At 43.1% G+C, this 64,927-nt stretch overlaps 3 protein-coding genes across 7 annotated transcripts; 1 reads left to right on the top strand and 2 right to left on the bottom strand.

The window, feature by feature from the left end:
* The first annotated feature begins 15,270 nt into the window (after positions 1-15,270).
* On the top strand, positions 15,271-25,932 carry DNAJA2 (DnaJ heat shock protein family (Hsp40) member A2). The gene is made up of 9 exons (XM_080352267.1): positions 15,271-15,436; positions 18,101-18,160; positions 19,100-19,323; positions 20,381-20,461; positions 20,780-20,913; positions 22,529-22,725; positions 24,315-24,459; positions 24,633-24,760; positions 25,161-25,932. Exons 1-9 carry the CDS (start codon positions 15,359-15,361, stop codon positions 25,347-25,349), a joined length of 1,236 nt encoding a protein of 411 aa, XP_080208393.1. The 5' UTR covers positions 15,271-15,358; the 3' UTR covers positions 25,350-25,932.
* Positions 16,774-37,103, bottom strand: LOC308045162 (borealin-2-like). 5 transcript variants are annotated; one of them, XM_080352269.1, is made up of 11 exons: positions 36,799-37,103; positions 36,357-36,485; positions 35,422-35,568; positions 34,834-34,874; positions 34,430-34,490; positions 33,746-33,813; positions 32,919-32,986; positions 31,619-31,717; positions 30,530-30,662; positions 30,216-30,302; positions 16,774-17,838 (listed from the first exon to the last, which is right to left on the bottom strand). In XM_080352269.1, the coding sequence occupies exons 1-11, from the start codon at positions 36,932-36,934 to the stop codon at positions 17,719-17,721; spliced, it is 1,089 nt and encodes a 362-aa protein (XP_080208395.1). In that variant the 5' UTR covers positions 36,935-37,103; the 3' UTR covers positions 16,774-17,718. The 5 variants fall into 5 exon arrangements, with proteins under 5 accessions (XP_080208395.1, XP_080208394.1, XP_080208398.1 ...); XM_080352268.1 differs by lacking the exon at positions 16,774-17,838 and adding an exon at positions 26,068-26,778; XM_080352271.1 differs by lacking the exon at positions 16,774-17,838 and adding an exon at positions 27,831-27,878.
* A 3,975-nt stretch (positions 37,104-41,078) lies between these two features.
* GPT2 (glutamic--pyruvic transaminase 2) lies at positions 41,079-64,637 on the bottom strand (the record flags this gene model as incomplete). Its single annotated transcript, XM_080351965.1, has 11 exons — positions 41,079-41,169; positions 43,085-43,197; positions 44,106-44,261; positions 45,230-45,404; positions 46,091-46,227; positions 46,796-46,875; positions 47,476-47,719; positions 49,641-49,774; positions 53,717-53,825; positions 55,269-55,358; positions 64,284-64,637. 11 exons carry the CDS (start codon positions 64,635-64,637, stop codon positions 41,079-41,081), a joined length of 1,683 nt encoding a protein of 560 aa, XP_080208091.1.
* Positions 64,638-64,927: the final 290 nt, after the last annotated feature.

Genomic DNA, 64,927 nt, shown 5'->3' with positions numbered 1-64,927 from the left:
AGAAATTGAGCATGAAAAAAATGAAGGTTGATTCAACTCTTATTCTGCAGTACATCTCCCCACATGTGGTCCACTGATATCAAGAATGCCTTAACCAGGTCTTAAAGGCCAAGCTCACCACTTTGCAAAATATCAGTACAAATCCCATGCACCAGATGGAGTTTACATAGAATTTAAGAGGCTTGTAACCCTTGCGTCAGCTTCTTGCTCAGGGATCAATTTTTGCCTTAACATACAAAGCAAACTACAGTGAAAGAAAGGTTATTGCATAGTATTTAAAAGAAAATATGACATTCAGGGAAAAGGTAAATATAATTGTAATCTCTACAGTCTTCATTAAACTAAAAATTAATAGGATGTCTATTAGTTCAGTCAAGAGAGGTCTGTATGCAAAACAGGTCCAAAATTACACTTACTTTCATATGAAATCCAAATTTGCTACATAAGTTTTTATATTTGTACAGTTTTGCAATGGAACTGTGTTATTTATCAAGCAAGTTTCCTGCCTCACACTTGGTGTAGTATCTGATCTGTATAACTTCACTACTTCTCATTAAATACAGGGAGTTCTTAAAAACTTGATGTTTCAGTGAGTACCAAGCTTGATTTATGCTCTAGCATTGAAATAAAAGCTTAAGGTTCTGCACAGTCTACTAATGAACTAGACAAACAACCCAATCAAAAGCATTTTCAGGAAAAGGAGAGACACTGTTCCAGTCAGGTACGATATTTAAATCTCTCCTAGAAATGTAGACCCTTTTGCCACAACAAACATTTGTAGGCAATAACTTAATACAATCTACAGCTAGTGCCTGGGACATACACATATCATAAATGGTTTGCTTACTGGTTTTAACATACAGCATCAGTAGCTCTACAGATTTTGATACTTTTTTTTCTTAAAATCTTTAGCACATTTGAATTCTTCTGCATGCTATTTCTCTTCTTTCCTGCAATTCAGTTGGTTTGTTTTAAATTCATTTCAGTGCACTTTAAAACAAGCTGATGTGCATTAATTTAGAGCAAAATTATATACTGCAAACTACCTGGCACATTTTGGATTCTTCTGTCCTGGGTTTATTTTGATGGATGTCTGGTTTGACTGGCAATTTGTGCATGGTATCCAACAAATCCATGCATTGATTTTTGACTGCTCATATAGGTGTTCATCGAATCAGCTCAAGGTTTTTCACCAAAGCAGGCAAGTATAGCACTAAGGGACAAGGGCCGGGAGGAGGAGCGAGTGACCCAGCCGTGTCCTGCACCACCATCCCCATGGTCCTGCTGCTCAGCACCGGCTCCTGGGGACACGGAACCCTCGCCCCTCCATTCCTGCAACCGGGTAACCCCAGAAAAGAACACAGCCCTCTTTTTGGCATTTGATCTGAGTTACAACCCCCCAGTTTCGCAGTTATGGATACCTTCCTTGCTCCAAATTTCTAGCATAAATGATTTTTGGGTTTACAATCCAATTCATAGCCATCGCCAACCTCAAACTGGGAGTAACTGGCAAAAACACTTCTAGTCAATATTTTACTTGTAAAGTTTGCTCATTCAGAACCTGTTGGAAGCAACAGGTCAATTCTGGGCCATGTGAGTGCACTAAAGAGTACATATATCACATTTATTCTTTTTCTTTGAAGCACCCAAGAGGACACACACTTCAATGTATGGATATGTTCTCACCGGCTAGGACAAGAAGATAGCATGGGCAAGGGCTCAGAGTGGCGGGACTAGAAACAGGAAATATTTGCCAAGCTCCTTTTTCTTATAAAGACTTTCTGTATGATCTTCACAAAGAGCCTTAAGATGCCTTCGTTGTCTCACCCTGCTCATGCAAAACACAGGAAAAAATACTTGTTGCCTAATCCATTACAATATTTTAAGACTTCATTGATGAATATTATTAAGATGTCTAAGTGCCAATTTTTGCTTTCAGGTAGGTATATACAACACATCTTAAACTAGAATTTTGCTTTGGTATAGAGAAATTAGACAGTCTTTGGAAACAAGAGCGGAAGTATCATTTAGCTGTTGAATCCTTTTCATACTTAATGTAAAATGTAGAAAAGATCAGTCTTCCCTTCCGCATTATAACCTCCAGCAAAATTCTAATCAGAACAGTGTTAGTATAAATTTATCAGCAGGGCATAGGTTAGAACATACAAATTATTAGATTTCTTTTCACTGGAAGGAAAGTTGAATTAGTAAGACAAAATACATTTGTGATGTAAATCTTGGTATCCATGGTGATACTGGGCTGGAGTGGAGCACGAAGTGAAGCCAGCTGCACGAGAGATACTAATCTACCTCGATAACTATTTTAAACCACTTCAGTACTGTACTGAAACATAAGTTATTTATTTGGGTAGAAGTGATGAGAATCTTAGTGCACAGGCCTGAGGAGCTCACTGTAACTGTTCAAGATTGCAGCTGACACTAGGATTAAAATCCTAATTTAGGAAAAAAGCAGCCTGCTATGATTTCTCATCTCTTTAGGACACCAAAATCCTGTGAGATAGGGTTTTACTCAAAATTGAGAAACCCTTACTTTTTTTTTTTGCTTGTAATCTACAATCCACATTCCCATCTCCTGTTTTGAACAGTAGGCTGATACCTCAGTTCCAGGAGAGGTTCTGGTACAGTTCCCCTCCAAAGTGAGAGCCAGCCTAGTTACTCAATATGGAGCTCAGCTGAGTAACTTCAACTCTGTTCAGCAGACAGAACTAAGAAAAGGCATGGCTGGCCACTAGCAGCGGGGGGAAAAAAAGCCATATACAGGCATGCTCTGAGCAGGCTCTCTAACTGTGCAAGACTTCATGCAAATACTTACAGGGAAGGAAAAAAAAAAAAATCCTTTTTCACATTTATGTAGTTATTCCTGTTTTGTACCTTATACCTTGTCTCTCAGGACTAACACAGTGCTTTTTCTTTCCCAAGAATTACTAAAGCATTTTGTAAGGGATAAATCCCTCTTCTGTTGATTTCCACTGGTCATATCACCCTACTTTTGACACAGCTTTTGCCAGGAGTAGGAGGAAACTATTATTTTACTTAGCTCATCCTGATGCTGTGCTGTAGCTGGGCTCTCTGCGCTCTGTCAGCTCACAACTGGCAATAAACTCCTTGTCCTGCGAGTTACAGCAGCGCTAGTCCTGACTCCTTTGTCATACACCATTAGCCGAGATGCTCCTGTCAGGAGCTGCTCAGAGGTTCCTACACTTGACAGGAAAAGGCAAAGGTGAAGGGAGAAGGTTTGGGAGCTGGAGCTGGGCTGAAGGGCATCTGGGCTCATTACTCACTTCTCCTGAAACTGCATCCTTATCGGTATGAAGCCCTCACCGGGCCCACTTATTTCTGAGATTATCAAACACTCGGTGTAAGGCAAGCTGCTCACTGAATTGTCACCACGCCAAATCCAAGTACTGTAATTTTATTGACTGAGCAAAGTCAGCTTGGTTCTTCGATTGTGATTGTTTCTTGTTTTAGCCAATAGAAGTGAATAAATTAAAGTCTCCAAGCTTTCAGATATTATTTTCCACCTGTATGAAAAGCCGAACTGCTTTAAAGCTCAATAAGGTAACAAACACTTAGCAACACACATACTGTGTTCCCATATGTGGTTCCAAGCAGCTTTCCTCAGTGCTCAGTGAGTGTCTTTAGGAAGTGAGTCTGCACCCTCTGCTGCTCGAGTGCTCGGCTTCTCCTGTGCAGAATCCAAGTCATCCAGCAGAGGCAGGTTTTCTGGAATATCAAAATAAAGAGCAGATCTGTCCACAAAGCTGCATTTTTATGTGAGCTGGGAAAGATGAAAGAGTAAAGCTGAATTTCTCTTAAAAGGATGGATTTTTAAGAGTCTGTCCACAACACCTGAACTCTCTTGAAATTATACCAACTAACCTGATGCTAAACTCAGTTCCCTTCAGTTCCAGCAGGACAGGGAACTGCTGGAGAGAGTCCAATGCAGGGCAACAAAGATGCTGAAGGGAGTGGAGCATCTCCCGTGTGAGGAAAGGCTGAGGGAGCTGGGGCTCTGGAGCTGGACAAGAGGACACTGAGGGGGGACTCATTCCTGGGGATCAATATGGAAAGGGGGAGTGTCAGGAGGATGGAGCCAGGCTCTGCTGGTGACAACCAGGGACAGGACAAGGGGCAATGGGTGCAAACTGGAACACAGGAGGTTCCACTGAAAGAGGAGAAGAAACTTGTTGGGGGTGAGGGTGGCAGAGCCTGGCCCAGGCTGCCCAGGGGGGTTGTGGAGTCTCCTTCTGTGCAGACATTCCAACCCGCCTGGACACCTTCCTGTGTAACCTCATCTGGGTGTTCCTGCTCCATGGGGGGATTGCACTGGATGAGCTTTCCAGGGCCCTTCCAACCCCTGACACTCTGGGATTCTGTGATTCTGTGAACTACTTGCCTACAAATAAAAGTTTTCACAGAAAATCACATATCCTAACACTAGAAACAAAAGGTTATGTTTCTTAGTGAACTATATGAGCTCAACTCAGAATGCCAGCTTAAGCATCCATTGATATTAACAGCTAGAAATAAGCCATACGGTTTCTATCAGGTATTTTTAAATATTATTGAAATTTTTACTTTTATTTTTTTTTAAACACACACACAATAATAGAATTTAAAAACATGCACCATCCTCTTTTGTCTGCAGACATTTTACTCTATAATTTCTGGTTTTCCTCACGCAGCGGTTTGACAGCAGAGTGCTTTATCTGTGCTTAATGACAAACCACATTTCTACCATTAAGAATACTAAAGAAAAATCTTCTATCTGCCTATTCTGTACTTTAAATTATGGAGTTTTTCCTTTCAACTAGTAATCAGAAGCCCCAGGAATATTGCCAATTGTGTGTTTCTTGGATACCAGGCAAAATCTTCCTCTTATTTAGTTCCTTAGTTCCATTTCCTGAGTTAGATTGAAGGCTCCACAAAATATTTATTCACAGCTTAGAGAACTGCAAAATGGAACAGGTTGCCTTCAGTAACTCTTACCAATGAGACCAGTAGGAAAACAGAAAATGTTATTTTGGGTGTTCAAGTGTAAAATTATTTTCTGATTAACTATTCCATATGAAAATCACGTAAGTAACATAGAAGAGGGCTAGGAGATACAGGCCTCTTCATGAAGTTATTGCTTGTTGCCTAGGAGATAATCTCTACACTTCTTAAAGGGGTTTTTCCTCCCGTTTCCTCAATGACAGACCAGGAAGTGAAGAAATCCTTTAACATGCAAAGCTACGTTCCCTACTAAAAGACAATGTAGGGTGGTACGAGTCCTGGCTATGTTCAGGAGATACTCACGAGAGATGGTTACACTTGGCATTAAATGAAATAGAAAAGTAGCTTTGGCTGCCACTCTCCATAATGCAGCACTTACCTAAACATCCTTTTGCTGCAAGATGTATAGCAAATATAAATCAGCCTCTGATTTCAATTTGTCTGCCATTTACAAATCTTTTTTCCTCCTTTTCAGCTGTTACCTGTAGGCTTCAAATTGTATTATTTTCCTTTTTTTGAAAGCATGACCTTATTCTTCTTGCTGTTAATTCTGCGACCAGCTCCACAGTGGAAGCACTGGGTTGTATTCACACAGGTTTCCTGCACAGTACAACACAACCAACCGCCAGAACTGTCTGACCAGGTAGCATGGAGCAGATTTTGCTCAAACTGACACTTCATTGAATTCACAGAAGTCCTCACTAAACTCACAATAATTACCAAAATTATAACCAACCTAATTTACTGTCACTTTAGAAGATTGTGTTCCTAAGCATCTGTTTTCAAGTTACTATGGAAACAATTCAACATCCAGATATTTGTCATGACTATTTCAGATGTGTAATTTTAATGAAAACCGTTTAGTCTGGCGAAGCGAAGGGCGTGGGGTTTTTGGTTGGTGTGAGTTTTAGCTGGTTGGTTCCTTTTTTAAGGACACTGTGCAGCAGGGGCAGGTTCTGGACACACCGCCGTTCCCAAGGCAAAGCTCCGTCCAGCACACACCGCCCGGGCCCTGCGCATTCGGCCCCTCACGAGAACACGGAGCAAAATTAACTCCTTTAATGAGACAGGAATTAACAGAGAGAAAATAGCGACCAGAAGGGGAAACAAGAAAACACCACCACCACCACCACCACCACCCCACCTAAACACACACAAACCACTTCCTCCCCCACTTTTTAGATTTTTTTTTTTTTTTTTTTTTTCAAGATTTGCTGGTACAAATGAGAAAGGAACAAGAATGCTTTTTGAGCTGCATACTTCAACTTTATCAGAAATGAAGCATGCCCATTTCACCTTGCATTAGGGGGATTAGTTTCTTCACTGATAGAAAGAATAGATTTCAAAGTTGAGAAGTCTATCTGAAGATCCCAAGATGAACCACAATAATTGCTCTGTTACTAGAATGACTGTTTCTCTGATAAGCAAGGCGGGACAAGAAGACTCCTGCAAGCCAGCATGGCCATGCTGCACTATTGTTAGCAGGAAAATACCTGATGTCCCGACGCTGCACCAGGAACGCACACAGCCCTCCACACAGAGCCAGTTTGCCTCCACATAACCTCCACATGTCGAGTTTCTGAGATGCAGAAAAAATGTTTTCCTCTTCAATATGCAGCCAGAGACATGAGTGAAAGCCCTTTGCCACAGAGTTAATGAAGGGAGCCACTGGTGTGTCATGTAACACAAAGCACACCTCCTGATGCTGGCAGTCCTTTTGACACACAATCTTAAAGAACTGCCCTTACCTTTAATCCGAGACGGTTAGAAAGCATTCTGGGAAGAGCTCTGGCCTTGAGAAAAGCCTGCCTGCCTCAGACCTCAAGCAGACAAGAGGCATTCTGCAAACAACCCCCATCTCCAGTTCACCAGGGCTCACCTTCCCCTCTTCCCAAACCTCTCCTAACAAGTCAGAAATGAGTCATTCAAGTGAAGGAGTATGATGGCAAGTTAACAGGTATTTTTCATATTTTGCCCAGAGTACAAAGGTAACAGATAGATGAATAAACACCTTCTGCAGTTAATACTAGAGAAGATCCGCAAGACAATTTTAATATTTCTCTCTGCTAAGTCATGTATTGTTCCCAAAGGCTAAAGAGTTTGTTGGTAGATGAAAGGCAGACATGTCACACTTTCAGATACTCTGTCCACATCATTAACTCACTGACAGATAAAAAGCTATTACTATTTTAACTTGTTATTCAAGCATGTTTCAAGTTGCCAAAGTTTAGGCAGATATTTGGTAAAGCTCCAGACTTCCACTTCTGTTGAAATCAACAGTAAAATCAAGATCAACTGGAGCAGGACTGAAGATAAAGCTGTAAAGTAACCTTTAGAACTAACACAAATAACACCATAGTTATTGGTGGGTTGTTAAACAAACTCATAAAAATCTATATATGAGGACAGACTTGCCCTTTAGTGCACAGCTTTGAAATAGCACTCTTAAATTGGTGAAGAAATACTGCCCCAGCCTGTAGAACTGTTCCAATTTGGAAAGCTCCAACCAAATGTGACAATCCACTGTATTTATCTAAATGCAAAGATCTATCTCGTACCTAAAACTTTTATCAGGTGATTTCTCTCTAAAATAACACATAATGCTAGACATCAAAGTTTTGGCCACCTAACGAAAGAAAGGAAGTGCAGGCAGTGTCGTAACTTAAGGTGAAATATTATTCCCTATTCTTTGTTTTGCAGTCTTTGCACTCATGGAAATAATTGTAAACTATTTTATCTGAGACATGATATAACTGGAAAGTACATGAGCAATAGAAAATATATACAAAAAGCTGAATTCTAACAGTTTCTAATAAATTCCTCATGCATTTCTTGAACACTGACTATCAAAGTGTTGATCTAGCAACAATTTAACTCTTGCCTGTAATGACATTAATTACAAATATAAGCTCAAAGCATAGAGGAAATGATCAGTCATAAGCCATCATCAAGCTGGAATTCAGCAACAGCTCTCAGGAATGCGTTTACCTTCTTCAAGAACAGGATGCCTTCAAAAACCAGACTGGCTGCTTTAAAGACACCTGCTGACTGACAGATTATTGGTAGCCTAATGAACAGTTGTGGTTTCTTCTACAGAATAAATAAGCTATTGAGTAAATAGCTGATTGATTCTACAAAATACTTTCATTGCATTTTATACATGCCCTAGCCTCAAAATATTACAAAGAGCTAGTTACCTGCACCTTTGTTACCTGCTTTCTTCTAAAAGGGTGTACACTCTCATAGATGGGCACACTCAGAGGCAGCTTGTTACATCAGGAAGTCTCTTTTTTTCCTAAAGCATTCTTAAAGCGGTATAATATTGCTTCATTCCCTCAATTCTCACCTTCATTCCCTCAATTCCCACTTTCCTTTGCTCCACAGAGTCCCAGACTGGTTGGGGTTGCAGGGACCTCTGGAGATCATCCAGTCCAACCCCCTTGCTAACGCAGGGTCACCCACCCAGGGCAGCGCCTTCTTTTTCAGCACAGCCACACACATACACACACTCACTCTCTTGCCTTCAAAAACCCCATAATAGCACAAGGTAGGTACAAATAAAAGGCTTCTCCACACTATCTCAAGTTCTGCGAGTGAGAGACCAGTCATTATTTGCCTGTATTTCAACTGCATCTGGAAAGAATCAAATCCCATATGACCACTTAGGGATTATCTAAGGATTATTCTCAGAAATAAGTAGTCTTTTCTAAATAAACATTAAATAACTGCAGTTTGTCCCTCAGTACCTTCTCCAATGGGTTTTTTTACCCTCGCTATCCCAGCACTCCCCAGCTACCCCTCAGAGCCAGGACCTTCTCACCCCGCATTTAGAGGCCCTACTTTATTTTGCAACAGTTGCAAAATGCTCCAGGAAAAACGTAAATAGATACAGAAATATTATAACAGTATCTTTACATTTATGTGACAAGAAAATGTCCTGGTTACCCTCCTTGGAAATAAAGCTGTTTGTTGAGAATAGGCCTTCTATTAAAGAATAGATACAACATGTCAAATCAGTAAATGAGATTCTATTTTTCTTCAAAGAGAATGTTTGCCTGTATCGCAGAACACAGGACCTAAGAGGACAGATTGTTTAGAGCCTGTAGTTCATGAGTATGTAAACTTCAGTTGCATCCAAATTTTAAGCATGAAAATGTAACACCTGTGTGAATCTGCCTTTGTACACAGAGTTTGTGGTTTGCATGTGCTTTGTAAAATGTATCCTTTATCTGAGGAATGCCTCTTGTTCCCGCTGCACACAGCAGAAAAGCAAAAATCTACACAACCAGCAGGACTCCTGAATAATGCACATTAAGAGTTCTCAGAGTGCAAGTGAATTTAAATTGTTAGTACAATTGAAAGATCGGATACTTACAGCTCAGGCACTCATTTTGCATTGAACACCACCAATTTGCTGCACACTCTGAAAAATAAAAAAATCTTATATAAAAATAGTGAATGCAAGCCTAACTCAGTTAAATTACAAACCATAATAACTAAAAAGAACAACGTCTGGCAAGGCCGCTTCACACCACATCAAGGGCCTTACCCACATCTCAGCTGCTACATGCACTATACATCCTAATAAACTGAAACAATTTTCCTAAAGACAAACCTTATTAAAAACATTTCATCGAGTACGATTCCCTGAAACACCGAGACCCTTACACTAGAGAAGGAAGGAAGCTGGACCTCATTCAGGAATTTAAATAATAAAGAGAGATTACAACAGGCCTGGGTGATTTTTTTCAGCGTTGATTTTGATGACTTTTCCTTTTCTTCCAAAACTGTATTTGAACAAAGGTGGTTTTGTTTTAGTTTTAGTACAAATAATGGTTCTGAAATTCAGAAATTCTTTTGGCAAAAATTAAGTGTATACTTGAGTTGTGGATAAATTTTTGTACTACTCACTCCTTGGTCTCTCTGCCAGCCAACCGTGTGGTGTTTCTCTCTCACTGGATAACCTAAACTTGGAAAAGGTTTATTTTTCCAACTGAAAACTTCCTACAAACATTCGCAAGTCTTAAGTGAATGTCTTTTAAAGACAGATATTAAGAAAAATTTCTAAGCAACCATTTCTTTTTGTTTCAAATATAAAGCTTTAATTCCTTATCCATATTAATTTTCACAACACCTTTGCTTACTATTGACATTCAGATAACGTGCTTGTATCAGGCTCCTACTGCAACAAGCTGCACAGTCCTTAAAAATAAGAATTACAATGCTTACAAAGAAATCAATGATATGGGTTCCAAGTAGCAGCAACTCTAATGGAGAAGGAAACTTCTTGCAATGTCAATTTTTCAATATGTATATTCATGCACACCCTTTTTTGCTTTTTATATACACACATGCCACTTTTTCTTTATTCATCCAGCCCTTACCAAGGGATAAAATAACAGTACTTTAGAGCTTTCTCCTGAGCTTAGGGAAAAAAAGGCTTCCCATCTTGCTAAAGACCATTACAAATCCAGCTCGATATTCTTAGTACTTTATAACTGTACCTCTGAAGCTGTATGCCAAGCTGGTGTTGAAACTTCCCATTGATCTTGCTCTGGCACACAGAGGAAGGTACCTGACCAAGAGTTTATTGGGAAGATAAAAGATAAAGTTGATGAATTTTCTTTGTAGATTTTTCTGATCCCTTCCCAGTCTTCCAAAGGGTCTATAGTAACACTGAACACGGTTTGTTCATCACACCAAAATCTCTTCCAGTGAAGAGGGAATTAAAGAACCTTCCCAGCCATGCTGCTAACGTGGGATCTGCTGGAAGCTCTGTGATCCCTGACACCAGCCTTTATGCAGGCAAAAGGTAGGATAATTTCCCCACATAAGTAAAAAACCCCAAAACATCAGATCCAAAAACCCACAAAAACTAAATCCAAACACAAAACACTCTACTTGCAAGAAAAGACCTGTCACATATCCTTCAGATGGAAAAACCTGGTAGAGGCCAACTGCCTGGATAACTTGGCGTTTAAAAATGTGGGACTCTGTGAGTTCTTGCTCACTCAGAAGGGAAATCCCTCAAGCTATCTCCCTTCCTCACCCTGCACAGATTCCTACAGTAGTCTTCTGAGCTTGTTAGGACACTACCTGACAACGGTCACCTCTTTACTGATGTCTGTTTTCATTTCGTAATGAAAAAATGCATAGCACTTTAAAAAAAAAAAAAAAAAAAAAAAAAAAGAACAAAAACAGAATTAAAAAGTAAGTATTCAATATTCTGATTTTTGGTCAGTTACTTAGCTATAATACATTAGGGCTGCAGGGAAACGAAAGGTGACTGACTAGGTTCTGGCATGAGATTCAGTTAACTGAACAAGATGGGGAAAACTATTGCACGTGGCATAAAAAAATAAAATCACTGGAAATTACAAATAATGCTATGAGATGGTGACAAAAGGCAGAGTCAGTGCTCTGCGGGTGGCTGGATCCCACAGGGCCTAAAGAGGAGAAATTGCCAGACGTCAGAGATAACCGGGAGGGACTGTTATTAATACTATGGACCTGTTAGGGAGTAAAGTCAAACAAGGCCAACAGCACCCAGGTGACCATATTAGTAATACCATGGAAGGCCAAGATTATCTAAGTACAGATGGAGCAAAACTGGGACCAATGGGGAATAAGTAATCAGGGGTGGGTTGTTGACTTGGGAGGAGACTGAGATGAAAAAACAGACGTGGAAGGACAGCAAAACAAGTGCCAGGAAAGGGCAAAAGGAATCCGGTTCGCAACTGGCGTTACTGGTGCTGCACGGGGGTACCTGTCAGACAGCGCTGGGTTTCATCCCCACAGCTGCTTTCTCTACAGAGTTGAAAAGTTCTAGAAATCAGACAGATGGCGTGCATGATACATCAACTGCCTTATCTGATGGAACTGGACACCAAAAAGGTTCAAAGCAATGACCACGTAGGCTCTGTCATTTATTTTTTTTTTGATAGTGTAACTGCGTTCTTCAGGAGTATATAAACAGAACACTTTTTTAAAATTTAAATTTGATTCCACAGTATTAGACTAAAGAAGGAGTCAGCAATGCCTGCTTCTATTTTCAAGTTAAGACCACGTTAAACACATAAAATAACTTGATAAGCTCTTATTTTTCTTTTGTAGTAACATGAAACCGATCTCTTTCTGTTTTTCTATTGATAAACATAATCAATGCTTATTTGAATTCTAAGGAAGAATTTTAAAATGCTTCATCTTAAAAAAAGAAATTCAACTTGTTTCATATAAAGAATGAAAAAACGTCTGAAACAAGAACTGAATTTGAATGATCCCTTTTAATGCCTGTGTAAGGCCAAAAGAATACCTCGAAAAGCCAAGAATTGTGCAGTCTGTCTAAAAACACACAAATTACACTTCATAAAACCACTGCGTTTCATCACATTGTGCGATAATAATATTAGAAACTAAATTTAAAAGCTCTTATCTGGAGGACGAGTAAAATAAAAAAATGGAAAAAGACACATAAAGAACACAAAGACCAGGTACCACTGGCCTTCCTGGCCACAAGGGCCCAGTGCTGGCTCATGGTCACCCTGCTGTCCCCAGGACCCCCAGGTCCCTTTCCCCTACACTGCTCTCCAACAGGTCATTCCCCAACTTATACTCAGCTCATAGGACAGGTAAACCTGAGCTGAGTCCTACCCTTGCTGAACTTCATCCCTTCAGGCAGAGATATGAACAGCACACCACTGGTTTGAGTTGGCTGACCTTCTCATATCTTCAAATTACCTTTTTTAAAACACAAAGACATATATAAATGCTATGATATTTTAAATACTACTTAAACCAGCCCTGCTAGATCTGCTTAACTCCTAAAATTGTAAGTCTGACTTGTAAGGCAAAGAAGTGGTTCTCTACACACTCTTCCTACCTGGCTGCCCACTACAAAGAAAATAATGTATGACAAAAACAAACAAACAAAATAACCCTAAACCGACAAAGACAACCACCAAAACTCTAGAATCTGCAAGTGAGCACAATCCAAATCAGCCAAGGCAGGTATGCACGCCACATAGTTCTTGCCAAAATAAAAGACGAAGACAAGTAGTGCAAAACGCAAGTAAACCAATTTGTGAAGCCATATTGGCTTTAGCCACATATGTTAAACAATGCAGTTACCAAAGGCTCTACACACAGCCTTCAAAAATACCAAAGAAATATACCTCTCTTTATGACTTTTTTTTTCTTTCTGCACATCTCGGAACCAGACTAATAATTACAGTCCACAGGACTGTCTTTTCAGTAACTCTTCTGTGCCCTTCCGCTGTTTTTCTCCCTCCAAAACTAGTCTCCATTTTCCTTTGAAGGTCTTGACTGCTGCCACACCTGCAACACCAGAGGCAGACATTACCATCATCAGATTATGTGAGACTGACTAAAAGCAATGATGGAATTTAGGGTCCCAGAAACACCAGTCTAATGTAGGAGAAGAGACGCTACCAGGAGATTGCATTTCCCAATACAGCCATCGCAACCACAAACTGAACAAGAGTTCCCCTACAAGCAACAAGGAACAAAGCACCCAGATCTGGAATCTATTCAAATTTCTACCCCACAAATCCATATATTGCTTTAGAGAACCCTTTCTGCTCTCTCCTGTGCTAGGTCAGCTGCTCTCAGCAGAGTCCTCAGGGCTCAACCTTGTGCCCCCTTCTCCAGGATCCCCCAGAAGCCAGGGAGCTGCTCTGGATTCTGACCCATCCACCACCAGCAGAGCCCAACGAGGGGCTAATGACCAAGAGGCCACACCTGAGGAGGAGCTGCACTCCTGATCAGGCCTTAAGAGACAAACCTCTAATTTAAACACAACTGGGCTTTTTATTTGTGGCATCTAGTCAGGGCCCCGGTGTGCCACTTCAGGCTTAGCATAGTGAGTAGTGCTTTTTCTGAGAGCCCAGAAGTGGAGCAAAAACCAAAAATGGAACAGAAGGATACCAGTGCTATTTTTATGTACCGCAGCTGCAGCAATAGGTCCCTGAGGAAAAACATGTTGGTGCTTGAGGCTGGGCAGCATGTCAGAGAATTGTGGTCAATGGGGCAGAGTCCAGTTGGAGGCCTCTATCTAGTAGGGTCCCTCATGGGTCAGTGCTGGGGCCGGTATTATTCAATATATTCATCAATGATTTGGATGAGGGAATAGAGTGACTGTCAGCAAGTTTGTTAATGACCCCAAGCTGGGAGGAGTGGCTGACCCTGGAAGCTGTGCTGCCATCAGAGACCTGGACAGGCTGGAGAGCTGGGCAGGGAAAAATTTAACGAAATAGAACAAGGGCAAGTGTAGAGTCTTGAATCTGGGCAGAACAACCCCAGGTTCCAGTGTAAATTGGGGAATGACCTGTTGGAGAGCAGCGTAGGGAAAAGGGACCTGGGGGTCCTGGGGACAGCAGGGTGACCATGAGCCAGCACTGGGCCCTTGTGGCCAGGAAGCCAATGGGACCTGGGGTGGGTTAGAAGGGGGTGGTCAGTAGGTCAGAGAGGTTCTCCTGCCCCTCTGCTCTGCCCTGGGGAGATCACACCTGGAATCTTGTGTCCAGCTGTGGCCTCTCAGTTCCAGCAGGACAGGGAACTGCTGGAGAGAGTCCAGCGCAGCCACCAAGATGCTGCAGGGAGTGGAGCATCTCCCATGTGAGGAAAGGCTGAGGGAGCTGGGGCTCTGGAGCTGGACAAGAGGACACTGAGGGGGGACTCATTCCTGGGGATCAATATGGAAAGGGGCAGTGTCAGGAGGATGGAGCCAGGCTCTGCTGGTGACAACCAGGGACAGGACAAGGGGCAATGGGTGCAAACTGGAACACAGGAGGTTCCACTGAAAGGTGAGAAGCAACTTGTTGGGGGTGAGGGTGTCAGAGCCTGGCCCAGGCTGCCCAGGGGGGTTGTGGAGTCTCCTTCTGTGCAGACATTCCAACCCGCCTGGACACCTTCCTGTGTAACCTCATCTGGGTGTTCCTGCTCCATGGGGGGATTGCACTGGATGAGCTTTTCAGGGCCCTCCCAAGCACGCTCCCCTCACCCCCGCTCTCTCCTCACAGCCTTTTCCCGCCTCCCGTGCGCGGTGGCGCGAGCCCTCAGTCCCGCCCCCCGTTCCTCTCCTCCCCCGGGACGAGCGCCCCCTGCCGCGTCGCGCCGGAACTGGGTCAGCGGCCGAAGTGTGCCGAGGGGGCGGGGCCGCGCCGCCGAAGGGCGAAGAGGGCGGGCGGGCGGCTCCTGCGTCGCGGCGTGGTGACGTGTGGTGACGTGTGGCGTGTGCGCGTGACGTCGCGGGCGGCTTTCGTCCTGCTCCCGGTCTCGCCCTCGCTCGGCCCGTCCCGGCCCGCGCCCGCCGCCCTCTGCCGCCATGGCGAACGTGGCCGACACGAAGCTGTACGACATCCTGGGGGTGCCGCCCGGGGCCTCCGACAACGAGCTGAAGAAGGTGCGGGGGAGGGGCGGCGGCGGCCGGGAGAGCGGACGGTGGGGGAGGGGGCGGCTTGCCGCGGGCCGGCTGAGGGGAGCGGGCGGTCCCGCCGGGGGCCAGGGGAGCGGGGCTGAGGAGAGGCCCGGGGAGCGCGGCCCGCCCGGCCAGGCCTGCGGGGGAGGGCGCGGGGCTGGGGAACGCGCCGGGAGCCGGCTGTGCCGCCCGGGTAGGCCGCGCCGCGGGGCCGAGCGGCGGGGCCGGGCAGGGCCTGCAGCGCTGCGGGGAGCGAGCGGCGGGCCCGGCCGTGCTCCCGCGGCCCTGGCTGGCGCCCCGGGACTCCGCTCGTCCCGTTCGCGGCCGGGAAAGGCCTTCGGGCTGCGAGACCCCGGTGAGGCCCCGCGGATCCGCCCCATTGTCTGCCTCACGTGCGGGCCCCGCTGCGGTTTCGTTTTGCCCGTGGATTCGATCACTGCTGGGGGGAGCTGAACAAAGAGGCGACGGGAACACTTGGAGCCGGGTCAACAGTGCGCAGTTCGCTGCGGCTGTTTAATTCTGTATTAACTTTTAGGAAAGGACTTAATGACCATTTACTCGTGCGGGGGATAATTAAGCAGCCGGTTTGGGAGCAGCGAGCTGGGTGGTGCTGGGATCCCAGCCTTGTTGTGCAGGGGGAGGCGATTGCGGTGTGGAAATAGCGTTAGAGGCGGAGGGCGTGCGGGGAGGAGATAGTGCCGGGCACCAACACCAGCCAATGCAATATGTTGGGGTTTTTTTCTTACTGAATTCTCTTAAAGGTATCTGTGCACAGCGAGAATGAAAATCTGACAGTAGTTTTCCCCTTGGGTAACCTGTGCTGCTCAATATTAATTGCTATAGATTAGACTTATGGAATGTAAAGTTGCCAACTCCCTGCAACACCAAGAAGTTTGTCAAGGTTTTGTTGTCAGTTAAGTCACATGGGATGCCTTATTAATAAGATATTTTAACTTATGTAACAGGAAAACAAATAGGTAATAGCTCAGTCAAAAGTAAATGAGAGAACAGGTTTTACACCTTAAATTTACCTTTATTGAAGTTATAATGTGGTGCCAGCGTAGACCTGGATTCTGGATCTGTTTCTGATTAAGTAAATAATTGTCGCTTCCTTGGCCATGAGTGGTCTTAAGAATTGCTCTAAACTGGAATGCTGTTATCAGCAGAGACATGAGAGCATTCTCGTTTTAAAGATCACCACACAAGTTCCTTTTTCCTGATTAGGTGATGTTATGCAGGTTTTCAGTTCAGTGCTCTATGGGTTGTCTTTGGGTTTTGGTTGTTGTTGTTTGGGTTTTTTTTCCCTTGGTTAGATGCCTTAAAAATATATGGGGAAAATCCATTACTGTTACAGAATATGTAGGTTTGTGGAAGATTATTCTTTGTTACTGAGAGGCAATTTGTGCTATAAGACCTAAGATTTTTGTTCTTTATGCTTACTGTGGTTTAGAATATTTGGCTTGTAATATTAGTGTGCTATTTTTGTTTCATTAGTTCCTTATCAAACTTCATTTCTTGATTGCCAGCAGAACTACATGGAGTATTTTGAGATAATCATTAAAGTGAAGTAACTGCAGATACAAAAAAGGAATCTGACTTGTTCCAGTACAAAATGGAAAGTTGTGATCTCTGTCAAGCTTTGTGTGTGAAGCTCTGTCAGCATTGCAGTTCTAAAGAGCTGGTTTAGTTGCTCAGTTCTACAGAAATAGAGCTTGTGAAAAATCCTCTCGAAGAACCAGTGTTTTGGTTGTTTGCAGTTGCTTCACTGAAGCTTTTTTATATGTATCATTTTTAAAAAAAAAAAAAAAAAAAGGACTGAATACCATGTAATTTATTAGTATCTGTCCCCTGATTGCTACTGGGTGGTGTTGAGGTGGAGTGGGACAAGAGTTGAGGTCTTTACTGTCATAAACGCAAATTGTAGGAAAACTCTCTGCTTGTCCTGTTGTTTGCTTTGATCCTCTATGAGCAAAACAGATGAAATGCTGCTGTGGAAAAGGTGATGGTCCTGAGAGTCCAACTACTGGTCAAAAAAAAGCATTCTGAGACATCCTTTCTGGAGGTTTAGCTGTACTTATTCCTCGTACTGTTTCAGAACAATAAAAGTTGAATAAAAGCAATGACCTATACACTTGTGCACATGTAACTCATACACTTAGCTCAAAGTGAGGAGAAATCTTCCATTGTTTATAGGTGAGGCCGAATAAAGTGATGATTTTAGGATTGACCGTCGGTTGGCGGTGGAGCTGAGGCAGCCATCTTTTTGTTCATGTGTCACTGTGATTGAGGCGAAAGACAAATGGGTTGAAACTTAAATTGTTGTATTGTAGGTTTTGAGTGGGTTCTGTAGAGTAAGTCCTTTTAATGAGAGTCCAACGTGATTCTTCCTGTAAGATAATGAAAGTAAGCAGGAAAACTAGTTCTAGCTATTGTGTGCTATAGTTGTGTTTAAATCCAAATGTGGTTAATTTATGCATATAGTAATGTTAGGGTTTTTTGTATCACTTCAACTTATGAGTGATTTTGAAACACTTATGTTGTCACTCCACTTTATTAGGGTTTTCTTTCTTCCTGAAGACACTACTTGTGTTTCTCAGAAAATAACTGATTAATCAAAATTGAAACTAATTTTGTACCTCTTTCAACTAGGCATACAGAAAGCTGGCCAAGGAATACCATCCTGATAAGAATCCAAATGCAGGGGACAAAGTAAGACTCTTTTTTTTTCAACTCCTGTAGTTTGTTAAACAGTAGCATCTGAGGGACCAAACACAGGTGTTGGGGTGTTGCTGTTACAAGTTGCTCAAAAATAATAACTGTGAGAGGGAGCCCTGTCTTGTCTGCTTCCCAATCTCAAAATCTACCAGTGTACCTCATGAAAAAAATGCAGCAGTTGGCTGAGTCAAATTGGTTGAGAAGGTAACGCTGAGGGAGAAGCGGCTTCTCTTCATCTGCTGGGATGATGTCAGCTGGCATTGGCATCTACAGAGGTGTTTGAAAAAGATAGTCAGTTTTCCAAGTTTTCCCACTGTTGAAAAAAACATGTCCATGTGGAGGTTCTTGAAACTGCTGCAGCTTAAACCAGGTTACATATGTGGGAAAGTTGAATTAGATTTGTTATGCTAATATGATTTTTAAAAAGTCAATTAAATTGACTCAGCTGGTTCTCTAACAGAACTGAAGTTCTAATGGTTGCTCAGAGGTGAGCAGAGATGACTATGAAAAGCTATTCATTTGTTTTGAGGACAAACACGTTAATTTGCATTTTAGTAAGTTGCTTGGTTGTTAGCATCTTTTAAGTGTAATATGTAATTGGGGTTTTTTTGCCTCTTGGCTACTCCAATATTGCGGTTGGGAGTTTTCTTTGGATGTATTTTTTTTGTTGTTGTTTGTAAAAAAAACTATCTTATGCTAGCCTCAAGAAAGAACAAAGTCAATGAAGTTTTGCAATAAAATGTCATTTTATGGTAAGAGGTAACAGAACTAAGCCCAAGTCTGACTTTTAAGTCTCATGTATTAGAATGAGGATGGAAAACTGCTCCGTGTACCTTCTAAATTGGGTGTTAACGGCAGGCAAGCAGCAGTAGTAAAAAGCTCCCTTGAAGTTCTAAATTATCATGCACTGTCTTGACTCTGTTCCTCTTCTAGTTCAAAGAAATAAGCTTTGCCTATGAAGTATTGTCAAATCCCGAGAAACGTGAATTATATGATAGATATGGAGAACAGGGTCTTCGAGAAGGTAGCGGTGGAAGCAGTGGAATGGACGATATTTTCTCCCATATCTTTGGTGGTGGATTGTTCAATTTCATGGGTGGGCAGAGTAGAAGTCGTAATGGCAGAAGAAGAGGAGAAGATATGATGCATCCACTCAAGTGAGTATCTTGATACTGCAGTTTGGACTTTGCACCTTTCCTGACCACATTTGACTCATTGGCGTTCACAGCGTGATAACAGCTGCTGAATGTGAACTGCACAATCACTGGGAATGTGTGTGGTGCGTTTGATTTTTGTGGTGGTTTGGGTTTGTGTTTTGGTTTTAAGCTGTGCTTGACTGTCATGTCTGTGTTTTGTAGATCTCTGCTTATAGTCATGACTGGCTTTTTGCCTGCTGAGCAGGTCCTTTCTAAGTTCTTAAGTCAAGCTGCATCTTTCCTGTGGTTGGCAAATCCTGCTTAGTAAAGTCTGTTTACTTTTACATGCTTGCTTAGTTTAGTAGCTAGTATTGCATGCTGTGTTGTTAATTAGCTTTGGTTTTGTTGTTATTTGTGAACACTGATGCCAGGCAACCTTTTGAGTTGAAATTTCTATCCACCAACAGACCCTTTTAGGAGAAATACTAAATGTGTTCATAAATGTCTATCAATATAGGGAGATTATTGAAGTTTGATAGTGTATTCAAGAGCTTCTATACAAAGTTGAAACATGAACAAATCTAAAGAATTAAGTGGCCTTAGGTACATGTTAACCCCTCCCCACTAAACTATCTCATGTGGGAAGCCCAATATAGTAATAAGTGTTCTGTATTCTTATGTGTGCATGCTGGAAGTATTGTCAGGACTATCTAGAGAGGTTTCTTTCTCACCTGCCTGGTAGAATTTAAAACAACCAACCAACCATGACTAGATAATAAAATGTAAAATGCTAGATCAGCTTGTTTCCTATTGAGAAACACAAGCAACCCTATCTTGCTGCTTCTGATTAAATTACAGATTTTTTTTCTGAAACTATGTTCAGGATTACATGTGTATATTTATATGTATGGAATATTTTTAAATGACTTCTTGTGGAACCTGAAACGGTGCTTTAAAATGTTATTTTATTAGCAGATTTAGTCTTTTTATGAAGATCTGTTTTTCTTTAATTTGTCCTAGGCAAGTATTTTAATTACGTGGGGAAAGTAAGTTGTTAAATGATAACTTTATTTTGTAGAGTCTCTTTAGAAGATCTGTATAATGGAAAGACAACTAAACTACAACTTAGCAAGAATGTCCTTTGTAGTGCATGTAATGGGTAAGTTTTGTGTTTCTCAGTTCTCTGGTTGCTTTGTTGGCAAAATGGTGTCACGAAGCGTCTCCTACATCAGATCTGTCAGTATTTGAGTGTCTGGAGCCTGCTCTCAGAATAGAAAATTGTTGAACTTGAGTGATACTGTTGATAGAACTGTAACTATTCAAGGGCTTTGTTTGGGGGGATGTGGGGAGGAGAGAACCTAATTATAATTGGCAGTGCAATTAGGCACGTTAACCTACTGATGCAGAGGGTTTTTTTTTTTTGTTGTATGTTTCTGAGAAAACCTACTTTTCATGCAACTGGTGCTTTCTATTCCAGGCAGGGAGGGAAGGCTGGAGCCGTTCAGAAATGTAACGCTTGTCGGGGTAGAGGTGTCCGTATCATGATCCGACAGCTGGCTCCTGGCATGGTGCAGCAGATGCAGTCCGTGTGCTCCGACTGCAACGGAGAAGGTACGTCAGGATAACCCTGTCACTGCATCAGCCTCCTGCCAAAATCACGGGAGGAGCTGACCTGGGACAGTTGTGCTCCCATCTTGTCAGTTGGGCCTTGGACAACATGGAGAAATTGTTTTACTCAGAACAGCACCAACAATTAGTGTTTAATGTAATGAAAAGCGATTTAGAAGCTTGAACAGTAAGGATTGATTGTTTTTTAAAAAACTTAGGTTTGGATATTACTTATTGCTATTACTTGTGTTAAAACCACAATCTTGGCTTTTACTTTTAGGAGCTCTTTGTCTTTTTGCAGTCTCCTAATATCCAAGGACAGGTTTGGCTTAAAAATGGAAATCTAAAGTTGCATTTTTAACCTGATCAGATTAAGATACCTTTTGCTGAATTGGTTGTGTTTGGGGGAGCAAGTTCAGCACATGGTCTGTGCTTCATGCGATTCCTTTTTAGAGCTGCAGTTTGCAGAGAGTCATGTAACCTTGTGGATGTTACTGTTCACAGTGCTCTGAAATGTCAGAGTTGTATTTTGTGACTAGTCAAAACATTTAATAAGTGATGTTGTTTTGAACATTTTGTTTTCACAGCTTACAATACTTAACCTACACGTTGAGTAGTTCCAAATGCATCATAATGTTATGTTTAGTTTCACATACAGTAGTTTACACTGGCAAGTTTAATGTCTTAAGCCAATTGCATCTGCTTGTGGCACTTAAGGAAGTATTGGAAATAAGTACTGAAATTGTACAGTGCATGTGGCCTAATATTTTGGTTACTCTGTACAAAGACAATAGCTTACCTGAAAAATAAAGATGAAATAGAGAATTTAAGCTGCTTTGGATAGTCATCCTTCAGTTTGCTGGAAAAAGTAATTGCCCTGCTACAGGTGACAGACAATGTGAAAAACTCTTCCGTTTCAGAATACAAAAGCGAAATCCCTTATGTGTGAAAAAATGCTCGATCCTTATTTTGGGAAGAGCCTTGGCTGAAGCTGTGATTTGACCAGTTCCCTTCCCCTTGTTTTGTATGCAAGACTCCAGTTTTACTGGCTGTGTTTCCACAGTACTTGGTGGCGATCAGTGACCAGAACCCGTCATCTGTTCTTTGCTATTGTTAACGGAAGTGGAACTAAGTTTCTGAACTTCACTGAAGTAGTTTAAAATTTGTACTCTGACTTTGAAGGGTTCGGTTTAGTTTTAGACCATCCTTTCTCTTATAGTTGCCATCTTTCAGCATAACAAGGAATGGAAAAGTAGGTGCTTTTGTTTTTGTAAGAGTAGTAAGTTGAGTGGCAAGGAGACTGGAATCAAAGTAAGACTTAAGGAAACTAGAAGCTATAGACAAAGTCTTATTTTGCCTTTGTTTAAAGCACACTGACTTTTCAAAATCCTTGATAAGACAGCTTGGAAGGTTACATGTTTGTTTGTTTGTTTCCTTCCCCCTCTTCCAGCTGGGGTAGATTGAGCCTGGCTTTCCTCTTGGCAGCAATTCTTAAAGCAACATCTCAATTACTAGTTGTGTTGCGTGTATTCCTCAGCATACTTTATTTATTGATTTTAATTCAGAATTGGATGCGATTACAAGGAAATCTCTGAACTCCAAATTTGTCTTTCTTTAGGTGAGGTAATTAATGAAAAAGACCGCTGTAAAAAATGTGAAGGGAAGAAGGTGATCAAAGAGGTAAAAATACTTGAAGTCCATGTAGACAAAGGCATGAAACATGGGCAAAGAATTACATTCAGTGGAGAAGCAGATCAGGCTCCCGGTGTGGAACCAGGTGATATTGTCCTCTTACTCCAAGAAAAGGAGAATGAGGTAATGCTTTTGAGTTTATATTTTAAACACCTTTTATCCTAGTCTTTCATATTAAAGTGATATAGACGGCTGTTCATTTTAAAGTAATTCATGCAGTTGCAGCTCTGGGAGAAATGGTGAATAGCTTTTAGTAGATTGACAGGAAGTAACGTGGCTTTTGTGGTGCGCCAGAAAAAACTTGGTGAGTCTGTAGCCAGAGGACGTGCAGATTCTGGTGCTTCGTGCTACCGATAAAAAGCAGCTTTCCCAGGTAGGCTTGGGCTGAATGGGTAGAGTGGATGCAGGGAAGAGCCGTTCAGGGTGTTAACTGCAAGCTGCTTGTGACACTAACAAAATTCTTCTGGTGTGGCAGGGAACTCCTATTAAAATGGCCAGATGGTGCTTTCTATCTCTGCTGCTGCGGTTGTGGAAATAGAACTCTGAATGCTGATGGTACTGATTTGTTTAACAAAACAAAGAACCACCATTATTTTATATGAGTTTAAGGCTTATGCTTACTGTATTCTGGAGTGTATACATTGCACTTTTGAATTAAATATTGCAATTTATATTCTTTGTTAAAACTCCCTTAGGACAGAGTTTTGAATGCTGTTGTTTAGAAAAACGAAGTCTTACTCTGGTGAAATAAGAAATAGTTCGTGTTATACTCTGGAACAAATGTTAAATGGAATGGTGGGGGGAAGTTCTGCTCTGACACAATAGCACTGGGTACAAAATTAAATTTCAGTTATATGTTAAGGAGATAATGTTGGTCATCTGAAAATGAGGTACTGTGTAAGCTTTTCAAAGCTGCGTCAAGGACTGCTAATTTGTCAATTAGTTTTGCATAGCTCTTTACATACTCTTATCTTCTTTCTTCTGCAATACTGGTTGGAACAGAGCATTGCAGTTGATTTTTGACTATGATAAGGGAGAAACAGGCTGTAACAGAACAGTCGGATGTGCATGACAGCTGCAAACTCCAGATGGTGGATGCCACTTCTGTCTTTGTTTTCTAATGAACTACATCTAGTTTTACAGTACCATTCTGAAAAATACCTTGTGTCCTAGTAAGTAAAACCAGACTGTGAAGCTTTTAGTGTTCTTAAAATCGCCCTTGAGGTGGGAGTCCTGGTTAAGCCAGGGCTCAAGCTGACATCTACTGACTAGACTCCTGAGTGATACAGCTTGAAGATCATGTGTGACAGCTGTGGACTAAGCGATCGAAGCCCTGCGGTCAATCAGGTGGCCGAAGCAGCAGTGCAGGGTGACTATTAAATGCAGGAAACAGAGCGGGGGGTTGTGCTCTGAACTGTCGGCAGGTTTGTTCATAGGCTGCTTGTGTAGGTGCTGGCCGTGAGGCTGCTGGTTTAACTGGAACCTGGCAGCACAGCACAGAGTGTGGTTTCACTTACCTTAGGTGACACTTGGATCAGGCACAAACTTTCCAAGAATATTAAGCTATTTTAATTAACAGAATCAAGTTAACTTTGGATGAAGGCTGTTGCTCTGACATTGAATTTTAAGACTAAACAATAATGATGAGTTGTGTGGAGGTTGCATTATAGGAATAGAAAAGATAACTGCTGGTTTGGGGTTATTTTTTTAAGGTTTTCCAGCGGGATGGGAATGACCTGCATATGACGCACAAGATCGGACTTGTTGAAGCACTGTGTGGATTTCAGTTCACATTTAAGCACCTTGATGGACGTCAAATTGTGGTTAAATATCCTCCTGGAAAAGTAATTGAACCAGGTAAGCTTGACTTGATAAGGATGACTTTTACTACACTTTTGTGATTCTTGAACACTTAATCTCTTTCTTGTTGTCCTGTTAAATGAACCTGGGCTAGAGAAATGAAGAGAACTGTGTAGAGAAATATTTGTTCAGAAGTAGCACTCTTTAGCTTCCTTCTCTTTGAATTACAGGCTGTGTTCGCGTAGTTCGAGGTGAAGGAATGCCACAGTATCGCAATCCTTTTGAGAAGGGGGATCTTTACATTAAATTTGATGTTCAGTTTCCTGAAAATAACTGGATTAGCCCAGAAAAGCTTTCAGTAAGTATGCAGCGTGTGCGTGTTGTACCTCACGTGCGTGCTTTCAGTGCTTACATTTAGATGCAAGTACAATTGTTCTTATGTTGTTTGTGGGCAACATGTAACTTGAAAATACCCGTTGGAATATGAATTTATTCATCCTGTGTTTGAGCTGTGCAGATGTGGGGCAGGAGGGACAATCTTCCTGCTGCTGTGTGATAAGTTTTCAGAGTACAGCTGTATTTACTGATTGCACTTGGGCTCGGTGATACATGGAGCTCTTGGTTTTCTTTAAGTGGTGCAGGGTTCACATCAGCGTAGACTTGTAAACCAAACCTGCTCCAAGAGGGAGTCTTGGAGTTGTGAGAAACTCTTGAAGATGTAGATGCAGTACTGAATGCACTTCTTTTTTTTGGGGCAGGAACTTGAAGATCTTCTCCCAGCTAGACCAGAATTTCCCAATGTAATTGGTGATGCAGAAGAGGTAGATCTTCAGGAATTTGATACCACTCGTGGTTCTGGTGGCGGCCAGAGACGTGAAGCATACAACGATAGTTCTGATGAAGAGAGCAGCCATCATGGACCTGGGGTACAGTGTGCCCACCAGTAAACGTTTGTCTAAAAAGTTGCACAAGGATTTTCTTTAAAATTTTGCCTGACTTGTTTTCAACAATCCAGCTGGATTGTATAAGTAATCCAGATGAACCAATGGACATCTATTGCTGTATGTGTAACTTTTAAATTGGTCTATAGTATCTACAGAGTGTAATTTAAACTAACCACAAGCTTACATCTTCATTTTGACTGTGTAGCAGAATAAAGCACTTGAAAGGAAGACGAGACTCCTTTTCACATGGGTTTTAAGTTTGTCCTCGTATCTGTGCTTGATTTTTACCAGTTTTGTGTAGATTTTAAGTTTCATCTTTTAAATTCAAATTCTCCATTGTAAAGTTTGTGTACAACTTGTCCTGAGGCTTGGTATTTGGCTGCACCTGCATAAGCTGCTACAAGTAGAATAAAGAATTTCATAGCCTGTATCTATCATCTAGATGCATGGTAATTGGGCTTTGCACATAATGGGTTTAGAGCTGACTGGGAACAATGGAAGACTTAATTAGAAGTGGTTGTAAGTTTTTTCTACCATCTTGTGAACGGTTTCTGAAATTAAATAAAAGCAGTTGGTGTATAATATATTCCTTTTGCCTTGTAGCTCTTACTTGCCCAGTGCCTCTAACTGGTCTGTGTATGAAGGTGTTGTAGCTGGTGGACGTTTCATATACAGGGGAGGCTGCAGGTGCTCTCAGACCAGGCTGCAGTTAAAAAATTGTGTGCCGCATGTATACAAGTCTTGTCTTGAAATGTGCTGTGACTAAATGAGTGTGAGGAAGGCTGCAGCCATTTCCCTTTGCATGAAGAGAACACAAGGATATCAGAGTTCACTCAAGATCACAAAACCTTTTAAATGCAGCTGATTAAATCCCCAACTAACAATGTCTTTCTCTCAGCCTTTAAATCCAGTTCAAAGCATGAGCCAGCCTGACTTCTAGAGAAATGTTTCCAGTTTGAAAAAAGTCTCTGTAAAAATAAACATGATGGTTGATTTAACAAGAGATCAGTATCGTATGTGACAAAAAAATGTAGAACCTGGAAGCATACTAAATGTAGATGGTTTTGTGACTTTTCCAGTAGTTGTACTTTGTTTTAACTATTGAGACACTAAGTTCCCCAGCTTCAATTCTGTTCCTCTTTATGTAAAAATACCACAACAAAGCAAAACTGTGACCTTAAATAATGATTAGGTGCAGTGAGTTGTTGAAGCGCTTTGTTAAATGTGTGTGTGAACTTGGGCTGCTGAGCTGCTTCTCCCCACTGAGTTTCTGCCTTGGTGAGGAGGTTGGAAGGTGCCTCTACTTTCCTTCACAAAGCTGTAGTGTGAATTGTTTAATTATTGCTGAGGTAGTTGTTGATGCTTTCCCAGGGAGGCTGGGTGGGAATCTGCGTTTCAGTGTTGCTGAACATCTTGTCCTAGACTCTGAAACCTGAAGCAAGAATAAATACTGTTTCACCTCTGTTTCAGTATTGACCTTTTATGCTGTGGCATTCTCAGCTGCTGGGCCTTGACTTCCATTTAGTGAAACTTCAGGCTGCTTTTACTGCAGCTGTGGTTACACACTGATCCTTTCTCCTGCTGTATTTCTCCTTAACCTGGAATGCCTGAACAATTAAAACACCTGTTTCTGCTTTTGAAGTAGTAGCTTTAGGGTTTACCTCCTCAGAAACCAGAGTGTGGACTCTATAAAACTTCTTATCTCCTTAATTTAAAATTTCTTTTCTCTGGGGGACAGAGGAAGGATGCGTGGTGAAGCAAAGGGGCCGAGGCAAGGTTAGTCACTGTATGTAGTGTGAGTTTGTCCTGTCGCAGTCCTGGGCTGCCATTAATTTAGGCTCCTGACAGCATCTTTTAATGAGCGGTGCCCTTGGTTACCTGCATTATCTGTATTTCCCTTTACAAAGTAGTGTAGAAAAAAGTCACATAAATTCACAATGTGTACTGTCTTGGTCTCAATATTTAAGTTGCAAGCAATGCACCGTGACAATTACTAATGCTTGAGTAGTTTACTGATGAAATTTAATACTTTAACTGGGCCCATGTGACTATCCTATGAATAATCAAATAAATGTGAGTGTTCTCAGTAATAAACAGCTGCAACTTAGGTACTTTGTTAGAGGTGGTACTATAAACAAATTAGTATCTCTCTATGCTGGGGGAGGAAGAAAATGCCACCACCAGAACTGCATTAAACCCATTTTTTAGTTGATACTTTTTAATATCTTTAATATTGGCCTCAAGAAGCCCAAAGGAAAACAACTGTTGAGCTCATTTTGTGCCACCTCTTCCTGCATCCTCAGTGACAAAACTGACTGCAGGTTGACTCTAGAAAGTCTGATCTGTCCTCTCACCTGTGTTTAGTTTCCCAGGGTGTTGCCAGCGAGTGTCTGCTGTGACCGTGGTTTGGTGCTTGTTCACAGGACAGGTGAGGCCAAGTTCTTTCGAAAAACAGGTTTGCAAAGAGGTCAGCAGTAACCAGTGGAAGGTTACTGCTGCTTGAAGCCTCTCTTAGCAAATTTAAAAGGAACACTGTGGATATAAAAAGAATTCCAGAGAGTTCCTCTCTCAGTGAGAAGTCCTAAGGATGACTTCAGTTGACTGAAGATCCTTGTGCTTCAGCACAGTGAGCATCCCGTGAACTCACTGTTGTGTCAAGGCCCAGAAACACTTTCCCAGCTCTTCGTAGGAGCCTTTTAGTCACAAAAAAGCTGATCTCTGAATCACAGCTCAGAAAACACTTGAGATCAGGCTGGATCACACACGAGCAGCTCCTCCTGTGATGTTATCACAATAACAATACAGGCCTGTCTTACAAAGCGTAGCTGAAACTGGAAAAGCTGCAGACTTCAGTACTGCACTGCAACTTGAGCCACCTCAGTGAACAGGTAAACCATTCACAGTGAAATGTCCATTTAACTGCAATAACCAACAGCTGATACCCCATTGATGGAGCACTCGTATCAACTTCAGGGAAAATCAACATTAATTCAGGTTAAACGACTGAGTTACAGAACTATTCCTTTTTGTAAACATCATGTGTAATGTGTTTGAATGAGAGATTTGTTCCTGTATTTTCTGGTTACCATGCAAGAGCACAGTTTTAATGCAGGTTTAATAGTGTTTTAACTTCACATTCTTTACCAGTTTTGTCTCCCATGCCTTGGAAAACTTTCTATTTTTTCCTTATTTGAAACTTGTGACTTTTTGCTTCCTTAAATGCAGCAAGGGTGAAAACAAACAGAAGAAAAACAGATGTCTTAGTTCAAAGGGCAGGAGTCTTTCATATCCCCCCTTGCTGCACTGAGAACACTTGAACTGAAACCACTGGCACAGTAAAAGCCAAGTGCATCCTCACCTTCTAAACATACTGGAGCAGCAGAGTGACCGCTGGACCAGCATCTTTACCTGGGAAGACAGGAAAAACCTTTCCTACACGTTCCTCAAGAGTACATGAGCACTACAAAACTGGGGTTGACAGTGCAGGTTGAGTGCACCTGGGTCAGTACCGCACAGGACCAGAGACAAGTGCTGCTCTGTGTCAGTCACATATGCTGCCACACAACTCAAGTTCCATGCCTTAAAATGCTATTGAAGAATTCAGCTTAATTCCAGAATTAGATTCAAGGAGAAAATGAAACATGAGTAGAAAACCAACACTACGTTCTGCTCGGGACATGCAGGGAAGAGGCATTCGAGAGCTCTATGCTTGGGAATAGCTCTGATGAAAAACAAGAATATCAGGAGTTAAAACTACATGCAAGCTCTTACTGTTAATTTTGTGGTGAACTGAGGTTGCGTGTTAACTAAGCCTTTCATTAAGAAGTTGGAGAAGTGGATTTTCTGCTGCTTTTTGTATCCTTCATAGAGATAACAGGAATTTAATAATACACATACTGTAAGCTTTTACTGAAAAAAAATACTGGGTAGTATACAGCTTTATTAAAACATAGACATTCTCAAAACACTTCAGAGGCAGCAAGCAAGGGCTGTCACGAATACTCTGCAGTCACAAGACACTTCCATTAATTCATTTTAGCTGTTGCCTTTCCATATAGTACAGTCAGCTCACTCTAAGGGGGAAAAAGTCGTTTTAGTTCAAGCTGCCCAACAGAACTTGGAAGAAGAAAGAGTTGCTATTTATTCTAAAGGCAGCAGCGAGCAAGCGCTCGCACCGCCACCGGCAGAGCCAGGCCACGTAAACCAAACCAGCCTCCAGACCTTTAGCTTAACTCAGCTGCATTCAAGTCTACACACCTGCAAGGCTGTAGCTGATTACTATTTCTTCTATCTAGATAGATTTCTAGTGGTGCAGGTTACTTCATCCCGAAGCCCAGGCACCCTCGTCCTCAGGGGAGTCGGGCACCATGTGCTACAGAGTTCTGTTCCACTTCATCCTGCCTCAGAACAATTATCTTCCCCCAGCCAAAGGTCAGTTACTATTCCATTGCAGCGGAGAAGGAACAGGAGTGTAGTTCTCACTCAGCAAGGGACACAGAATAGAGGTTATCAAGGCAGCGAAACTTGGCTTCCTAAGCCGTGGTGAGCACACGATGGAGAGCAGCAGTTTGCTCACGGGGCAGCAGAGACACCAGCGCGGTCTGCGGGGACTGAGCTTCTGCCTCTTGTCCCTTGGGCAGTTACCAAACCGCACATGCTTGTTTGAGTCATTTACTTTGCCAAGTTATCTGCGTGCAGCAGGTCTTCCCTCCCTGTTCATCCCTCCAATTTACAACCACCAATTTAGGTTTCGCCTCCTAAGGGGTAAAGCACTGAGAATTTGTATTCGTGACAGTATCTCACCTGAAAACCTGAGACTAGGCCTCCGAATATCTATATGCAAGCCAACTTATTTATATGTGAGCTTACCACTAAGTTATGAATACGCTGTATTGTGTCTTGTCTTAGCAGCTGCACATCAATATTATGGAGGTCTCCACCAGCCGTACAGAGTGTCTAAACATGAAAAGAAACAGTTTTAGGATAAAAATTATTCTGAAAGTCTTTATGTGCATGGCCAGCTTTCCTGAAAATCACATTCTTCCCTGCTACGCAGCAAAACTGTATTCTTCCTTTTGTTTAGCAGCAACTTACTTAGGGATAGCAAGAGATATTCCTATCAGACTCTTCACAGTTTATCAATTACTTTAAGACTAAAATTAAAAAAAGATTTTATAGCATACCTGTCCATCAGCCAGAGGGATGTTTACAAACGGAACAGTTTTATCCTGGGGTGCTGATTTACTCCTCAGCACCATGCCGTGAACTCTGCCACGACCAGGTTCTGTTCTGCAGACACCGTGGTGTAATCCAGCACTGGAACACAACAGCGTCACCCTGAGCTTGACTCCCTTTGCTCTGCAGGAAGCTGCCAAGCATGAGTCATCAAGCATTTGCAAGCAGTGGTGTTAATTGTTTAGAGACAATCCAGCCCCAGCAGCATCTCCCAGCACCACGCAGTAACGAATCGTGACCATTAATGCTGCGGTCACCTGTTATGCGGGGTTATGGGCCAGCCAGCAAGCTGAGGTCCGACCACACAGTGGCAAGAATATCCACCCTCCTATGGTTTTGGAGAAAGGAAACGTCACGCCCCAGGGTTTCAGATAAGAGGTGTGCTGTGTCTGTCTCCCACAGATGGCGGTATCAAGAAATACCAGAGGTACAGGGCATGCCCTGTGGCCTGCCAAATTCCTGAGCTGCTTTCACAGTACAGTTGTTCTTATGCCACTTCAAAAAAATGTAAGATTTGGGTACCTTCTGCATGGAAACAAGCCTCTGAAATGCACGGCAGGCCAAGGTGAAGCTCAACCACTGGCTGGTTCTAGGATCCGGTTAAGTTACAAGTTTTCTAACCCCTCACTTCAGCTGATGACTCTGCCAAAGCCAAACTTAGGCTCTCAGAATTAGTTTAAGCTGTAAGCTACACCTTAACAACAGCAGATAGGAGTAGAATTTATACTCCAAATCGGCGTGGGATGGGTTGCTTTGGTTTGGTTGGTGTTTGTTGGGGTGGGTTTTTTTGCTCTCTCCTCTTTGGTTTGGTTGTGGTATCAAATCCTTTACCTCCACAAGAACATTAGTGAACATCCCCACTGAAAGCGGGTGGTGTGACTGGCTCACATCCCTGCTCCCAAATTTAGTGGCAGATCATTAGGATCTATTAAACCTAGGCTGATGATGATTGATATCATGACTGATATTAATGTAGATATATAATGTCTTGGTATTTAACAAAATTATTTATTAAGAATAAGGTGAAAAACCCTTACCTTTTAGATACCTTTCCCATGGTTTTGAAATTTGTGGCACCACAATCAGAAGCAAGAGACTTCATGGTGTCAGTCGTAGCTGTGGAAGAGAGACCAGACCTAAAGAGAACAAAGGAAAAACAAAGCGGTGGTTGGTTTTGTTGGATGTTTTGGTTTTGTTTTTTGATTTGATTGTATTTCGTTCTCATCTAGTGCAGCGTTTCAGCAAGGATGGAGAGAGACGGCTGGGGAACCAGAGCTTGCTGGAGCAGCTCAGGGCAGATCTTGTTTAAGTCTCTGTGCAGACAACACGACGGGAAAGGGCGGATTCTGCTCGCGGAGAAGAGGGGGCGGCAATACCCGAGCTGAGCACAGAGCAGCATCCATGGCTTTCTGTCTGAGCGCAGAAAGCTTCTTGGGAAGTTTCTCTTTCAGCAGGAATTGATTGTTCTAGATTACTTCTCAGGATATTTATTCTGAATCCAGAGAACAACATTTTTCCAGTTTTGGATTTTTGCTCAGAAATCTTGATGACAGAAGTTTCTCTCACTCTTATCTCCCTTTTCCCATGCACATTTTGGAGATATAAGGGCATGTGTTTTGGGCCCAGTAATAGTGCACTTGAATAAAAACAACCTTCAAAGACTGAGGAGTTCCACTTCCCCAGGCAAATCAACCTTCCCTAGTTTGATTTTGTTGAGCCAAAATTTCTATAATCCCAATTCAAGGAAATAATTAAACCTGGCTAAGATTCTACATTTTTCTTTTAGGCACATTAAACACTGATGCATTATTTAAACTGCATTTCTCTGGAGGGAGCTGCAGAGTATCAGAGGAAGTGCCGGCGGGTACGAGTTCACACATGGAACCGCAAGGGTAGCGGGAGCTTCTCAAAACCCAGATATCCGCCAGTTCTTTAATTCATTAGATCTTACGGTGAGACCTGAACGTGATCCATTGTGACTGTAAGTCACTCTCAGGTGTTTTTGCAACTGCATATTTTCCTGCTAATGACACCTTCCTTTTGGCTACGTATGAGGGCAAAGGATTACAGAACCATTTATCGCTCCTAACAGAAAAAAGATGTTTCCCTGCCGCACTCTCCTCCACCGAGTGTGGTTTGGAAATCTGTGCCAGTTCCACGGGTTCGGAACTGAGCACCATGCACGGCGGGAGCTGCACCAGCAGCTCGGGGCTGTGCTGTGTCCAGGACCCCGCGGCATCGAGCTGGGTACGAACACATCCACGGCCTCAGATCCCAGCTTCATTCAGCGTTCATAAGCTCAAGTGAGTTAAATAAGCTCTCAAAGGCCAGTCTTACCTAGAAAGAGGGGTCGTTTTGCCACTGAAACCAGAGGCCAATGAAACCAACGACTTTGTTTTGGAAACCTGAAAATGTATATGAAGACTGCAGTTAAAGAAGTGGCATTTTAAGGTAAGATGATAGTTATTACCAGGGAACAATAGTGAAAGGATGCTGATGAAAAAGATGAGCTCAGCCCCATAGTGCTGCCTTTTATATAGTTCTGCATATACATAAAATGGCAAATACACATTCCAAAACAAGAGTTTCATAACACTAAAATGTATTTGTTCATACTGAAGGTCTGTACAAACAACCACCTTTCTAATATACACCCTTCCAACTTGTAAACCCTTAGAATTGATGCCTGTAGCTCTGCACATAATCTGTCTATGTTCTCATCTTGTTCCGCGCTGCAGCGTCGTGCTGAGCTGGTACCACCAATACAGCTGCGCTGCTGGGTTCAGAAAAGGGGCGGACAAGAACGCACAAGTCATTCAAACCTGGAAAAGCACGTTTTAAACCTTACAGAGCGTTTTCTTTTAAAAAAATAAAAGCCTCATCAAAAAGTGGTTCCTCAAACCATCAAGACTTTTGGCAAGTCAGAAGAGAATGACTACACCGGTATTTGCAAGTCTGCACGAATGAGTTACCAGAAGTGCACATACCATATTCCTTTATGAAGTTAGTTTACTACACAGTTTAGCCTTGATTAATTTGAAATACATTGAATTTAACCCAACTGATTTTGCAAACAAACAGCAGGTCTGGTCATGGATCCCCCAGGGCTCAGAGCAGCTCAGAATTGATTAAATCCTTATGCTGCTCATTCAGAGTAAACTTACTTTTTTAGACATTTTCTTTGCAGATGTATGCTTGGCATCTTCATATTGAACAATTGTAGTTACCTTAACTAGAAATACATTAGAAAGACAAGGAAAAATGTCATGAAGAGCACAAAACATCACTTCAAACCCATCTCCCCAGGCAGTGACGTGTTGGTTCTGCTGTCTGACAGGCCCGGGACTAAGTCCAGAGCCAACAACATGTGTTTGTCACAGACCCGGTGACACACAGGGCAGGAAAAGACACGAGAGAACCCCACAGAACAGGATCACATTTCTGTGGCAGTGTCCCTCTTGTTGCATATTCTGGAGAGAAACGGTATTGTCATTACCAACCTCAGTGGGCAGGAGGTCAAAGGGAACCTGTGAGAAAATAGGGGTGACTTTCTGGCCTCTCCTGCCACACTGTAAAGCACCAACAAGTCATTTATATCTGCCTTTTGTCACCACTTTCAGTGATAAATCCAAAGAGCAGGAACTCCTGTGTTTTAAACACCTCAACAGCAGCACAGCTCATGATCCTCCACAGCAAATGCTGGGGGACCTGTATGTTATACTTCTAGTGATGCACTTTTCCCTCCTGTATCCCTCCAGCTTAACATTCAGTTTATAATTACTCAATTCAAACCAATTAAATAAAAACAGAAATGAAACCCCAAGCTGTACATGAATGGGCTGACTTGCCTTTTCTGCTGTTGGTCCTCACCAGTTTTGGATTGGGTATGTCTTCCAGAGAGCAGTCAGCCTGCAAGAAACATTCACCCGACACGGGAAAGTCAACAGATTTTGCCCAGTAAATGCATGTTATCCCACAAAAGACAGTGGCCTAAAAGGGCATTTAAAAACTGACCAAAGTGGGACTGGCTCAACACTAGTTTATTTTTCCAGAAACATCTGGACTTCTGCCTGCAGATGACCCTAAAGCTTTAAGTACTGCCCACAACTGCACCATGGCTGTCTGTCCAGCCTTCTTGTATCATCTTCTATTTAAACAGACAGCCAAACCAAATCACTTGTCTGAACTGTTTACAGCAGGGAGAGGAATTCTGTTCCATAAGATGTGATAAAACTTGAAAACACACACTTACCACCACAGCAGCAAGAGCCACTTCCTCCCCTCCTTCCAGACCTGTAACTCAAGAAGGTTTAGCTTGTTTATATAGTATTACTTGCATAATTGTTATCTGCAGGTTCTTATCCTATGGACTATGAAGCTGAACAAGTAATTCAGGATTGAACAAGATTCAAGTCTTGTAGGACAGTCACTCCTACAAAACAACAATTAAAATCTTAGGCCGTTTCAGCATGTTTAATCTTTGCAAGGATACTAAGCGTAGTCACACAGAATATAACCCAAATTCAAAGGAGAAAAAAGCCCATACATTGCTCTGCTGAAAGTCAACGCTTTTGGGCAGAAGCTTTCAAGACAGACATGGAAATGCAGATGCAGCAAAGGCTTACAGCAAACTCAAGTTCTCCAAGAGTCTTAGGTTTGGTCTTTGGGCAGCCCCTGCAATTTCCAGCTGAAAGGCAGACTCCAAAAATATCAGTTCTCACCAGAATATTCATCCAACACTGACCACATCCCACTGCTTAAACTGCTGCATAAATGCGAGGCTAAAATCAAACTGGTTCACTCATCGTCACAGGTAAATGACTAGATGAGGAAGGCTCACAGAGTGTCAGGAGTTGAAGGGCCCTGGAAAGCCCATCCAGTGCAATCCCCCCATGGAGCAGGAACACCCAGATGAGGTTACACAGGAAGGTGTCCAGGCGGGTTGGAATGTCTGCACAGAAGGAGACTCCACAACCCCCTGGGCAGTCTGTAGTAAAAGACTTCAGATTAACAGAACACAAAATCTCTGGAGGTGGAATGAACAGACAGAAAAAAGTGCTTAAGTTTTTATGCACACATAACTCCAGCCTTGTCATGATTCCTTGTCTCTTCCGATGACTGAGGAGCACACACAAGGGAAGGTTCCAGGTTGCACACACTGCCAGCTCTACAGTGGTGTCAGTGTTCAGTCCCTGCACTCCGCACCCTCACCCGCTCACTGTGCTCAGCACACATGGTCAACGCTCATGGGCAGCACCGAGTTCATCGGTTTTCTGGTATCGGCCAAGGGCACATCTCACTGTGCCATGAGGATGCTGAAGGGAGTGGAGCATCTCCCGTGTGAGGAAAGGCTGAGGGAGCTGGGGCTCTGGAGCTGGACAAGAGGACACTGAGGGGGGACTCATTCCTGGGGATCAAGATGGAAAGGGGGAGTGTCAGGAGGATGGAGCCAGGCTCTTCTGGGTGACAGCCAGTGACAGGACAAGGGGCAATGGGTGCAAACTGGAACACAGGAGGTTCCACTGAAAGACGAGAAGAAACTTGTTGGGGGTGAGGGTGGCAGAGCCTGGCCCAGGCTGCCCAGGGGGTTGTGGAGTCTCCTTCTGTGCAGACATTCCAACCCGCCTGGACACCTTCCTGTGTAACCTCATCTGGGTGTTCCTGCTCCATGGGGGGATTGCACTGGATGAGCTTTCCAGGGCCCTCCAACCCCTGACATTCTGGGGTTCTGTGAGCTGACGCGCGTCCCTTGCAGGTCCCACCACACTCACTCACTCAGGAAATCTCTCCTTCTCATGTTCCTGACGGCAACCGGCATTTTCAGCAGCTCCACTGCAAATGCCTTCTCAGCAGTTTGCAAGAGCGAGCTGAGCTCTTCCTTCATCTCCTGGATATGTTCCTTGGCTTTAAAACAAAACAGGCTTTCATTGCCACACGCGTTATGCATTTTCAGGTACAAGCGCTGCGGGAGCCGATTAAAAAATGAAGCGAAGCAAACGTGTGACCCGCAGCAACCGCCCCGGGGGCCGCAGGCGAAAGGTACTCAGGCTGCCGAGAGCGGGGACGGGAGACGCGGGACGGGCAGGGCCAGAGGCGGCAGCTGCACTGAGGGGAGGGCGGCGACCTGAGGCCCCGTGCGCTACACCCGGTCCGGCCGGTGCCGCCCCCGCCCGCCCGGAGCGCAGGGCGGCCCCTGCCGTGCCCTGCCCTACCCTACCCTGCTGGTTGAAGTCTCTGAGGAAGAGCGCGAAGCGCTGCTCCTTCTTCTCCCGGCACACGGTCCCGCGCTCCGGCCCCACGCCCGAGTCGCTGCTGCGCCGCTTGCCCGCGGCCATGCGCACGGACACTGACATGGCTGCCGGCCCGCGGGACACCTGCCCGGCCCGCGGGGCTTTTGTAAGAGCGGGGGCTTCTCCCGCCCCTCTGCCCGCCCCCGGGCCCGGCGGACACACCCCCGGGGCGGCCCCGGCCCGGGAGCGGCTGCGGAGCGAGGGACGCGGGACGGGGATCGCGGATCGCGGGGATCGCGGATCGCGGGGATCGCGGATCGCGGGGATCGCGAGTGCCCGCCCCGCGGCGCTCGGGGCCGGGCAGACCCACGGGGGCCGGTGTCCACGCCCACGCTGTTCCGGCGGCGCAGCGCTAATTGTGTTTTGTTAATTAGTTGGGAGCGGGGCCGGGGCAGCCCGGGCGGTGCTGGAAATCTCGGCTGTGTGCGGGGGACCCTGGTCAGAGCCAACCTTTGTTTTGAGCTACTTCACCGCTGCTCAGCGTGCAGAACACGCTTCCAAGCTGGCGAAGTGAGTAACCTGCTGTGCCTGGTGCAAATGATGACAGGTTGTGTAAATCTCAGGTGAAGAGAGTATATAATAAATATGTAACGATGTGGAACGTTAGAAAGGCATGGCGACATCAGTATTGAACATATAAAACCATTCAAAGCCGTACCCTTAAAAGCAGAATTCCTTGCAGAAACTTACCATCTTACATGCATCCAAATAGAAAATCACAGCAGAGGTATATCACAGGTTTTGCACAAACGATCAAACCAGTATTCCTCATTGACCAAGGAACTGTGCAAAAAGGAATTCAGAAATGTTTTAAAGCACTCGCGGTTTTTGCACAGTGCAGGTAGTGGATGTTGCAAACTAAGTAAGGTTTTTCTGTATCACATGTGTCTGGCTCGGTGTCCTTATCTCCTGCTCCAGATGGGACAGCCTGTGTCACTCAGAAAAAGCTGTGAAAAATCTGACAATTCATTATATAACTATTTTTATATCAAACCACGTTCTCCTTTGTAAAGCAACCAACCTGCTCCCCCAAATCCCAGGTAACTGTTTCTGCTGCAGAAAACACTCAAATACCTGATACAAAGAAGAGCGTAGCCTGCTTTTGCTTTTTAGCAGTGCAGACATACACGTGTGCCCGGGGAAGAACTAGCTTCCCTTTCCCTAAATTTCATTTTCTTCTGAATTACCAAAGAGCACTAAACTCATTCTGAGGTGTCACTGCGAAAAGACAATATTGTGGTGCTCTGTAAGTTTAATCTCATGCAAGCCTTGTAAGAAGTTTTTTGAAAAGGAAACAGCTGCAAATACCAAACAAACCCCTCGGCAAAGCTTTGGGGCCACGGCTGATGAGCCTGAAGCACTGATGGATCCTCTCCGTGAGGAATGAAGTCTGGCTTGCTCAGCTCCTGCTCACAGCGCCTTGCAGCAAACATACAATTGACCAGGAGCACAAAACATGTCTAAGACCATCTCTAGGTAGTCCTGCCTTGGTGGGGAATAGTTTTGTGGTTCAAAGTTTGACAAATTTCAAGTCCATAAATTGGAGTGATGCAGAAATGAATGATCTGGTCCATGGATCAAAGTAAATCCCAGTTTGAACATGGAGTTGAATGCCCCACAATCCAGCAAGGGTTGCTTCGGTAACACAGGAAATTGAGAACTATTACCTTTTTTTTAACATGGCTTTATTATTTGGAAGTCTCATACATCTGAAGTACCATTGTAAGGAGCACCTGTAGGAAAATCAACCCCAGAAGCATGCATTTGAAAGCAAGGATTGTCTGTTATTAATGAAAGATTTCAGACACATGGAAAATAAGCCTCTTTTCTTAGCTTTACAGGATTATTCCACAATGCACATGAACCTTATCACAGTACCTACAAATATTGTGGATGGACAATAGAAATCACCACCCTTCCATATGACATACATAGAGAACAAATTGTTATCCCTTATAATGTCAGAAACATAAAAGGCACCAGAACAGAATGTTTAGAAAACACTCAGTTTATACTGTTATATTTTGATGTAAAAGTGTAAGAATTGCTGTCCCGACTTCAAACAAAAAAAACCTTTCACGCCTGTAAATTATAATCAGAAACTTGTAAATCTTTAATTTTTTTTCCAGAAGTATCAGGTGCAAGTGCAAGGCAAATATAAAATCTATCGACTTACTAGATTACAAATATTACCCCATGAAAAAGCTGTAGTTACAAAAATATAAAAAAATACTCTAACTGCCATTGTTAGATCTCAGCTTCAATCTACAAGGCATTGCGAGTCCGGAGCCAGGTCTGATTTGGACACATTCCTAGAATAGGAAAGTGCTGTTTGTCTTGGTTTTACATCAATATTCTGACCTCTTCCTACGGTTTTGCCTCCTGGGTTTGTTTATCAGTGCGTATGAAGAATGCCAGGCGGCGAGCGCTAACAGCTACAAGGTTCTATTACTGGATGGTGCCAATGTCAGCGTTCTCAGTCTGCTGGACCCTGAGGAGCCCATTTCTCCAAAGATCAACGCACCATTTTTCCCTGTGAGCCCCCTCTGTGCCGCAGCCGTTTTCATTCCAGACCCGTGCGCACTGGCAGGTGGTGCAGAAGTGCTCGGTTCTTCTCCCAGCCTTCAGCAAAGGAGCTGTGACAAGGGCAGCAGCTGCGAATGCTGCGTCACAGATGGGTCGCTGCTGTTGCAAGGACAATTATTGGCAATGTCTTGTCTTCCACACGCCATAGATTGGTACGTGCTTTATATAAACCACACGGTGATCCTCTAGCCATTGGCTTTAGCAACCTAGATCAGCACAGGATGTTGAACCAGCTGCAGAGGCGGCCTAATGACATGCTGGTAGACATTAAAATGAGTTTACTGCTAAATAGTAACTTAATGACTACATTAAATGAGATATGCTTAATCAATAAACTTCGTAATGCTGAGCCTAAGGCTGACAAATGCTAATGCTTTGCTGGCTGAACGCTGGAACTCTGTTCCTTCAGCCCGTTATCAGTGCCAGCAGAAGGGTCCAGCTCTAGAGAAACAAGAAACGGAGCCGCCTCTTGTTGTGCAGGGACAACAGCACGGCTTAGTAAAGTACTACAGCTGTCCTCCTGCTGTACCCCTGCTTTAGCACGGGGTTAACAAGCACTCAGGATGGTTCAGCCAGCAGTATGACGGGAAGATTCACAAGTGAGCTGCACTATCGTTCTCTTTACGCTGGGCACAAGACGTTTTCTTTTAGAGACCTTCTCGTCCATCAGAACCCCCAGCACCTCCCCTGGTGACAACAGCTGTTGGTCCTTGCCCGCTCCAGCTGGCATGTAGCTCCAAACAAATGTTCTCCATAGACAAAGCGCTTCTGAAATAGTGCTGTATTTTAGGACTAGCAGCACTCGCATCTGCTTTGAAACAGGAACTTCTTATGTTGCATGTGTATAAAAGCTGTGAGTTAACAGGAGACTCGTGGCATTGTTACCAGAGGAAGCGTTCAGTGCTGGGATAACATGTTGAATAGCAAATATTCCTCATTGTATTTCAGCTTCATAAAAACAGGGTTCAGGCAGACACCATGTTTACTCCTGTGATAAAAACTATCTATTCCACTCATTATGCTGTGATGGCAGGAATCATTTTAACAGAAGTTCAAAGGTATCTGTACACATCTGTTGAAGATTTGTTTTCTTCGATAAGCACGCTGTACCCACATGCTTAATCAGATTTGGAGAACACTTCATACTTAAGAACAACAACAAAAAATTAAACCAAACAATACCTGTAATGTAGGGGTTTGAGGTTTTGTTTAGTAGAATTTTAGGATGCTCCCAGCTAAACAATTGCTCTTGGCATTTCTGTTTCGTGAAAAAAAACCCAACAAATCACACAACAGCAGCAATTTTAATGATCAGCTCCCTTCCCCAACCTAAGTTCACAATGTAACTTCCAATCAAGGCACAAAATCATTTACTGACTCTCTCTTCTCACCACTTTCTTTACATTCTCTCCTTCCCCTTAAAAAAAGAGTTGGTGTAACAATGTCTTTTATACCAGACATTAAATTTAACAGTCCATTAAGTTGTAGCAGTATCTGAGATTGGTTCTATCTATTTTGAATTTCGTTAAATTAGATGAGCAGCACATTCTCAGCACATCTTTGTTTCATTTCTGCATTTGCCTCAAAGGGGAGGGGATGAGGGGGAAAAGCCACAGTAGTTTCATGCATATTTTTCAAGAAAGTTTATGTGGAAGTCTTTCACTTTCTCCAGTAGGATCTTCAGCTTCTCTACTGGGGGAAGAACGGTCATTCTGAAAAATAATAGTTAGAAGAGGAAAAGAACAACTCACATTATCCTCAAAACAAACTAAACCATGATCTTTGCACAGATCTTGATTAATGTCAGGGCACAGCTAGGAATGTGTTAAGTTTAATATCTGTTCTGATGTAATTGTCTTATTTTCTGCACTTATGCTTTACTTGAACTAAACTATTATACTAGAGAAATTTGTTTCAATAGGCTAATATATAGGCATTCAAGAATTGTTATTTTCTGCTGAGTGATGAAGAAGGTTATCAATAAGAAATCATGGCAACTCAGTGTCCATATTTGGGGCAGTTACTCCAAATTCTATCCATTTTTTTGAGCTTCAGGGGCGGGGAGTTCTGAGTAAATGCACATTTATTTTTGAATTGAAAACTTAATTCAGAAGCATTAAAACAATGAAACATGCCACACCACAGTGTTAGTTCCTTTTTAACTCCTGCATAATCTGAAAATCACATGGAGCGTGTATGCGAAAACTCTGCAGGGCTTACAGAATGAACTGGTTTTGCCCAGACAGCCTCAGCTCTGTGCTGCAGAACCACTGTGGCTAAAGGTCCCTTTGCATATGTTGCTTCAGACCAAACAAGACTAAACTCCCTGATAAATTCCAGATCCCGGTGGCTCAGCTGCAGTAAAGTGCTGTTTAATGGAAGCAAAAGCAATGGAGTTTATGTTCACAACATGAGATTGGAAGATTTAGTCCAGCATCTTGTTTTAGTTAAGCGGAGAGTTATTTAGTGTGTTTGAAGAGAAGATTTATAGGGAAGATTCTGCATCTTTCATGCAGTTTCTCCATATGAAAACACTGTTTAATCCCCCCCCAGAAGAAAGCGGAGCAATATTTGTAATGCCTTAGCAAACTTTAAGATTAGAGTATAAGTTATTATTATTGTTTGTGTTTGTGGACAAGGCATTTCAAATGCCTGAATATAAAAATAGAATAAAACTATGTCAGCAAGAATCCCAGAGTGTCAGGGGTTGGAAGGGACCTGAAAAACTCATCCAGTGCAATCCCTCCATGGAGCAGGAACACCCAGATGAGGTTACACAGGAAGGTGTCCAGGCGGGTTGGAATGTCTGCACAGAAGGAGACTCCACAACCCCCCTGGGCAGCCTGGGCCAGGCTCTGCCACCCTCACCCCCAACAAGTTTCTTCTCATCTTTCAGTGGAACCTCCTGTGTTCCAGTTTGCACCCATCACCCCTTGTCCTGTCACTGGTTGTCACCCAGAAGAGCCTGGCTCCATCCTCCTGACACTGCCCCTTTCCATACTGATCCCCAGGAATGAGTCCCCCCTCAGTGTCCTCTTGTCCAGCTCCAGAGCCCCAGCTCCCTCAGCCTTTCCTCACACGGGAGATGCTCCACTCCCTTCAGCATCTTGGTGGCTGCGCTGGACTCTCTGCAGCAGTTCCCTGTCCTGCTGGAACTGAGGGGCCACAGCTGGACACAAGATTCCAGGTGTGGTCTCCCCAGGGCAGAGCAGAGGGGCAGGAGAACCTCTCTGACCTACTGACCACCCCCTTCTAACCCACCCCAGGTCCCATTGGCCTTCCTGGCCACAAGGGCCCAGTGCTGGCTCATGGTCACCCTGCTGTCCCCAGGACCCCCAGGTCCCTTTCCCCTACGCTGCTCTCCAACAGCTCGTTCCCAACTTCTACTGGAACCTGGGGTTGTTCCTACCCAGATACAAGACTCTACACCTGCCCTTGTTAAAGCACCTTAAAACCTGAATAGCTCATCTAGCAGACAAGGCCTTTGACCACAGAAAATGTCCAGCAGAAAGAGGGACAATGTAAACTGAAATAAAAATCCTCATATTTAATCAGAAGAGAAAGTACTGGGCTGCTACTTCTTTGCTTCTGACAGTTCATTTGACTTGAAACAAACAGAAATGGTACCTGAAATGGTAGGTTCCTTCTCTTTGGCCAAATCCACTTCCAGGTACGACACATATTCCAGTCTCTTCCAGAAGTTTCATGCAATAGAACATATCAGGTGCCATTTTGTGAGCCTAAGGGAAGGATGCTTCAGAATTATTGAAGTCGAAACATAACAAACATATAGAGTTTCATGACTGCTTTTCTTCCTAAAATATTATATTATTAGTTTCTTCTGCTTACTAAAGAAGATGAATTATTGCTAATGGGACAGTTCACACTGTGAGTTAAAGAACAATACTCCACGGAGGAACAAGGCTGGAGAACCTACACAAAACTTTCACCTCAAAAGAAAGGGTTTAGATATTGTTTTTCTCCTTGACTTGCTTGTAACTTTTTGTCAAAAGTCTCAAAATTGTACTTACAAAAATCTAAGCCACTGACATTTGACAAGATCAGATTAATTTGAGAGCTGTGTGTTCCAGTGCCCTTGGCAGCTACTATTTTTCCCCTGACTACAAAGTCCCCTGATTAATAACTATGGAAGTTCTTAAATCCGTGCAGGTTATATATGCCTAGTCAAACAGCTGAAAACCAGCCCTATTTTTGTCCTCAGCTATGCTGATAAAATTCCCTTTAAAAAAATGAACATTACACATTAGGTAGCAGAGCTCTAGTTAGGAACAAAACCACTTGCCATTTAGCAGTTCAGCTTACTGACCAATATCCAATCAGGCATTGTACAGAAGTCAACTTTGTGAGGAAATCTCCAGCTATTTGCCCACCCTATGACTTAATCTAGTAAAAACCAACATCCTGGCTCAACATTCTCACCCTGGACGTCACCACTGTGACGAAATGCTCTGTTTTGTTTTCCTCTCTTAAAATAAAGGTCATGTTATATTTAAGATCATACGTAGTCACTGAAGTACTGCTTTGTAACCACGTGAGCTTAATCTCTGGAATAAAAATGGATCATTGGAAGTGGCGGGCACAAGTGTGTGAAGTTTAAAATGGACTGGGGTAAGAATGAGTGACTGACCTTTGCTTCCTCAATGGCTTTGGAAGGAATAAAGATGCGTGGGAACGCGTACAAGGCTCCTTGGAGGGGATTGCAGTTAATCCCCGGCACCGTGTTAAACATGTCTTCTGTCAGCTTGGCTTTTTTGGCAAGGTTGTTGAGAACAGACTCCTTCTCCTGTTCAAAAGGAAGGTGTTCAGCGTGACATAGTTGAAGTGGCAACAAAAACGCCAGAGAAAATGAAGATGCTTCAAGGAGCCTTCCCTGAATTAAGTGCTTTTTGGTCTTTGCTGAGCAGAGGATGTTTGAACTCCAGCCCTGCAGCGGTGCAGAAAGGCATCGGCAGGATGGGGTGGATGGCGTCTCTGTCTGAATGTCCTTCCTTTGGAGCATCCGCTCTTGGCTGGATTACAGACCATGTTCCTCTGCTTGTTTGATCTGACTCAGTACTGTAATTTCTGAAGCCGGATTCAGTTTCATTTTTACATGTGAGAAACTATATACTTTAATACAGAGCACTATGTTATTCAGTATATAGAGGCACTGGATACCTGAGAACAAGGCTGATTTTATAATTGTACTTAAACTTACATTCCTATTCAGATTTTAGCAAAAGCAAATCTTTTAGTAATTATTTTGTCACGCTAAACACAGGAGAAAAGTTGAATTTATCAGCCTTCCGCTTCCTCCCAGCAAAGCAGGAATCTCAGCCATGGTGATAAGGTGTCTTACTGTTTCTCACAGGCCCATGTTATCTAACAGAGGTTCTACTCGTCAAGCACACAGGGTCAGTAAAACAATTTGTGTGATGTATGTGCTTTTTCTACACCACGGCTGCAAGTCGCTTGAGCATATTTACATTTAACCTTCTCGCCATTCTTGCGCAAGAAAGTTGATCTTATAATGCCACCTTAGCTTTTTTTGGCTTCTTAACAAAGGAACCATAAAAGGAATTAAAAATATTTTAAAGGTAGTCATGTTGGGTTTAAAATGCCCTGCATCGTTCTGTAAATTGGTGTTATTGCAGGATTGTCCAAGAAGAAAGGACAAAAGTTTGGTCTCTGTGCGTATTTTGAATTTTTGAGTTCACAGTACTTAGGACAGGATTAGGAAAAGCACAAAAGAACAGGGATGTTCTTGCTGACCTTTATGAACTGTGAATAAGATTCTTCTCCAGGTACTGGAGGATTCACCACAATATCCATTGCTGCTTGTCCTGAGACGGGAGGACAAATGCGAACGGAAAGCAGCTTAACAAGCTGTCCTTTAATTTCTGGGTGCAAGTTAATGACCTCCATGTAACCTCCTCTGTAGCCACATCTGTGATTAAAGTGAACAGAAAAGATTGGTTAACTGGAAAAGCCATGAAAATAACTGCCCAAGTGGAAGGACAATTAATGAGGATCTTACAGTATGTAAGATCCAGGTTGTTGAAAGAGCTGCTATACTGCTAATGTTTTAAGATGGAACTAAATGATTTGCCATTAAGCTCTAGTGCCCCATACAGAGAAACTCATGTATACACAGCTTCCCTGACAGGCAAGGTAACAGTTCACTTGGACTTTCTGCTCTTCAGAACAAGAGCACATGGCTACAGCAGCTTTCATTTATTCAGAAAATTCTTTTTCTTCCACCTCTTCCTCCCCAAAACAACCAAACCCAAACATTATTTGTAACTTTAAATGTCCCAGTGACTCTTGAGCTGTTCCCTTGGATGCTGGAGACTGTATTTTCCTTTATCACAGGTCTGGTTTAGGACTGTAGGATTTCATCTTTGTGGAACTGAAGCATTAGGTGTCTGAAATAAATACACTTATTATTTGGTACTTTGAAAACCACTAAGCTAATCCATTACTCTGTGCTTTAAATGCTTGCTTTCCTTTTCTTAATAGTTTTTAGTTAAAATTAATAGGAGACAGTGGATTACCTTCGGGTCGCTAACACGAAACGGCTGTCCAACCAGATTAATGAGGAAGATGAAATAAAAAAAACTAAAGCAGACTTACTCGCCCATGTATCCCTTAGAGGTGGAGTGAAAAGAGGCCAGCTCAACATTGTTATAGTACTCGGGTCCCATCTCATAGAGAATCTTTTTGAAGGAATGAAACTGGCATCCTTCAGAGTACACATTGTCCTGGTAAACCTGAACAGTCAGAAGACGTTAATGTGCTCTGTCCCCTGGCTGAGGATACGTGCTGCCCTTTGGCAGCCACATCCGAACCCAAGAAACAGCCGGAACACCCAGAACTTAAAGCTGGTAGAAGACACAAGGTTCTTTGTCAAGTAATAATTTCTGTAATTATACATTTTATCTCATGTTGCCATACTTAATAGTTTAGCCTTTGGAAGAACAGTGAGCTTCTTTGTATAATTTAACCTTTACTAGTATGTTTAAATTGATTTCCCTTCTGTTTCTTTCATTTGGAGTGGCCTGAGTATTACACAGGTTTTTAGGTCAGTTCCAGCAAAGTTCCTCCTTGTGTCTCCTGGCTTGTGTCCCCTACACTTCCTCTCTTGTTCAAATCCAGATCAAGCCACCTCTCATATTAATCCTCTGATATTAAGAATCTTGCATGTTTGTTCATGTCTTAATATGATAACAGAGAATTCATTCCCTGTACTTAAAAATATACCAATACCACACATGGAACAAAATTACACCACATATGCGTAATCTTAGCTGTGCTTTTGAGAACAGAATGTTCCATTACCTCATCAGCCAGAAGAAAAAGTTTCTCTTTCCAAGCAAAGTGTATCACATCTTCAATGCACTTTCTGCTTTGCACCTGCCCTATTGTTTGATTTTTAAAGCAAGAAGAAAGTTAGTGCAGCATATATACACAAATCTTTTAGCCCTGACCTAGTTAAGCTACTTTAACTTTTCAATAAGACATCCCTCTTTCTTAGAAAAGTGGTATTGAATTTTGGAATTCAATTCATTAAGTGGGAAATTAAGGTACATTTTTGGAGGAATTCTATTTCATGGTAACTTAGTCCATCTCAAGCAAAGGAAGTGTGAGATACAGTAATCAATAACTTATTAAGAATGCTCTGTGCAGAAGTGATCGTTTTAAATCCTCACATGCATGATGGTTAACTGGGAGCGAGTTGCTCACTAATCAACCTCAACTACTCAAAAAAAGGTCATTCCACATGTCTGCAAAAGTGAACCGAACCCACTCCCTCTCTTCCCAAATCCCTGGAGAGCCATGATATTGAAAATAAGTTTCTAAAGTATGACATGCTGTCCTATTAGAGCACTGATCTCTAGAATTCAGCTTCACACATCTGATGTGTTTTTAGGATTTGCCTGCAATGTCAAATGAATGAAAGATGACAAAAAAACCCAAAGGATCTTTAACCCCATCCATTTAACAAAACTGCTCTAGACCTGTGGGATTTCCAGGGTTGATGACGCAGAGCACTTTGGGATTGCAATACGCCTTCGCTTCATTCAAGGAACGGCGAAGTTCGTTCACATACAGAGCCCAGCAATTTTCTTCATCCAAATAGTAGTTCACCTGGATAGCATTCAGTTCAGATATGGCTGCTGAATATAAAGGATATTGTGGTATAGGGATCATCACTCCTGTTCGGGATTTCCCACCTCCTGAGACCAGGATCTTTAATATTGTCTGGGGAAAAAGTAGGAATTAGGAAAAAAAAAAACAGTCACACACCAGAATGAATAGTATCCTCTAGAATAATTAACAGTATACTCTAGAATAAGTCACTCATCTTCCTCTTTAAAAAAATCTAGAGTTAAGGTAGCAGATTTCTATCCTAGAAGCATACAGTCACTTTATCAAAGGGCATTCATTTGTTTCAAGTTAAGTCACCAGCTGAGTGAGGATGGTCCCGCTCAGCTGAACGGAATTCCTCGGCATGGCACGGCTTCTAAAGATCGGGTCTGATCAACTCCAAGATGTAGGAAAAACGTTCTGAGCACAAGGCAAGAAGGAAAGCTGGAAGCAGGATTATCAAGATCATGATTTTTCTACTGTGCTCAGTTGTAAGCAAAGAAGTCTCAGCTAGCTGTTGCTTGTTGCCTTCCACTCCTTTTATCTCACTAAACACAAGAGGCCAATAAATAAAACCAGCAACTACAAGGGGGCCAGTGAAGGTTCTCCTTTGGCACTGAGAGCCCTGGTTTAGATTAGGAGCAACTGTGGCCAGGCAGGAACAAAACTAGAGACTCACATTATGGTTTCATTTTAAAGTAACAGAAGACACCAAAAGTCTGCATGTCTTGGGATGGAAATCTAATGTATCATATGTAGTTTATGCCCAGAAGATACAGACAGAAAAGTAATGCTTGTGCTAAGGTCAGCCCAGAGGATTTACCTGTGTCCAGCGTCCATGGGTGTCTGTGTGTAGGCCGTTTACACGTGAATTATAGAAAAGAGTGCACTTGGTGAAATTGGGCCTTTATAATCAAGGGAGAGCTCTGAAGTACAGGTGCAATCAAAGCAGGCGTCCTTATCAATATGTGATTGATAGCATAAAACCAAAAATATCTCTACAGATATAACAGCAGTATCCTCCAAGTTCTCGTTCGTTCTAGAAGTCTGCATTTCATCACACACTAACTCAGCTGCTAAACTAATGATTTATAATCAACATAATTATGTACCCACCACTGGTTTAAAAATACCAAGCATCCAAAATGTATAATCAGGACCAAATGCAAATTTAAAAACTCTTTTAACACCCTCTGTCCCCCACATTATGAAATAACAGTCGTTTTATCCTTGGAAGTGCCAAATAATGAGACTCATTGTCCTGCTGCATTTTCAACACTGGAGAAATCACAGGGCACCAGAAACTCTGGAAAGCCAGTTCACTGGAGACATCTGGAGAACTGTTCATGCCAGAGCATTGTCATTCTGAACTCTGCCACTAGATGTCATAAAAAAAACCAAACCAAACGACAAAAAAAATCCCTCAGCTATAAGAGGCTGACTTAATAAAAGCAAAGAACTGCTGGTTGTTTTAATATCAGGAGATGTGTCTGCGTAAAGGCAAAAACCTTGTCTTAACTGAGGACCATCTTTGAACCTTGGCTGAAGCCAAAACCTGCAGTTTTTCCCAAACAAGCTACCGAAAGAGATGTTGGGGACCTTCCCTGGCACTGATGGACACCAGCAGAGAGTTTCCCGGGAAGAAGAGCTGCTGAGGGTTCCCACCTCCAAGGTCATTCCCTCTTCTCTGCCACTGAGTCATACCCTCTAATCTTCAGTGCTTATGTATCTTAACCATTATTTAGTCTGAGTGGTCTGAATCTCCTAAATTTATACTCAGGCACCTATATAGTTTATACTGCCTTTACAAAAGGTACAAGTTAATGTATATTAAGAAACTTTGTCTCTATGTGCTAGTTTCTCAGCTGGCATCTTACATCCCCATAATTGGGTGTAGGGGATATCCACTTCATGAGATCTCAGCATCGGTCAGATCAAACAGGAGTTTCTGAGACCAGATCTTCAACAGAGATCTGTTATTTCCAAAGGTCACTGATAAATTATAGGTTATACCAGGTTTAATTTTAATGCTTACAGTAATTCCATCACTTGCCCCTGTGGTAAGATAGATGTTATCTGGGTCTGCAGGAACCCCTCCATCTCTTCTTTCAATGTATGAAGCAACATCTTCACGGATGCAATTTATCCCTTGGCTGGCACTGTAAGAACCTGTAAAAATTAGAGAACAAGAACTGAGTACAGCAAGCCTCACGTTTTCCGTTTGCTGGCAAAACTCCCGAGCTAGTATTGTATGAATTCCTTTGTATAGATGAGGCCTTGGGATTCCCAGCATTGTTCTTTTTTTCAGGGAAGAGGCAAGGGAGTAGATTTGTTCATAGAACAAAACAGTTCGTTTGGAATTAGACAAATATAAGTATCACTAAAATAGAAAAACAATATACTGCATTGGTAAAAAGTAGGATTTAAAGGCTACTTTGCAAACTAGGACAGCAATCCTATTTTTACTATCTCCCAGCTGCTTGATTTATGTTGAAAACCTCTTCAGAATGTCAACCAACACCTATTTAAGTAATGGGAACAAGGAACAGAGGTAGCATGTGGAACAGGAAGGAAAATAACTTCTTCAAATCCAGGACAAAAATAAGATTTCTATTTGCAATATCAAAATAATATAATATAATATCATTTTCTCCCAGAGTCTGAAACCCCCAAAATACCAAAGTGCTTCTCCCTCCCCCACAGCATCTCCCACAACCACTTTTCAGTTACTTGTAGCAGAAACATCTGGGATCACCCCAGTCTATGAACCTTGTGTGCAGTTTACAGAACCCAATGAACAATCTTCAATAAAGATGCTAGATGCCCGTGTGTGTCCTTGTTGAGCACGTGCAACACATAAAGAGTAAAAATAAGCTTAAGCCGAGGTGAGGAATGGATTCAAGCTATGAAGCCTAAGACTGATGGACAATGAAGTGACAAGTGTACACCTAATTTAGAACAGTGTCATGAATCTGCAGAATCTTCTTTGCTTGTTGGGTGGAGTGGAATAATTGTGCCTGACTTAACTCTCATCACTTGGTTATATGCTCATAGTCTGCCTGCTAATAATTCTGCAAAAGTGTAATTTATAAAGACAAAGAACCTTTGCAAGTACTGCACAACTGCATGGCACAAAATGGTAATTCGGGGCACGAAGTCCTCTGATGTCCTAAACATTTACTTTTACAGCACTGAAAGTTATCCTGGGTCTGTACATGGGTCTTTGACCTCAGCTAGGAAGCTGCTGTTCAATTAGGAGAACAAACCTGAGCTGTCTTTCTGTCTTGCGCTTCATCGAGGGCTGAGTCCCATGGCTCAGTGGGGATATGCAGAAGACCTGAATTCAATCTTTAGGTCTTCTACACTTAGTTGTACTCAATTGATAGCTTTGACTAGAATCCATCTGTTTGCACTGTGGGATGCAAATAAACGCAGTGCAAACAGCTGCATGTGCATATATTAGATATTTTTATATATAGGAGAGAGGTAAATTTCTCAACTGCTTGGAAAGATCTGACAGTTATTCCATGTGCAAAGTAAGTGATGTCGAAGGAATCCCAGAGTATTTGAACACAAAAGAAGTTGACAACATATCTGAGCCTGAGTAGCAAGACTCAGTACCATGAGTAGGTTTTTGCCAAATGAACATTCATTGGAAGTGAGGTGGTTCTGTTTCATATCCAGAGTTCAAGATGTTCACAGAATCATTTCAGTTGGAAGAGACCCTCAGGATCATCAACCATAACTTTACCCAACTCGGCACTACCCCATGTCCCTGAGAACCTCGTCTAAATGCCTTTTAGACCCCTCTGGGGCTGGTGACTCCAGCACTGCCCTGGGCAGCCTGTTCCAATGCCCCACAGCCCTTTGGGGAAGAAATTGTTCCCAGATCCAACCTCAACCTCCCCTGGCGCAACTTGAGGCCGTTTCCTCTGCTCCTGGCGCTTGTTCCTGGGAGCGGAGCCCGACCCCCCTGGCTCCAAGCTCCTTTCAGGCAGTTCAGAGATCAGAAGGTCTCCCCTCAGCTCCTGTTCTCCCGCTGAACCCCCCAGGTCCCTCAGCCGCTCCCATCACACTTGTGCTCCAGCCCCTCACCAGCCTCATCTCCCTCCTCATATTACCTTTACAATGAATATATTGAAATAGGCCAGTATTGATGTGAGTACAATGCCTCAAACAGTTTGACAGTATGTAGTGAAGCCACTTCTGTGCTGGATTGATAATTTTTTGAAAATAAGGTTGTATTGGCACACCACCCAGCACTTCAAGCTATGTTAAATGATTGGGTTTTGAGCTTTGCTTTTTCCCAAGAAAGCAAATTTCTCCTTCTCAGGCACAATGAGCAGCCGTGAGCTGTCACAGCAGCAACAAGGCGCAGGAGCCGCTCCACAGCGGTGGTCACAGCCCTGCACGAGGTGGTACCTGCTCCTGGACATGGGGGAGAACCCACAAACCAGTACAGCACACCAGTGAGCTCTACAGCGGCTTCAGTTTTCAGGAATTTAGAGGGACAGTTGTTCTTGGTACATATCAGGAAAAAAATCATTTAGACTCCAATTACTTACAGAACTTCAGTTTACCCACTGAAATTAAAAGTGTGCATTCAGAATGATCGTCTTATTTGAATATTGCAACTGTTTCAGGTCTACTTCCTCAGCGTCTACTGAGCTAACGCAAATTACTTGAAATATTCCATCTTCTGCTGAAAAGGGGATTTTGTACAGAGTCAACACATTTCTGAAATATCGTGTGACGCTGAATTCCTCTCATTTCACTCCCTGTGGGGCCAAGACCCAGTTTTCTGAGAACTCTCACCGTGTCCCTGGATGTGCAAATCACTGCAAAGATGGAGGCAAAATCCAAATGTATCCCCAGTAAGTCTTACATGATAACTAGTATTATGTGGATTAATTGTTCCAAAGTAAGCCAGGAAAGGAATTCATGGAGCTAGAGGAAATTCTTGGTTTTGATAAATGTATTTTTCATGTTCTACACATAGAAACAAAACCAAGGCAAAAGAAGTGAGGCTAAAATGCATCCTGCATTAGGCTGTGTTGTTAAGAATAGCCCAAGGCTGAAATGCTGCTAATGTAACTGCTGTTTAGGTTTTATTTTATTAAGTTTCACAGCACCTGCTCTCAAAGTATGGCAGTGCAAACTGGCACTGCAATCACAGACACTAAGGAACGTGCTGATAACTCTAATACGTCCTCTGAAATGTCACTGTTAGCCTACCTGAAAGAAGGTAATTGAGTGTGCCAGATTCTTTGCTGTACCCATCAGCTGTAATAGTATCTGTAGAGTAGAAATTCTAGTGGCATTTCCCAGGTACAAGTAGGCAGCACAGCTGCTAGATGAGAAAGAATTTGGCTCTTCCATTTCCTCTCTACTGAATATGCAAAGTTTGTACTTATTTAGGTGTATATTATACGTATACACTTGTAGGAGCAGTGGTTGAAGAACAGAGTGCTCTGGTTCTTTCAAGGGTTATTTTACCTTGGAAAAATAGGGCTCTGACATCTTCAGTTCAAATTATCTTGGCAGAGTAAAAAGCTGCCACCTTTCCTCTGTGTCACTTTCCCTCTGCAGAACATTATCAACCTGATACCTCCGTTTGTATCCTGACAAACATCCTTGGACCGATGGTTCACAATTAAGATACACGGCAGTGAACTCAATCAGCTGAGACGGACATACAGTGTTTGATAGCATCGGTACAGGGACATCATTACAAGCACAGTATCACCCAGAGATGATAAAAAGGTGAACAGATGCACCTGGACTCAGCAGGAGCCAGAGCTCCAGTGTTCACAGAGCCATTCAAACAGTAACGCAGCCCCACTAGTACTCTCTGCTGCTTCCTTTGCTCATAAAAAACAGCCCAGTATTGTGTTCAGGGTTGTGCCTGGATGTTGTGCTGAGGGCTCTGTAACTGTATAACCCTCTTCTGTGACATGTCTCAGCAAAACTGCTCATGAGCAGCCCGCGCCGTGAGCTCCCCCAGTGCCTGGATCTCGGCCATCTCCCGTTCGACTTGTCATCACACAAAACACAGTTTAGAAATACCGAAACCACCTTTCTGGATTCTGATTTCAGCCACTCCAGGCTTACCCAGGCTGTTTCCTCCGCACCCCTGCAAGATCCGTCTGGCTCGCTTTTTGGCATCTTCTGGAAAACTTGGGCTGTCCAACAGGTTTGGGTATGTGCACAGGGCCACTACCTAGGGTGCCAAGAAAATGTGAATTGGCCACTTCTCCGTGGTTATTTGAAGTCGGTAATATTACTGTTAACTTTCCCTGGAAATGGAGATCACAAATAGTAGCTAATTTAAAAGAAAGGTTAGTGCAGCTGTTTTTTAAGGGTAGTACTTACAAAAGTGAAGAAATCTTATCAGCTTCCAAGTTCTGCTCATAAAAACCGTTATAGAATTACTATTTGTATTACAGACAGTGAAGACTGGAGTCCAAGTGAGTGATGCATAGTGCAAACACAGTAAAACACAGTTCATTATTCATACATTATGTCTAAACAGCTCTATTCTCCACTCTTTGTGTATTAATAGTCCACTTCATTGACAAGAAATCAAGAGCAAATCTGAGCAATATGATGAAATTTTGAACTCCTAGTTGCATGCTCTAATAATCCTTCCCAAAAATAACTTATTACTAATTTGAATTCATGGGAAATATTTAATAGAAAAAGAAGTGGTGATACAGAACACAGTAAAAGTAGAAACATGACCTAGCAGAACTAAGTTTATGCAGGAATGCAAGATGCAAAGAATCTAGGCCTTTCTTGAGCTTGGCTTAATTTATTCCAGTGTCTCTCTCATTTTTGGGCTCACTTGGTGTAACATGGATGGGCTGTTGCCATCCTGTGGGACAACAACTAAAGAATAAATCCACGCGTGCACACAGTCATGGGGAGAAACGATTTCCCATTTACCTAGCATTTTCTTTAATAACATTGGATCTGAACAGTTTGCAAGGAGCTCTGGTCTCCTTGTTTGCTGACAGATTGCTGTATAGGTCAATGTTATCTCATCACCCGGACTCCCAGTTTGACGTGGCTTCAGTTTGTCCTGGAACTCTCTGAACTGACATTCTTATAGACTGTGGATTTTACATATCCGTGTAAGAGATGTTGAGGAAATAGCATCATAGCAATTTTAAACCTTGCTTGTGTTTTAGGAATAAAATGCTAATGTGGATTCTGTTGTAGTCTTTCCTAAAAGTTATCCTACCAATTAGACGTGCAAAATCAGCACCAATACAACTGGTTGCACCCAACCGAGTGGAGATCCTAAAGCATATCATCAGCTGAAGAAAGGCATCTGCTTTTTCCTTTGAACACAACCACTTTCTTTTTTAAAGGGCGTTATTGAAAATGAATGTGCTGACTGATAACATAGAAGTGTCAGGATAAAGTATGGATAGGGAACGATCTGAAAAATAAGGAAAGCTACTGTGTTGAAAGAGGACACTCAGCAAGCACGGTATGGGACTTCATCTCAGAAATCAAAATTGGTAATTATTTATGAAAGAACTATTTAAGTCTAGGTGCATCCAGGGGATCATTTATACTAATACTCACATCAGACAAATTTTAAGGCATTCTCGGTAATCTAATAAAAAATCAAGAATAATATTCTGTAAATTCTTACCTGACGGAGGAAGGTGATTGGTCTCTGCCCCATTGCATGTGCATCTCCAATGTTGGCTTTAATTACTTCAGTAAAAGGTTTTTTGATACCCTAAAAAGAGATAATTCACAGTGTGTTACTAGGGCTGAAACATGATAAAGCATTCCTCTTTTTTGGTATCCGTCATACGGCTGTAACTAAGCAGTGCCTCAGAACAGATAAAGTGTTTAATGTAAAGCTTAATGCAATTCTTGTACAATACTGCCATAAATCTTAAATGCTTTACAGAAGTAGTGCCGACTGTAGACACACCTTTACATGATGAGCGGGCTTTTTTTTCCTGCTAGCTACAATAAGAGATTGACCTGCTGGGAATGTACATATCGAAGCAGAAAAGATGTAGAAGAGGCATTTTGAACTGTCAGAGCAACTTGTTTGACACACCTAAGGGAGGGATGGATCAGTCACGAAGCTAAAAAGATTTGAGGGCATTTGAGAAATCCACCAACAAAAGGAACCTCAAGACCGTTAGTACTTTTTAGAGTAAAAATTCTGCCTGCTTATTAATTTTCTATTTAGATTAAATACTCATTGTGTGATGACCCCACTTTTCCATATAGAGATGTTTTGCAAAGTATATCATAGTGAGGCCCTATATGGTAAACAGCAGAAGTGCTAAATAATCATCATGAATATTAAAAAGCTTCCTAATCTCTGCAATCTAAACAAATAGCCATTTTTCCTGTGAGGAGCTGAACACATCAGGAGAGCAGAGGGAAAACGGCTGCTGAATGTTGATTAGCAATCACAGCTCTTTAAAAATCAACATAAAATAAGGGAAAAGAGGCGAGGAACTGACTGGTAGAAAACAATCACCACCACCCACCATTGATTTAAATAAAAAATATTAACTGAAAGGAAAGGCCAGCATTACAAGAAGAATAAATGACATAGGCAAGAACAAATTTATAGCTTTTCTAATGTATTTTTAAGTATCAGAGATGGTAGGGAAGCCTTCTAACAGTGACAGAATTTTCATGTGCACTAATGCACTACAAAATTAGAGCAATCAATTTTCTGTACCCGATCACATATACCAGCCTGCCCTGGCTGCGGCCTGAGCCCACAAGGCCTCTTCAGGGCCCAGGTATTTATTGCATGTTCTTGGCTTTGGATATAGAACATGTGGCTGACAAGTCTTAACTCATTTTTGCTTTTCTACCGTGGGTTATGTGTTGGGCTTCGACAACAGAACTCGGATGTGCAAAGATAACAATGACTGAAACACTAGTGGTCCCCAGGGATACAAACTGCCAGGTATGCGAGATCTGGAGGTTTGCAGCCGTGTGCCAGGGCTGAGAGATGATGTGAGAACCGGATTCAAATCCCCACTACACCTCAGTCCACTATAGAACTGGTAGCACTTGCGTTTTAATTTTGAAATTAAACAGGTAGTTAGAAATGGCATTAAAGCAAGACAGTTGGACTTACGCGATCCTGACTCAAAAGGGTCAAAATTTATATGGCCTTAAATTTAGCAGGAATTGACAAAAACATTCACTTAACATAATTGAAAGTGACACACTGACTCTGTCAAGTCATTTGCTTTTATGTTTGCTGATCTAAGTGAGTGCCTAAATAAGAGTTGTATTTCAACCTTAAATAAAGAATTAGCAGTAGGGATGCCAGATAAAGCTTACAGTTATCTGAGGCTGAAGTTTGGCAATTTATGAGAAATGCAAACAGCTAGAAATTGGTTCTCTTCAAACTCTGGGGTCCACTGATAGCACAACATCGTTTCCTTCTAACTAACAAATTAGCAAAGAAAAGAAAGATGCATGTAGAAGGATAACAAATTCAGTGTGTTCAGTTTGTTTAAGAAAAATTCCCTCAGACTTTAGTTGCATTTGGTCCTTCTTACAGCAAACTGTCTCACTAGATTCCCATAGTAATACAAATTTGTTAATGAATAAGGGATGCCTTAAGGTGGGCAGTCTGAAAAATGTAGCAGCTCTCAGCAGATGAAACAGAAATACCCTGTTTTACCAGATTAAAAACAGAACAAGCAAAACCTCTAATAACATAAATATGTTAGACAAATTAGATGGTTTTTGCACACAAACACTATGGTGATCTGCAATAAAAAACAGTTGCTTCTTTGGTTCGTGAAATGCTGAGAGGTACCCTCCATTTCATAACGCACCTTTGGAGCTTTTATAGTGGTACAGCCTTTACAACAAAGGTCTTTTCGGTGTCTGTGTCAGGTTTATTGTAAATAACGTTGTAGCTTTTTAGCACTGATACCCTCCCGATCTCTGCTTGTGCCCAACTCAGTGTTTGTGCCACCGCTGCCTCTGGGCACTGACTGCGGGCACAAAGCCATCACCTGCTCCACAAACCCCACACAACCTTTGCTGCTATGATGGCTGATCTGGAGAAAACAGTAAAACATAGGTAAGGGTTATGTCACTGTGAAACCCTGGTAGAGACAGAACAACCAGTTTTGCTGTGTTGAACACACTGTTCCCACACACCCACTCAAAGGCCCATGGTCCTCTTGATTAAGTTGTATTTCTTGGTCTCAGCTACAAGAGCTGTTGCCATTTTAACTTTCAGAAGAGTGATGCTTTTAAATAGCTGGGGCCTGACAACGCGTTAACATCAGCAATTGTTTAGAACTGTTTGCATCAGATTCACTATATCCCCTCCTAGTGAAATCTAAAAGAGAAAAATTGTTATGACTACTTAGTGTTTTTCTCATCTTTTTCCATTACATGATTTCCAGTCTTTCTATGGAAAGAAGGAATATCAGAAATAGTTCAGATTTAGTTTTGATTCCTCCAGAACAAGAAGTCCCATCTTACCGTTTCAGGAAGATCGAACGGGGAACAGTAACAGGCAAGAACAAGTGTCCAATGCTAACGAGTCAAAGTTTCAAAGCAGGAATATCAGGAGCTGGCACCAAGGGGAATGCAGACAGTGCCGGTGGCCCTGCAAATGAGTTCAAGGTGGAATTCTGCTGAAACCCCTACGACAGTGGCATTAGTCATGGTGACTTGTGTTGAGGTTTCTCCTGTCGTGGTGGCACTAGTGTATGTGAGCATCCAAGGGAAGATGAACACCAAATACCTTCTGGAAGGTGTATGAAAAGATCTACATGAGAGGAGGCAGTGTGGGTGTGATGCTGACAACCTCAATGTCAGGTTGTGGAGCAGCAGGAAAAGTGCTGCAACAGGACACAGCTTGTGAGAGCAAGATTTGTTTCACTGCGGAGGGTGAAGCAGTCCGACCATGGCAGCAACACGCCTGCGCTGAGACACCAGGGAATGTACCCAAGGAGAAGAAACCAGGCCATTGGAATTGTTTTGCTTTCTTCTAGTGATAGAGAGCTGCCCTCCCGTCCCCCCTGCCACTTCTCTGTCTCTCTCACGTTCTGTCTCTCATATTGTGTCTGGTATTCGTCTCTCGTGCTGTCCCCGGCCAGGCCGGCTCTCCCAGTGTGCTCCAGGCCGTCTGACGGGATCGCAGCTGCCTGAGCCACAGCAGAGATTTGGGAGAGGGGAGCTTGCAGAACAGGAGCTCTAACAACAACCTGGGGAGCAGCAAGTACCAGACTGATACTCGTGTCTGCTGAAGAAAGTATGAACCACATCAAGGAGAAAACCCCATCCCCAGCCCTACAAAACAACCACTGCTACAGCCTTTGGTGGCACCTCACGCTGTCCTAACAACAGGACTGATCTCCATCTTGGGAACAAAGCCAAGATCTTGCCAGTCTTTTGAAATTGTCAGCAGAGGGATTCACTGTAGTAGCCTTTCTAAAGCTGAAGAAGCCATCTCGCACTTTCAAATTCAGATGTAAAGCAGAAAATATAAAAATGTGTTGGTTTTTTTGAGTTGCTGTCTTCTTGATAATGAAAGGATTTTAATGGAATAAAGGAGTCTCCCCAGATTCGGAATAAGCTCTTCGGAAATTAGTTCCTTCAGCAGTTACTTCTGTGTCTCTCCTCAGAGGAAATAGAGACTTTTAAAAGACCAGATTAAAAGCTTCTGAAACCTGAAGCAGGTCAGACAGGATTATTCTAACAGCTGTATCGGTGTTCGAAGTATCACACAAAGTTGGGAGAAGGGATTTTCATATGTGAACCAGAATTAATTGGTGCAAAGTCAATAAGAATCTTGATGTGGATAGAATAACCAGGTTTGGAGAAGCCTCCTCTTCCCCAAGACATCACCGTGGCCTTGGGAAATGCAGCCGGCAAGGAGGACAGTATGGAACGATGAGCTGTCTCTTAAGGAAAGGGTCACCATGCAAGAAGTGTCAGGAGAATTATTTGATCAAATAAACTATATGATAAACTGTCCCAAAGAACCAACAGGAAGGCAGGTGCCAGCAGGTGCTTTGCCTCTCTGGAGTTTTGGTATGCCTGCTGGAGGTTCCTTTTCCAACGGTGCTAAGGATGCTGGAAAACTGCAACATAACACCATGCCCAGACCGACTAAAGAAGGGTCCAACCTGACCTAAAGCTGCCTGTGCTAATGTCTTCAGCGAATTTCCAAGGAAAACCCTCAGTCTGAAGAGAGGCTTGTGTGATTTGGATTTGGCAATGAACAGGAAAGAATTGAAAAGGGTTCCCTTGAGGAGGCCATGAAAATGTGAGGTGCCCTGAAGAGCAACATGGTATTTCAGCTCCTTCTGAATTTCAGAATATGTCTGCTCTTGGCTGCTCCTCTTCGCTTTGCTTTCATTGCCATTGCTTTGTGATCCTCATGGGGCAACAACTTCCCACTGTGAAACATTGTGCTCTTTCCACGGCACAAGTCAAGCCTGGTTTTGCTGTGACTTGCACAAACAAGCTGTATAATCAGAGAGCTGGCAAAACCAAACATTTTGGCACAGCTGAGATCTACACTGCGGTAGCCAAGTTGCTCACTTCTCTTTTTTAATTCTCTCAAAGGGCCAAGCAAGCACTTACTCAGAGGCTCTGAGCTGACAGGACCCAAAAGCCTGAATGAGCATTCCAACCTTTTTATTACAAGAGCTCACAGCAGAAAAATAAACCCGACCTGCTTAGCACAGAGCAAGGCTTTGAGTCTGTGTTATGCCTGTGTAATTCAAGCTGACATGAAGTGTTGCTGGAAGGAAGGAAGGAAGGAGGAGGCAAATTCTGGATTTTGACTTGAAATGGCAATGGTGACTTGCATGCCCCCTCATACCAGATGAGAAAATCAGTGGGGCTGGCCATTAATTGGCAGATCTGATCCAGAGATTACAGAACAGGACCTGTCCTCAAGTTACTTTTGTCTTATGTTCAAAGTGCAGTTGCATTCAGAAATTTTGCCTATGTGAAGAAAGGAACGACATATATGAAGAAAGCCCTGGATTTTAATGTGACTGTAAATTCCAGAATTAAAATACTGTTCCTCAGAAGGAGATCAGACATTAGGACCCTCTTAACTTGAAGATCTGTTGGAAGAGGGCTATTTTTGAATAGATTTTGCTACTATATTCAACAAGAAAAGATCAACTAGACCTTGTGGACTGTGTGCTTCTGAACATATGATTCTGGTCATCATACTCTTAAAACTGGTTTTCTTTCATCTTTACCTGCGGTAGTTTTGCCCTGTTAAAAAACATAGGTTTTACTACAGATTCGCTTCCATATGCCAGATATACAGGGAACAGAGGACCAACAGTTCTCTCTTAATGAGGTCAAATGCTCCTGCCTGTAAGATACTTTCTTAGTGTGCACACAGTCACATATTCAAATCAGAAAACTATAGGATGGTCACTCAAGCTTAACATCTTTCATTACCGAGCGTACCAGTCAATCTTGTATCTTCCTTGGCATGTCAAATTCTATTTCTGCATGTCATCGTCTAAACTGTGCTTTATCTTCCCACAACGCCCAGGGACAGTTAGCTCACATTTACAATTAAGTCTCGATTCTAAGTCAGAATTTTCCCTATTTGATTTAAAACTAGCATGAATGTGAAGAAACAAATCATGGGTGTGCACTGTCAATGTAAAGACAAAGCGAGCTCCTTATTACTCATTAAGCGAAGAGAAGGGCTCTGTACAGAGATCACATTATTCTTGCATTGAATTCATGTTGAGGCTAAAATTTCTAGTCTGAAATGTAGCTAAAGCCAATATAGTGGCCACCTGTTAGCAAGTCTAAAAAAGGGGGGATAGAAGAAATAGCTTATTTGTTTAAGTTCTATTGAGAGTATAATAATTTATTAAAATATGCCCGTGCTCTAGCTTGCTTTAAAAACTTTCCAGAAATACCAAGGAAAATGGCTGAAGTCAGTTCTTTCTCCCCATCTCACCTTAGTAAGCCAGAATCAGCTCATTATTACCATTAGCAAAGGGGAAATCAGGTTCTCACTTTTGAAGCATGGCGCAGTGCAATTTCAAAGTTATAAAAATAAACCAACCTCAGGTAAGTGATTCAAGTCAGTGACTTTGCATTAAGATTTCCAGCTGGAAAGACTTAATGTAGATCAAAACCTTTATTTTCCACCTAGATGAGTACAGGTCACAGGCCAACAAAACTCTGGAAGTCCAAGCACAGCCGGCACCATCTGTACTCCCGAGCCGTCAATCTTATTCTGCTTTACCAGAGGGTTCTGACTTGGCCCTTATGCTGGCTCAATCCAGAGCACATTAGCTGAAATGAATGCCTCATTTTGTTTACTTTTTTAAAGAACTATCCTTTCAGTTGCCTTGCTGGAGACTGCTCGAGTATCATTTCAGTCCTTATTCCTCTGCACTGTGGAGTTACAGCTCCTGTTGTAATCATTTGCAGTTAACACACAAAAGAAGCAAGTGCCAGGCAGAATAACAGAGGAGCTGCTGTTCACAATTGAGAGAGCAGGACAAAACTCAGAGAAGACAAAAGCTCACACTGCGCAACAGCCTCACACGGCTGGTTTACAGTCTGCGTAACAGGGTGTAGGTTCCACTGCCATTGACCTGTGCTCACACAAACTCCATTTCGGACTGAAAATGAGACGTGTAGATAATCTGCAACATTTCAGTTGTAAGGAGCCCAGGTACTACTCAAGGCTGTATACTTTGCCAGCCAGTTTGATTAAACAACAGAAGGAGTAACAGTATTTTTATCAGAAAGGCAAAGAGGAATGAATAACTTGAGCACTGGGGAAGAAAATAAAGCCTTTCAGCTGCGTCCTGAAGTTGATTAGAGTCCTCTTGTCTCAACTTTTGCAGTAATGCTGTCCTTCCCTGCCAACAGGGAGGGTTGTGTTTGCTTTAGTCATCTCAGAGCACAGTCACATGTTGATGAACGCTGGTAGCCACTGATCATATTCCATGAGATTGGTTCAAGAAAAAAAAAAACCTTCTAAGTGGAAAATGCCACGCCAGCGGGCACAAAACTGCCATAACAATCTTCTAACAAAGCAATTGGCAAGGACTTCCTCTGACATTTTGTAAAATGTGCACAGAAGATCATTCTCTGTGGCAGTGACTCAGCTGGTAAGTGCAGTGAGCAGGGGAGTGGGGAGGAGCTGCTGAGGATCCCCCTATGTTTGTTTTGTCAAGTAAAGCCTCCTGCCCTGGGATGGTAACTTGAACACAGTGAGCACACGGGAAGATGTTATACTCTGGAAAATGCACTCACCACAGAAACCAGTCGCATAAAGTCAATGACACCTTTATAAACAAGTTTTAAGGCAAAAAACAAAACAAATGTTCTGAAATTAAATCTCCATCAGCATTCTGAGGTTTTTTTAAGTAGAATTCTAAAAAAAAAAGCTGTTTTTCATAATTGCTGACTTAAGCAATTCATATATATAATATACAGTGAGTTGAAAACATGCTTCACCTTCTAAAATGAGGGAAAGCAAGTAATACAAAGACCAAAGAATTAAAATAGTCTCTTCTCCTTTGCATTGCTATGGCAGATTTATTCAAAGTACTTCACATCTACCGATCAAATTGGCCTTGCACTACCTGTAGTGACATATTAGCAAGACTTTTAAAAGCAGTGAAGGCAGGGAAGAACATCTGAAATCACAGAAAAGTAACTATGCCAGATGCTTTACACAATCAAACATAAGTGTTCATGCTGTGATGTGAACAGGACGAGCAAAAAGCCACGCCTGAACTGCTACAGGATTTTTTTTTTTCAACTCTAAGTCTTAAGAAAAAGAGAAAAATATCAAGAACAAAATGTAAGCACTGACTGATTTGGATGCTTTATTTAGTACAATTTAGGCCAGACCCTCAGGAGTATCTTGTATCACGCCTCATTGCCCAACCCTCCTAAAAGCCGTAAGCACCTAAGCTTCGGGCAGTGTTAGGAAGCGTTCGGGCTCTGAAGGCTTCTCGGCTTTGAGAACCTCAACTTGTGCGATGAAGAGCAGAGCGCGGTCTGTGCGGGCTGCTCGGAGCGCCGGGAGCACCGGCCGGGCCGGGGCCGGTTGGAAGGCGGGACCTCCACCATCCCCATGGCCGTTCGAAACGCGCGATCAGCGCGGTCAGTCACCCTCGTGTGGAACACAAAGGCCAGGGGATTGCAGCACAGGGTCAAAGTGGCTGAGGAAGTGTAAACACCGCTTCATAGGGGTGTGCTAGGTCTGCCTCATGCAGTGACAGGCGATAACCACCAGCCGGGGGTCGGGATTCTCCGCTTTGTGCCTCTCACCGCTCCCGCGGGAAGGGTCTCCGGGGCCAGGCACAGCGCGTCCGGCCGCGGCCCCGGGAGCGGCGGGTCGGGACGAAAGCCGATCGTGGGCTGCGCGTTGTGCCCGCGGTACCGGGCACCGGCACCCGCCGCCCGCTCCGCCGGGACTCCGCGGGGTCGCGGCTCAGCCCCGCGGGGCTCCGCGGCCCCACCGCCTGCCACGTCGGCCCCACCGCGGGCAGCGGCCCGGCCGAGCCCCCCGGCGCCCCAATCAGCGGCGGCGGCGGCAGAGGAGTGCCCGGGGGCTGGGCCAGGCACCGCGCCAGCGCCGGGGAGCGGAGCCCGCCCGGCTCAGCCCTGCCCAGCCCGGCCGCGCCCGCCTCACCTTCCGCAGCTCCTTCTCGATCTCGCCGGCTTTAAGCACGATGGGGCCCCGCACTGCATATTCCACCGCCTTCACTTGGGGGTTCATGGACTCCAGCGTCAGGATCTTCTCCCTGCTCGCCTTCTCGGTGATCTTCACCGCGGAAGCCTTGGCAGCGCTGCTCCAGCGCACCGCGTCCCCCCGCGCCGACCGCGGGAGCCGGGCGCACGGGAGCCGGGCACTCGGCGGCCGCGCCGCCGCCAGCCCCGCCGCGCCGCGCAGAGCCCCGTCCTGCGGCCCGCTCCGGCAGCCCCCTGGCCCTCTGCAGCTCAGGCTTGCCGCAGTTTGCCTGGCAACCAAGATAAATCGATGCATGGTCCTTCAGGCGGTTCCCAAAGCACGATTAAGGACGCTGGTGCTGAGGATCGGGGTGTGTGGTAATGGGAGCCGTGAGCTAGCGAGCCGCACACGAGATGCAGTCAGGGAAACGCCGAAGGGCTGGCACAGTTACACGTACACGCTCGATCCTCCCATGTCCAGATCCTGCAAACTTAATTGCAGTGGATCCAACTGATCTTGCAGCGTTGCGATGCCAGCAGAGGAGCAATAGAGCCCATCATTGCATCAGAACGGCGCTACACTCCCCTCTCCCCAAGAGAAGTGCC

Source organism: Nesoenas mayeri (genome assembly GCF_963082525.1).
Source record: "Nesoenas mayeri genome assembly, chromosome: 12".
Taxonomy (NCBI): Eukaryota; Metazoa; Chordata; class Aves; order Columbiformes; family Columbidae; genus Nesoenas; species Nesoenas mayeri.
The sequence above is the reverse complement of the archived record's forward strand: the minus strand, read 5'-3'. Positions and strand labels throughout refer to the sequence as shown.

Coding starts and splice junctions, on each gene's coding strand:
- DNAJA2 (XM_080352267.1), top strand. CDS start 15,359: ATGGCGAACGTGGCCGACACGAAGCTGTACGACATCCTGGGGGTGCCG. Junction 22,726..24,314: donor TCCAAGAAAAGGAGAATGAG/GTAATGCTTTTG, acceptor TATTTTTTTAAG/GTTTTCCAGCGGGATGGGAA. Junction 24,761..25,160: donor TTAGCCCAGAAAAGCTTTCA/GTAAGTATGCAG, acceptor TTTTTGGGGCAG/GAACTTGAAGATCTTCTCCC.
- LOC308045162 (XM_080352268.1), bottom strand. CDS start 36,934: ATGTCAGTGTCCGTGCGCATGGCCGCGGGCAAGCGGCGCAGCAGCGAC. Junction 36,486..36,798: donor CAGAGACTTCAACCAGCAGG/GTAGGGTAGGGC, acceptor TTTGTTTTAAAG/CCAAGGAACATATCCAGGAG. Junction 32,987..33,745: donor CAAAGAAAATGTCTAAAAAA/GTAAGTTTACTC, acceptor ATACATTTTCAG/GTTTCCAAAACAAAGTCGTT.